We start from the raw sequence: 50,559 nt of genomic DNA, 5'->3' as shown, positions 1-50,559 counted from the left end.
AACAAAGCATTCCAGAGGTAACTTGGGTACTGTTAAAAGCATTTAGTTTTATGTATTCACAAAGATATGATTTGGAATTGGAACTTGTGTTCAAAAGGGAAGCACAACATAAAAGTTCAGAAAATTTGCAGCCTGATGATATGATAGAAAGAAAAAACCCATTTTCTGAGGAGAAATTCAAGGGGGCTGCAGAAATTTGCATACGTAACGAGGAGCCAAATGTGAATCACCAAGACAATGGGGAAAATGTCTCAGGGCATGTCAGAGGTCTTCACGGCAGCCCCTCCCATCACAAGCCAGGAGGCCTAGGAAGAAAAAATGGTTTCGTAGGCCTGGCCCAGGGCCTTGCTGCTTTGTGCAGTCTTGGGACTTGGTGTCCTGCATCCCAGCTGTGGCAAAAAGAGGCCAACGTACAGCTCAGCCCATTGCATCAGAGGGTGCAAGCCCCAAGCCTTGGTGGCTTACACGTGGTGTTATGTCTGAGGGTGCACAGAAGTCAAGAACTGATGTTTGGGGACCTCTGCCTAGATTTCAGAGGATGTATGGAAATGCCTGGATGTCCAGGCAGAGGTCTGCTACAGGGGCAGAGCCCTCATAAGAGAACTTCTGCTAGGGCAATGCAGAAGGGAAATGTGCAGTGTGAACCCCCACACAGAGTCCCCACTGGGGCACCACGTAGTGGAGCTGTGAGAAGAGAGCCACCATCCTTCAGACCCCAGAATGGTAGATCCACTGACAGCTTGCACTGCACACCTGGAAAAGCTTCAGTCAGTTAATGCCAGCTCATGAAAGCAGTCAGGAGAGGGGCTGCACCCTGCAAAGACATAGGCTGGGGCTGCCTAAGACCATGGGAACCCACCTTTTGCATCAGTGTGACCTGGATGTGAGACATGGAGTCAAAGGAGATAATTTTGAAGCTTTAAGATTTGGCTGCCCTGCTGGGTTTCAGATTTGCATGGGGCCTGTAGCCCCTTCGTTTTGGCCAATTTCTTTCATTTGGAACCGGTGTGTTTATCCAATGCCTGTACCTCCATTGTATCTAGGAAGTAACTAATTTGCTTTTGATTTTATAGGCTCATGGGGGAAGGGACTTACCTTGTCTCAGATGAGACTTTGGACTGTGGACTTTTGAGTTAATGCTGAAATGAGTTAACACTTTGGAGGACTGTGGGAAGGTATGATAGATTTTGAAATGTGAGGACATGAGATTTGGGAGGGGCCAAGGGTGGAATGATACTGTTTGGCTGTGTCCCCACCCAAATCTTATCTTGAACTGTACCTCCCATAATTCCCATGTGTTGTGGGAGGGACCCAGTGGGAGGTAATTGAATAATGGGGGTGGGTCTTTCCTGTGTTCTCATGATAGTGAATATGTCTCATGAGGACTGATGGTTTTATAAAGGGGAGTTCCCCAGAACAAGCTCTCTTGCCTGCCTCCATGTAAGATGTGCCTTTGCTCCTCCTTCAACTTCTGCCATGATTGTGAGGCCTCCCAAGCCATGTGGAATTGTGAGTTAATTAAAGCTCTTTCCTTTATAAATTACCCAGTCTGCAGTGCGTCTTTATTAGCAGCATGAGAACAGACTAATACAGGGTGTTTTAGGATGAAATTAGCATTTAAACTGGTGGATTTTGAGTAAAGTAGATTGCCCTCCATAATGTGGGTGGGCTTCATCCAATCTGTTGAAGGCCTGAATAGAACAAAAGACTGACCTACCTCAGGCAAGAAGGAATTCTCCCAGCAAACGGCCTTTGGACTTGGACTTCAACTGCAACATCGGCCCTTTCCTGGGTCTCCAGCCTGCCAGCTGGCCTACCCTGCAGATTTTGGATTCAGCAGCCTCCATAATTGCTTGAACTAATTAAAATAAATCAGCGGGTGCAGTGACTCATACCTGTAATCCCAGGACTTTGGGAGGCCGAGGCGGGCGGATCACGAGATCAGGAGATTGAGACCATCCTGGCTAACATGGTGAAACCCTGTTTCTACTAAAAATACAAAAAATTAGCTGGGCTTGGTGGCGGATGCCTGTAGTCCCAGCTACTCGGGAGGCTGAGGCAGGAGAATGGTGTGAACCCGGGAGGCAGAGCTTGCAGTGAGCCGAGATCGTGCCACTGCACTCCAGCCTGGGTGACAGAGCAAGACTCTGTCTCCAAAAAAAAAAAAAAATCTCTTTATATCTTTATATATATCCTATTGGTACTGTTTCTCTTCTCTAGAGAACCCTAATGTAGAAATGTTGCACCTAGTGGATGGAGAATAAATTCATTCATCCCACAAATATTTGTTTAAATGTTGCATCAACCAGAACATTCATTCCACTTTACATGTACCCTTCATTTTAGTAGATTTACATGTTTGAAGCACTTCTACATTCATATTTTTCATCTCTACTATGTTTCATCTGATTTTTGTGGTTGGCCCTAGAGAAGGTGTTTTAGGTTTAAAAAATATTTATTGGTCAGGTGTGGTGGCTTATGCCTGTAATCCCAATACTATGGGAGGCTGAGGCAGGCAGATTGCTTGAGCCATGGAGTTCAAGACCAGCCTGAGCAACATATCAAAACATCATCTTTACAAAAAATACAAAAATGCATGGTGGCATGCACTTGTAGTCCCAGCTACTAGGGAGGCTGAGGTGGGTTGAGCCCAGGAGGCCTAGGCTGCAGTGAGCCATGAGCATGCCATACCACTGCACTCCAGACTGGATGACAGAGACCCTTTCTCAAAAAAAGAGAAAAAAGAAAAGAAAATATTTATCGTTTGACTCCCAAATGAGACGTTAAAGTGACTTTCAAGCTTAACAAATACAATCATTAACTATAATTGCTTCCAGCCTTAAAACAATTTTATATGAAACTGGTGTTCTTTATAGAAATTGTAATTGACAATAATGTGACTATAAAATGATAGCTGATGAGAAATAAGAGAATAATAAGAGACAAATTTTGGGAGGCATCCCCTACAATTCTCAGTAGTGCTGGTGGAACTGAACGCTCATTGCCCACAGCAGCAAACTCAACAGCAAAAATTAATATTGTTTTTTTCTTCTCTTCCCTCTCACACTCCCTGATCTCTCATTCCTTATTCCCAAATAACCCACCTGACCCCAAGTCCTTGTCTCAGACTGTGCATTGGAAAACCCCCACTTCTGATACCTGATAGTATAACAAGGGGTGAAACAACACACTAGTGGTTCTATATCCTGTTTCCAGGTATAAACAAAGCAATGAAGGAAAACAAGGCTTCCAAATGTAGGAGTCTGTAGGCTTTAGCGTTACTAAAAGAATAGTCATACAATATCAAGGTTATAAAAATTAACTTTATTTCAAATGTGAAAATATAAAAACCACTTACATATAAAATTTAAGAGTATTGAAAGATCTAAAATTTAATTTTCAGCTTTAGCTCCTTACAAATGTACTTAAATTGAATGAAATTGAATGGAATTAACCTAAGTGTCCATCAACTGATGAGTGGATAAAGAAAATGTGGTATATATATACCATGGACTATTACTCAGCCATAAAGAAGAATAAAATAATGTATTTTGCAGCAACTTGGATGGAACTAGGGGCTGTTATCCTAAGGAAAGTAACTCAGGAATGGAAAACCAAATACTGCCTGTTCTCAATTATAAGTGGAAGCTCAGCTATAGGTACACAAGAACATACACAGTGGTATAATGGATGTTGGAGACTCAGAAGGGAGGAGGGTGGAAGGCGGGTAATGAATGGAAAAATTACCTATTGGGTACAATGTACATCGCTCAGGTGACAAGTACACTAAAAGCCAAGTCTTCACCACTACACAATTCACCCCTGCAAGCAAAAAGTGTGTACCCCTAAAGCTATTAAAATAAAAATTTTTAAAGACACTTTATTCATAACAGGCATAAATTTAAAGAATATTAATCCTTAAGAGGGGAAAATAATTACATTTTGTCACTGGTAAAAAGCACAGAACTGCAGTGTTCCCTCTCTCCATTCCAAAGGGTTACTCAGAGACAATTATAGGAACCTCGTTGTTGTTGGCAGTGACTGGTGAAATGGCCACATTACCCATTTCTGAACAATAAGACATGAGGAGAGGTTTGCTGTGAGAAGCTCTGAAAAAGAGTTATTCAAGTCTATGAAGGAGACTCAAAAAAATGGCTCATTTTCTTCCTCTGGTTGCTATGTGGTTTGAAGGGGCCCGTGAAACAGCTACAGCCATCATGCTACCAGAGTCTGAGAATGAAGCCAACACTAAAGATGGCAGAGCAGAGAGCTGGGAAGAACCCAGATCCCTGGTGACATACTGAAGTGCTGGAGCCTGGCCTGTTTGAACGTCTAGTTACGTGGGAATATACATTTCCTTATGGTTTAAGCCATTTGAATCAGGAGTTTCTGTTACTTGCAGCCAAAAGCTTCCCAACTGAAACAAGGATGAAAGGTAGAGAAAAAGTAAACATTAACAGATGGTTATAAGGTATTGAGTGTTTTCTCAAATTTATCCTCTTGATAAATCAATTTCATTTATAGTAATTTTAAGTTTACAGAATCTCTTCACCTCTGAATTGTCATTAATCATTTTTTATACTATCATATCTAACAGTCTGTCCTCTCACATATTATTGCTGACAAAGAAAACCGAAAGAAGAAAAGCAGCAAAATCTGGCTCTCTTTTAAGGTGCAAATAGATAGTTTCTCTTTTACAACCAGTTTCACGGTAATGGCAGTACACTTTTTCTGATGGGAGCCTGTAGAGATGGCACATGAAAGAAAGAATTCTAAAATCTTCTAATACATTTTGAAAGATAAATATACAGCTAAGCACCTTCTTAAAAATCATAATATACCCTTTGCTTCCTGGCCATATTAGGAGCATTCACATACATTTTTTAATAACTTTTGTTTTTTTGAGATGGAATCTTGCTCTGTCACCCAGGCTGGAGTGCAGTGGCACAATCTCGGCTCACTGCAACCTCTGCCTCCTGGGTTCAAGTAATTCTCCTGCCCCAGCCTCCCAAGTAGCTGGGACTACAGGTGTGCACCACCACACCTGGCTAATTTTTGTATTTTTTAGTAGAGATGGGGTTTCACCATGTTGGCCAGGCTGGTCTCAAATTGCTGACATCAGGTAATCCATCCGCCTCGGCCTCCTAAAGTGCTAGGATTACAGGTGTGAGCCACTGTGCCCAGCCATTTTTAATAACTTTGAATAAAGACTGGGTGCGGTGGCTAATTGCTGTCCCCACAGGTTTTAAAGTCTTTTGCTGACTAGCAACACTGCACAGAGGTAACATCAAATGATCTCCTGCTGTACCATGCTGTACTCCCAGAGAAATCCCAGCACCTGGAAGGCCAAGGTGGGAGGATCAATTGAGTCCAGGAGTTCAGGACCAGTTTGGGTAACACAGCGAGACCCCATCTCTACAAAAAATTTTTTAAAAATAGCCAGGTGTGATGGCATGTGTCTGTGGTCCTAGCTACTTAGGAGGCTAAGCAGGAGGATGACTTGAGCCCAGGAGTTAAAAACCTGCAGTGAACTATGATTGCACCACTACACTCCAGCCTGGGCAACAGAGTGAGACCCTGTCTCAAAAATAAAACACTACTGGGTGTGGTGGCTCATGCCTGTAATCCCAGCACTTTGAGAGGCTGAGGTGGGTGGATCACTTGAGGACAGGAGTTCGAGGACAGGAGTTTGAGACCAGCTTGGCCAATATGGTGAAACTCCATCTCTACAAAAAATATAGAAAGTAGCTGGGCGTGGTGGCACATGCCTATAATCCCAGCTACTCAGGACGCTGAGGCAGGAGAATTGCTTGAAGTTGCAGTGAGCCAAGATTGCACCACGGCACTCCAGCCTGGGTGACAGAGAGAGACTCTGTCTCAAAATATAAATAAATAAATAAATAATAAAACAAAACAAAACTTCAGATAAAAGTAAAACATGCAAAATGCTAAGCAGTATTTGGAACAAGGTATTATTAGCTATTATTATTAGCAGTGCTCTACCCAGCGAGATCAAAATACTGTGCTAAATCTAGCACTGAGAGTGTCCCAGTGTCTCTCAAGCACCCACTAGTTGCTTTGTAAGGTATCTGCTTCCTTTCCTATAACTTGAGTTGCTTTACTCTTAGTATACTTGAAAAATTCAGTGTCAGGACTAGTATATTTTATTTTCAGATGCAAGCAGCAGCTTTGGCATTTCTTATCACAAAAAAACTATATGAGAAAGCTGGCAAGCCCAGTGAACTTCCTGGCCGGAGAGGTTTTTCCATTAACGGTGGCAAGGTTTGATCATCCACCATCTTTAGAGTTTGACCATTGAGTTGGACAGATCTGCAAAGGAGAAAGATACACAGAGTTAACCAAGTGGTGCGTGCCCCACCCATGCTGCTACAAAAGTCATGAAATCTTTTTTAGACCAAATAAACTTTTTTGTGTGTGTGTGGCAGCCTATATTATATAACTTGTATTTCAACACTTTATCAGTTAGGCATTTGACCTAGATAATCTTTAAGCTACAGTGGCAGAGTTGAGTAGTTATAATAGAGACCATATGGACCCCAAAGCCAGAAATATTTACTGTCTGGCCCATTACAGAAAATGGAACACACACAATCTATACTAGGCAATATGATGGCGGTATAAAAAGGATAAACATGACACAACTCCTGGAATGGTGGCTATTTTATTTAATGGCCAATAACTGAAACCTTTTTTATATAAAGCAAATAGATATATAGAATTGAATGCAGTTTTTATGAATTTAGCATAAATGGTAGCCAATGAAATTTCTCACTTGTAACTATGCCCATAAACTGTCTAACTCCCGTCTCCCTGCAGGAGGTATGCATTCATTTTCTTACTGTTATTAAGAAATTTTGGTAGAATGCTGTGGTGAAACAAAAACAATTGGCTAAAACTACAGAAAATTTTATATTTTCTATGTATTTAACTATTGGAATTCAAATTAAAAACTGTTGAACGTTTTTAAAAATTAAGGAAAAGTGTTATTTCTTATACATACTTATTATTTAAATCAAATTAATGCATATTCACAGGAGCAAATCAATATAGGCAAGAGCTTATGAAGAAAAGCTTTAGTCAGCTGTAGGTCTATTGATATTTTCATAATTCTAAATAAGATGCTTATATCTCTTTTTCTCAAATATGTTTTATATTGTGAACAAAGTTAGTACTCTTCGAATATTGAAAACTTGTAAATTAGGCCAAGCACAGTGGTTCACACCTGTAATCCCAGCACTTTGGGAGGCTGAGGCAGGCAGATTACTTGAGGCCAGGAGTTCAAGATCAGCCTGGCCAACATGGCAAAACTCCATCTCTACCCAAAAATACAAAAATTAGCAGGGCATGGTGGTGTGTGCCTGTAGTCCCAGCTACTCAGGAGGCTGAGACATGAGAATCTTTTGAAGCTGGGAGGCGGAGGTTGCAGTGAGCTGAGATTGCACCACTGCACTCCAGCCTTGGCGGTAGAGCAAGATTCTGTCGAAAAAAAAAAAAAAAAAGAAAAAAGAACGTATAAGATTAGTTACTGTCAGAGTTATATTCATATCATTTATGTAATACATGTATGTAGAACACTTATAACAGTGTCTTTTGTATAATAAACACTATAAAAGTATTATCTATCATCATTATTATTACTCAGATAAATATAGGAAAAGTAACCTAAGTCATTATAACCATTTTAAATATTTTGATGTATATTCATTCTTTCATCTATTTTTTATGTACATGTATACAGTCATATGCCACATAAGGATGTTTTGGTCCACCACGGACCGCATATATGAGTGTGGTTCCATAAAATGATAAAATTATAATTCCTATTGCCTAGCAATATCATAGTCATTGTAACATTGTAGCACAACACATTAGTTTTCTATGTTTAGATATGTTTAGATACACAACTACTTAACACAATGGTAACTTGCCATTGTGTTAAGTATTTGTATATTCACTACAGTAACATGCTTTACAGGTTTGTAGCCTAGGAGCAATAGGCTAGTCATATAGCCTAGATGTATAGTAGGCCAGACTGTCTAGGCTTGTGTAAGTTCACTCTATGATGTTCACACAAGGATGAAATCACCTATCGACACATTTCTCAGAATGTATCCCCATCATTAAGCAACACACGAGTGTGTACATTTTTTTTTTTACTTAAGTATGGGTATATTGTATCTTCTTAAAACTTGACTCTTCCCCCTACCCCAGCACATCCAACTTTTTCTCACACCATTAAACATTCATCCACTACATAATTTTAATGTCTACACAGGATTCCATGGTGTGAGTATATTAGTTTATTTACTTAATTCTCTAATGTTAGATATTTTTCCATGTAGCGTTATTATAGATTTTTTTTCCTTAAAAAATTCTCTCACACCCTGTCCTCATTAAGCATCAGTGAGCAGAAAAACTGGTTTCCATTTTGACCTAATGAGATGCTCAGCCCTGGGTTCTATAACTTAAGACGTATCAATAGCACGCCCATTGCTACTGGAGTTGTACTCAGTCTATATGAGTTGGTTTTGGTTAAAAGCCTGTATCACCTCAATTTTTAGATGGGGTGAAGGGGGAAATGCCATGACCATCATCAGGAAACCACAGACAAAAATAGGTCTTGAAAATATCTCCAACGAACAGTGGTAAGAGCCTGTTCTGCATGAAATTAAGAACCTTGCAAGAGTACACACAAAAGTTTTAGATATGCTTTTGGAGAGGATATTTTGCTACAAAGTTTAAAGGTAAATCTGATCACTGTGAATTAATCCTGCTGGGGATAAGATGAGGCACATGAGCAAGATATTATACCATCAGGCTATATTGCTTAATCAGCTGTACATTTATCTAAAAGATGCTACACATATATCAAGTGTAAGCTTAATGTATGCTGATTATTTTCACATCAGGCTGGGCAATGAGGGTGGGGTTTAATTTGGGTGTAGTGTCTTATTTTATATTCTGAAGTCAATAACATGACAAAGAGATAGAAGATGTTTGTCAAATTTCAGATGAAATGAAGCTGGAAGGAATTAGCAAGCAACAGATTCGGCGGAAATGGGGATGCTGGGCAAAAAGTATGAGATAAATATAAAATACTGCCTTTATGTTAAAAATATGTTCATTCAGCCCAGATGAGGTGGGTCATGCCTGTAATCCCAGCACTTTGGGAGGCTAAGGCAGCAGGATTGCATGAGTCCAGGAGTTCGAGACCAGCTTGGGCAATACAGTGAGACCTTGTCTCTATTTTTTTTAAAACCATACAGGAACCTAATAATTTTTAGGGCTGGGTGCAGTTTTTCATGCCTGTAATCCCAGCACTTTGGGAGGCCGAGGAAGATCACTTGAGCTTAGGAGTTTGAGACCAGCCTGGGCAACATAATGAGACCTCGTCTCTACAAAAAATTAAACAATTAGCCAGGTGTGATAGCATAAGCCTGTGGTCTCAGCTACTCAGAAGGCTGAGGAGGAAGGATCACTTGAGCCCAGGCAGCAGTGGCTGCAGTGAGCTGTGACTGCACCACTACTCTCCAGCCTGGGAGACAGAATGAGACCCCCGCCTCAAAAATAATAATAATGATAGTAATAATTTTTAAAGGTGACTGTTGTTTAACTCTCTGAGGTCATTAATATGAGCAAGCGTACAGACTGTGCACTCATAAACTTATCTAGGATACTTTTTTGCAAAATTTTAAAGACAGAATAGTGTAAGTAATATATACTCATCAAAGAGAATTTAGGGGAATAAAACATTGTCTATAATTTCACCAGTTTTCCAATTATAAAACATAAAATGTGTGATCAGAATGTAATAGGGGCAGGGCATGGTGGCTCACGCATGTAATCCCAGCACTAAGGGAGGCTAAGGCAGGTGGATCACTTGAGGTCAGGAGTTCAAGACCAGCCTGGCCCACATGGTGAAACCTCATCTCTACTAAAAATACAAAAATTAGCCAGGTGTGGTGATGCATGCCTGTAATCCCAGCTACTAGGGAGGCTGAGGTGGGAGGATCACTTGAACCCGGAAGGCGGAGGTTGCAGTAAGCCTAGATCACGCAACTGCACTCTAGCCTAGGCAACAGAGTGAGACTGTCTCAAAAAAAAAAAAAAAGAAAGAAAAAAATGTCTACAGAGGCTATGTTGGAAAGGCTCTTGGGAAGACTTCTGGATCTCTCCCCTGACCCTGCCTTTTTCCTATTACATGTTATATGATTATAGTTATAGTAAAATAAAGCATAGAGAGGAAAAAAATAAAAGAACAGTACCCAGTGTTAATAATGTTTGCCTGTGGGGGATAGGACTTTGGAGAAAGCGTGCTTACTGTACTGCCTCAGGTTCCGAGGCTAATAGTCCTGGAATACACCACTTATGTGGCATTTGCAAAGATGGGAGGAGATGGTGAGAATTTTGTAAACTCTTAATTTTTATTTATTTATTTTTTTGAGACAGGGTCTCACTCTGTCACCCAGGCTGGGTGACAGAGGCACCATCACAGCTCACTGCAGCCATGACCCCCCTGGGCTCTAGCAATCCTCCTACCTCAGCTTCCCAAGTAGCTGGGACTACAGGTACACGCCACCACGCCTGGCTAATTTTGGTATTTTTTTGTAGACAGAGTTTCGCCATATTGCCCAGGCTGGTCTCAAACTCCTGGGCTGAAGTGATCTGCCTGCTTCAGCTTCCCAAAGTGTTGGGATTACAGGCGTGAGCCACTGCGCCAAGGCTGCAAACTCTTTTTATGCTCCAATATGAGAATAGTCATGAGAAAGGAACTCCTTCCAACATACATTGAGCAGAAACCTTAAAATATTTATATGCCTAACTCTTCAAGACTCATAGTCATTTTTTGGCACTCCATTGAATACAGGCTTTTATAAGATGTAGTCAATAATTGGTTTTTGAAACCAAAGTGTATGAGAATCTACTTAAGAAGTATACTCTAGCTATTCTTTTTCTTACTCTAACCAATAAAAATTAATGCTGTAAAAGAATCACACTGATCTCACATGGTATGATATTTTATACCAACCCACATATCTTTGATAGCAATTATACAAAGGTATATTTTGCTTTAGTGAATGTGTTACCAAGAATTATGTCTTTTTAGAGTAAATAATTTAAATGCGTTGAGTGGATCTTGATATGTCAAGTTATTTTGAAATGCAAACTTATTCTCTAAGATAACTGCTAGTTTGTGTTCACATCCTTTTGCTTTAGACTCTTAGGGTGAGTTATACTCATATTAGTAAGTATTCATGTATAAATTTCCTGAATATTAAGAATTATTAGAACTTGAAATAGTTGACTTTGTCTTTTGCTCCTTGTCCAAACTCTCTATTCTGATAAACACCAGTAAATTTATTGAAAGTTTGGAATGAACAAGGAAAATTACTTACTTGGAAAGTAATCCATGAGGTCCCACAGGTCTTAGAAGGTATTTATCCACTTGCTTGTTAAAAAAAGGATAGGGTAACCGCAAGTACTTGGTGACATTATGGAGGTTTATGGCATATAGAGTTAAATCTCCTTCTTTATACCTTGGACTAAAAGCAAAGAGGTTAACTCAATAAAAATATTTATCTAATTTAAGCAATTAAAAACTCAATTACAAATGTGATCCTAAGTATTAGTATCCATAATGACAATCCATAATGCATCCTAAGTATTAGGATCCATAACGACAGTGGGCCCTCTTAGTATCCTTCTTTTATGATCGTTTTAGACCACTAGTATGCTCCTATTTTGAAAACACAGTTAAAAATATTGCCGTTCACGCTACCAATGTCTGGGCTAGAGCACACTGAGATCCTCACAGCTCTGCCAGCTGGTTTGTTAAGAGGCCAGCCAGACTATCCATTTTCAGATATAGGAAGGTAAAAGGCAAATTTTGTGGGTTCATGTGAATTCAAATTATAAACCATAAAAACAGGGGCTTTTCCTAGCCTTATAAAAAGACTGAAACATATAAGAAAATTAAATCTACTGACATTTTGTATGAATTTATCCATTCAAACCATTCCCCTCGCTACTTCCCACTGGGGTCCTCACTATCCAGAGTTCCCAGTCACCAACAATCGGAAATGGTAGGTGGTCTTTTTTGGCTAGAATTGGTATTTCAGCATCATCTTATCAGGAATGATAGATTGAAATCTATCTAGAGAATATTCCTGAGATTTAGGAACATTTTTTGCTACCTAAAGCAAGAGTATGAGGCTACAAAAATCTCGATGTCTTCTCAACTCCAGAAACTGCAGTAGCAACTTTTGAAAATAATATTGTTGTTATTATTGTTCTCCTTTTCAAGAATCACTTGAATTCAGGAGGCGGAGGTTGCAGTGACTGAGATTGCACCACTGCATTCCAGCCTGGGTGACAGAACGAGGCCCTGTCTCAAAAAACAACAACAACAAAAGTATCATTTTTCTTTTAAAAATAAAATAAAATAAAATCATTGTATAAAACTTTACTAAACTGCAACTGCCTATACTTATGCAATGTATAGATACATGCAACAGGGTGTTTGAGTAAAGTTATGGGCTTACCCACTAAAACTTGATGATTGGTAAAAGGTGTGTTTTATACTTACTTGTCAGTGTTTGTGCAATGAAGGTATACTCGAAGTTTCCTTCTCTTTGAACCTTTCACACTTGCCATTAACACCTTGGTGCCCACCAATTTCTTGAACAGAAGAGATAGCCAATAATCCTAGTTGTGGTGGTTGGTGAGAAAGAGACAAAAATAGATCTTTACTTTTGTCCTTATTTAACGAAACCAGTGGCAAGCAAATAGTTATCCTACAAAGAGTATCACTGTTATCCCAGGGGCATTTAAATACTATTCATCTTTTTTTTTTTTTTTCCCTCACATGTGACCACCATGAATCTGAGAGCAGTATCTTGCTTGCTGTTTTTTATCACTGGAGGACACAATTCAAAAGGCCATAGCCTCTAGGGAATATCTGTCAACAATGATCAGAGTTTAAGTATTCTTGGTTATCGTTCATCCAAGAATTCAAAGCAAAGCTCAAAGCCAAACTTTTAGACACACACACACACACAAACACATGTACACACTCACAAAGACAAATTTTTAAAGTAAAACTTCTGTCTGTTTAGAGACAAATAATTTCATTTAGGCCAGGCACGGTGGCCAAAGTGTAATCCCAAGCTTTTGGCAGGCTGAAGTGGGTAGATCACTTGAACCCAGGAGTTCAAGACCAGTCTGGGAAACATGATGAAACTCCTTCTGCACACAAAATACAAAAAATTAGCCAGGTGTGGTGGTGTGCACCTGTAGTTCCAGGTACCGAGGAGGCTGAGGTGAGAAGATCACCTGAGCCCAGGAGGTCAAGGCTGCAGTGAGCCATGATTGCGCCTCTGCACTCCAGCCTGGGAAACGAAATGAGACACTGTCTCAAAATAACAGTTAAAAAAATCTTTAAAAAAATTTCATTTAAAACCTTATTCCCCCCACCTGAATAAAGTAATGGATTAGGCAATGGTCACCACTAGCTATCAAGATCAAAACCAGACACAACCAGACATTATGTGCTTCCAGAAGCAGATAATGAAGAATTCTTGCAAAAAAAAAACACAATAAAAAACCTGAATAAACTCAAGCTTCTAGGTATAACTACTAGTTTACAGGAAACACAGGGGACAGAGGAACATGCTAAATGATATCATAGGAATACATTTAGCAAGCTCTATAATGTAGGAAATACTATAGAACAAATTACCTGTTTTTTCACGTTAATAATTACAAGAGATGAAAGAGAGGGAGGAAGAACTTAAAGACGAACAAACTTAAGAGACTTATCAACCAAATGCAATATATGGACTTTGTTTGGATTCTGATTTGAGTAACTATCAATAATATTTTAGACAATAAGGAAAATGTGAGACACTGACAAAATATTTGGTGATACTAAGGAATTATTGTTATTATTTAAAGTATGATAAAAGTATTGTGTTTTTACAAAAAGGATACATACTAAAATATGTATATTTTTTGAGACATGGTCTCTCTCTGTCGCCCAGGCTGGAGTGCAGCAGTGTGAATGTAGCTTACTGCAGCCTCAACCTCTTAGGCTCAAGCGATCCTCCTGCCTCAGCCTCTCATGTAGCTGGGACCACAGGCATATGCCATCATAAGTTTTTGATTTTTTGTTGCTGTAGCTGGTCTTGAACTCCGGGGCTCAAGTGATCCTCCTGCCTCAGCTTCTCAAAGTGTTGGGATTACAGGTGTGAGCCACCACACCTAGCACATACTGAAATATTTATAGATAAAGTAATATATCTGAAACTTGCTTCAAAGTAATCTAATAGGTAGGAGGTGGAAAGCGGGAAGGATTATGGATTAAACAAGATCAAAGTATCCTATTCTTTTGTTCTTAGTTGGGATGGACCTCTGTAATAAGACAGAAAACAGGAGAAAAACAAACATAAGTTTATTAACGTGTATATTAATACATGTATATTAACAGAAAATACCCAGGGAACAAGTAATTCTCAAAGAGGTGGCTTAGAACTCCAGCTTATAGAGCACATTTTTGGACAAGAGACATGACAAAGGAAAAGGATTTTTAGTTTCTGGGGTGGCAAGTTGTGGGAAGGAAAATAAATGAGTACGTAATATAGCTTCTTCTAGTGCCATCTCTACACTGATAAGGGTCTGAAGTTATTTTCAGTGATTAACTCTTGTTTTTCCTGGTAGAAAGGGAAGGAGGGGGACTTTTAAGATTCATGTCCTGCTTTTAGGCAAATGGAGGAGGACAGAGAACTTTTCTTCTATGTGTTTCTTCCCAGTTGCCTTTAGCTCGAAATAATCCTTATGCCAAAGTGGCATATTTTGGGGTGGCATATTCTAGTCTCCTAAAGTGGGTTCATATACTTTCCTCTGTATTTTGTATATGATTAAAATTTTCTATAGTAAAAGTTTTTCTTAAAAAACCACGGATCGGTGGCGGGCACAATGTTTCATGCCTGTAATCCCAACACTGGGAGGCTGAGGTGGGATGATCACTTGAGCCCAGGAGTTTGAGACCAGCCTGCACAATACAGTGAGACCTTGTCTCAATTTTAAAAATAATAAATAAATAAATAAATCACCATTCAACACATACCCCAACTTTTCCTTCTTGAAAGTAGAGGGAAAGTAGACTTAACAAGACAAATGGCTTTTGTTTCTCTGCTTAAATTCCACTTTTTCACTGGAGACAAGAGTGGAATCATTGTTTTCAAAGGAGACATAAGCATGGGTCAATGACTGGTAGGGTAGAAAGTACGCGGGCCTCAGAGGCAGGATTTGAATGGGATTTTTAAGAGTAACGGAGGACTACAGTGTGGCTTCCTGTAAATCATGCAACCTCTTCTCAATTTGAACTTCCTTATCTAAAAAATGCATCCAAGATACCTGCCTTGCCACCTCACAGGACTGTCATGCAAATGAAATAAAGTCACAGACACGTAGAGTGAGTTTAAGTCTAATTCTCTTGGATCTACAAGTGTCAAGGGTACCATTTACTCTTGCACGTTTTTCTAGCTGACTGAGAACCTTGAAGGAGAAGCATATTTAGTGCATATACAAAGAGTTTGTAAGGCAAAGGTTTATGTCTGGGCCCTGGGAAAATTTGGATGAGATAAAAAGGTCAGGAGTAGATTTTGAATGTTTGTCTAGTGAAATTACAATGCTTAGTTTAACTCTATACATGACAGAATATACTTGGGGAAAGATAAACTCCATTTTTGCAAGGTCATTTTTCTAAGAATTTTCTAAAAAAAGATGAGTAATATGTTCCACAAGCTTGGACCACTATAGATAAAAAGCAGTTTTGTTGGGAAGTTTATCCACAAACCACAAAAGCCTAGCTTATATTTTCACATATGCTCTTTGCAAAATTTCTTAGCTTTCCTACAACATTCAAATAATTCTTTTAGGAATTATTCTTAGAAAATAGATATCTGCAAATGACACTTTAGACTATAAAATTCAAGGTCATGCTTCTCAGGCCTACATCTGTATTATCCCTGACATATATTTAGATATACAGATCTTCCACGAGGCTTTTTGGGAAGAAACATTTCCTGATTTAGCACCAGACGCAGTTGGAGGAAGGATTAGAAATGAGAATTTATTCATAAATATCTTGAAGATTATTAACAAAATAGTAAAGTAAATTCTTAGCATGAGATTTTTAAGCAAATACATGGTACTGGCTCATTTTAAGGTTAAATAAATTACAATTTCATAACATAAAAAATGTTTTGAAGCTTTGCATACTGTAGGCAGTTATAACTTTGATTTACTTTATAAAACATTTAAAAATCCAACTTATTTTGTCTTGTATAATGAGTCATAAAGTTTCAAATTATCCCCTTTTAAACAAAATCCACACTATACTGCAAATGGCTTACATTTAAAAAGTTATTCCTAGCTCTTGATTTCTTCTCTTCAAACACACACAAAAAAGGTTGGATGATATCTAAGGCTCCTTCTAATTCATCATCTCATGATTTGGCTAGTTACTGAGAGGATTGACTATTCATAGGAGGTTAACACCAAGGGTCCTGAGTTGACTTTACTCTACTAGAATTAGGAAAATAATGGTCACTTACGGGTAAAGGATCGAAGTTTTCATCCACTAAATGGTAGTTTCCTGCTCCAAAGAATACTTGCCTCATCACCACTTCTATTCCCATTCGGGCTGACAGGCCCAATTTATCCAGCCACCTGGGACAGAGCGAGACCAAGCTTTCTTGAGGTTTGGAAACAAAATCGCTCAATTCTAATTGCACACCATCTTGATTTTATTTATTTATTTATTTATTTATTTATTTATTTATTTAGAGACAGGGTCTCACTCTGTCGCCCAGGCTGGAGTGCAGTGGCGTGATCATAGCTCTCTGCAACCTCAAACTCCTGGGCTCCATTAATCCTCCTGTCTCAGCCTCCCAAGTAGCTGGGACTGAAACCACCTTTGCAAAAATGATAACTGAGGAAATTATGACAGTGAAGGAGATCAGACCTAATTGACTCCATCTTGCTTCTAACCTTTAAGCTGTCCTTCTTCATTCCTGGGTGTAGGCTGAACTAACTTTAGGAAGAAATTCAGTTCATGGTTTGACTCTGAAACAAAATTGATAATAGCCCTTTTCTGAAAAGACCCCCTTCTTGCCTGGGGACCAGTCTACCTTTGCAGGACTAACAAATTAGCTACAACATTAGAGATTATGTTTTAGGGATAATGCAGCCTCTGGCTCCAAGGGTCTGAACCTCCCCAAATTGTTCCTGGGGATAACATCACTGTTGTAAAACCTAAGATCAGTGCTTGAGATATCTTGCAGACCCTGAACCGGATGGATCAGTTGAGACCACTCAGACCGGTAATCTGGCCCAACCAGTTCTGCCATCCCATCCAGGAACAGAAGACAGCAAGAAAACCTCACTTCCACTCCCTATGATTCCATCTCCAACCTGACCAATCAGCACTCTCCACTTCCTAAGCCCCTACCAGCCAAATTATCTTTAAAAACTCTGATCCTCGAATGCTCAAGGAGACTGATTTGAGTAATAATAATACTCTGGTCTCCTGCACAGCTGGCTCTGCATAAATTACTCTTTCTCCATTGCAATTCCCCTGTCTTGATAATTGGCTCTATCTGGACAGTGGGCAAGGTGAACCTGTTGGGCAGTTACAGGACCACAGATGCATGCCACCATGCCCGGTTCTGATTTATTGATCTTTGAGGGAGGAATTAACAGGAAGCCAGAAAAGTGTCATCAATTATAAATAAGTCATTTAAATGAAATGGCGACTGCATGCAGCAGCAGCAGCAGAATCCCTCCCTTTACATCTTTCCATATGATAACAAATCCTAGAAGACTATTACCATGCTAGAGGTATCCCTTTCAGGGTGAGACAACTTCCACAAAGCAGGGTAGACAAATTCCCACCTCTATGGACAATTCCTGGTCCTATGAGGTCCCTGCACAAACAATGTGTTAGGGCTGAAGAAAAAGTAGCAGTCAGCAGGGGTAAAATGTAAAATAAGCAGAATTGCACCTAAGCTATTATGGACACCTCTTTCCACTTCTCCTTCTCTATCCCCCTTCTCCCCAACACCCCAGATCTTTAGTTAATGGCAAAACAAACATCTCCATTCTTTATTCCTCATGCTTCCATGGGCATAAAGGATTTGTGATATATTCTAGGTTTTTAAGAATGAGGATGAGAGAAAAAAGAAAGAAGATGGAAGAGAAAAGAAAAAAAAATCTCAATGTGAGGATATAGCACTATAGATTAAAAGCACTAATAGAGTTACTAAATGTAACTAAACCAGTATTTTAAAGCAATCAAGTTTGTGGTGTTGGACAATGAGATGATATAACAAATCTTTAAATTCAATAATAGCCCCTCTGGTGGGACCTCATACTTTAGGCTCTAAACTTCTTGGGAATCTATGAATTATAGCTACATACACTAAGTATCCTCCTGAGAGACAAAGCTGTAATATGCTCTAACTTGCATTTTTTTTTTTTAAGAGACAGAGTGTGGCCGGGCGTGGCGGCTCATGTCTGTAATCCCAGCACTTTGGAAGGCTGAGGTGGGCAGATCACTTGAGCTCACGGGTTTCAGACCACCCTGGGCAACATGTCAAAACCCCGTCTCTACTAAAAATACAAAAATTAGCCCAGTGCGGTGATACTCTTGTAGTCCCAGCTACTCAGGATGCTGAGGCAGGAGAATCGCTTGAACCCGGGAGGCAGAGGTTACAGTGAGGTGAGATTGTTCCACTGCCCTCCAGCCTGGATGACAGAGGGGGAAAAAAAAAGACAGAGTCTCACTCTGTTGCCCAGGCTAGAGTGCAGTGGCACCATCATAACTCAGTGCAGCCTCAAACTCCTGGGCTCAAGCAATCCTCCCACCTTGGCCTCCCAAAGTGTTAGGATTACAAGGAACTACCATATCCGGCTATATGCATTCTTTTACAATGTACTTCTTTAAAGTAAGGACTACTTGACATATTTATGGGCCATAATTAAAGGACAAAATTTCTAAAACAATTCATCCTTATAGTGATTAATTTGGGACCCTTGTTAAAGATGTCCCTCAAGCTTTAGTAAATCATTTTCTTGCAAAATCTGGCATGAATTTTGGGGCTCAGCCACTGAAACCGTCTTTGATCTGCTTTTTGGCTGGGGAGCTATTTCAGCAGAATAGAAGGATGGAGAAGAGCTGCACTCTGACCCCTAAGGCCAGCGCTGCTTCACTCACATAAAGCCAGCTGCAAAGGTGTCGGATAGCAAGGGTGCTCCGCCTCCATACGCAGAGCTTGTTTCTCCTAACCAGACCTTCTTGCCAGGCCTGGTGCTCTCAACCACCTACAGAACAGAAAAGTATCCGTGGTAATTGCAAAAAAGCTGACCTGTGGTTTCAACTGTGGTGTTGAAAATTAACAGCATTCAAAACTTTGTATTCCTAGACTCACCCCTCTTATATAGTTATAAAATATGTTCATAGTCATTTAGGTCTTGGGAAACTTTCTTTTATTGAAATAGTAGGCTGTGGAAGGAATATGAAGTGAACCAACCCATTCTTATCATTTATGTGAGTTAATTCTACTAAAGGCTATTGGAAATATTTCAAATTTCTAATCACATACATGGGGTAAGACCCAATGCTAAGGGGGAAACTAACAGGGGATAAGTCACAGTGCTTGTTCTCTAAAATTAGAAAAACATGCACATAGACATACCTATAGAATTTAGAACTAGCTAGACTATAAAATAAGGATTCTGGTTTTACATTAAAAAGTTTAAAAAGACTATTACCTGGAAAACTTTTTGCCCAGATGAAATAAAAATGTCCAATACACCAGGGTTTAGAAAATCTTCTTTGGTAGCAGTTCGTCCATTCAAATAGTAGCTAAATTATACAGAAAATATTCAGAAAAAAAATAACAAACTTTACTTTCTGCTTTTAGGTTAATTGCTGACCTTATTCTTCTTCTTACCTCTCCCACTCACCTGTTACTAAAGAAAGGTAGAAGTTCTACTAGGGAAAGACCAAGATGGAAGGAAGTTATGAGCAGGAGTGCATTGTATGCAAGTAACTAGAAATCAGTTACTCTGTCTTGAAAAAACACCGTGGCAAGTACATGTACTCCTGGGTTACTGGTTCTTTGGCAAGCAATTGGTTTTAGCTACTTATATGTTCCATGGGTTAATTGGCACTGTTCTTCTGTATAAAGTGATCTTTATAGAAACCACAACATTATTTAAAATAACTTAAAATTTTTGTTTTATTAATATTAATATTGGAGTACCGTGCTACTTGAGACACTATTTGTTTCTTATTTGAACTGCAGTCAATTGGCAGTTAAATGGAACTAACTTTTTGAATACTAGGTAATAAATAAAGCTAGCCTTACTTTCCTTGTATTAAGAACAGGAGACATACTTACTGATGCCATGTAACTGAATCAATCACTTCTCCACCAGCCTTCAGGAAGCTAGAAAAAAATTTTTATTATCACTCAGTCATATAATACATATATATGCACAATATACGCATGAGAGTTTTATTCCCTAGAAATGGGCTGGTTACTGCTTTAGGATCAGGCAAACACAAACTTCCTAATTTTGATAGCAAATTTTATCATAGGTGCCATTTGCCTCAGATCCCTTGGTATTCTGAACCCGTCAAAATTTCCTTTTTTGGGCCGGGCGCGGTGGCTCACGCTTGTAATCCCAGCACTTTGGGAGGCCGAGGCGGGCGGATCACGAGGTCAGGAGATCGAGACCACGGTGAAACCCCGTCTCTACTAAAAATACAAAAAAATTAGCCGGGCGTAGTGGCGGGCGCCTGTAGTCCCAGCTACTCGGAGAGGCTGAGGCAGGAGAATGGCGTGAACCCGGGAGGCGGAGCTTGCAGTGAGCCGAGACTGCGCCACTGCACTCCAGCCTGGGCGACAGAGCAAGACTCCGTCTCAAAAAAAAATTTCCTTTTTTGGTAAATCATGTATTCAGGCAGCAGATTGTTTAATAACACGTGGACTATTGAGGATTGTCTACCAGAGAGAATTTTTTTTTTTTTTTTTTTAAGAAAAGTGGTGGCTGGGTATGGTGGCTCATGCCTGTAATCCTGGCACTCTAGGAGGCTGAGGTGGGAGGATGGCTTGAGCACAGGAATTCAAGAGACCAGCCTGGGCAACACAGGGAGACCCCATCTTTACAAAAAAATGTTTTTAAAGTAGCCAGGTGTGGTGGTGTGCACCTGTAGTCCCAGCTATTTGTGGGACTGAGATGGGAGGATTGCTTGAGCCTGGGAGGTCGAAGTTGCAGTGAGCCATGATTGTACCACTGCACTCCAGTCTGGGTGACAGAGCGAGACTGTCTCAAAAGGAAAAAGAAGAAAAGTAAAGTGATTCTGCATCCTCTAGTTCCTACCTCTTCAGCATCTTAGCCGTCTTTCTTCGAGGCTGACCAACATCAGGACCATAGAGTTTTGCATTTTTGAAGGTGGACTTTCTTAGAAGTTTATGCAATTGAATAAAATCTTCTCCTAACTGCGACCCATTGATGAAAATATCAGCCTTCTTAAGGAAACTGTTAGGTTCTGAAAGACAGCAATTCTCAAAATATATATCGAGAAATGTTGTATTTAAAAGCAAACATACAGCAGTATATAAAAGCAACAGAACATTTTCCAAATTACAAAAACTTGTAATTCAAAGTCAAGAAAAGTAAAACCAGGTCTGGCGCTATGGCTCATGACTGTAATCTCAGCATTTTGGGAGGCTGAGATGGGAGGATCCTCTGAAGCCAGGAGTTTGAGACCACTCTGGGTAACATAGTTCCATGAGGGGAAAAAAACACACAAAAAATTAGCTAGACGTGGTGGTGCATGCCTGTAGTCTCAGCTTGGGAGGCTGAGGGAGAGGATTACTTGAGCCCAGAAGGTCGAGGCTGTAGTGAGCCATGATCACGCAACTGCACTCCAGGCTGAGTGACAGAGCAAGCGTCTGTCTCAAAAAATAAAATAAATAAGTAAAGTAAAACTCATAGTTATAAATAAGATACTCCAGAAAAACAAAACAAAAATTTTAACTGTATAACTGAGATATGAGGGGCTATTAAACAATTTGAAGTTAATAATTAGGGTAATAAACCAATGGATATGGATATCTGGGAACTACACTGTATTCCATATCTAGTAACTTCATTACTTTGGAAAAAAGGTTTGACACTGGGCACAGTGGCTCATGCCTATAATCCCATCAGTTTAGGAGGCCGACGCAGGAGGATTACTTGAGGCCAGGAGATCGAGACCAGCCTGGGCAACACAACCAGACAAAAGAAAAAAAAATTGGTTATGCATAGTGTAGTCCTAGCTAATCAGGGGGCTGAGGTGTGAGAGAATGCATGAGCCCAGGAGTTGGAGGTTACAGTGAGCTATGAACACGCCACTGCACTCCAGCCTGGGCGACAGAGCAAGATCTTGTCTGAAAAAAAAAAAAAAAAGTTTGAGCAGGAAGAAGACTTGTGCTCATCCTATTACTACATTTCATTTCCCATTTAATCCTCATTTCCATTGGTTGATATGTGGAAAAAGCACTCTATGTTTTGAATAAATGTGGCAAATCATGAATACTTATAGTTAAAATTTACAAGTTCTTTGCAAAAAAAGAGTGAAGAAGGAGACAGTCAGGAGCTTGACCCACGTAGGGTTCTATACTGGCAAGTTCTAGACTGCTTGGGCAGGTAATGAAGGTTGCAATGGGGTGACTGAGATTAACTGACAAATTTGAGAAACCGAGAAAGAAAGGGATGAATAAAACAAACTGCTGACTTCCCAGTTTTGCTGAGTCCAGCTTGCCAAGCATAATAGGGTTAAGTGATTCTGAAAATCTCAAGGGAACTTTGGAGCTGGGAATGTTGCTGGCTCCAACTGGTTCTCACTTCAAATGTAACATAAACTGGGATTAGCAATAATAGGTTCTGGAATAAATACAGTAAGAGTTTCTGCCACATGCACTTCAAAAAGCTGCATTGTTGAGCACTTGCAAGAATGTGCCCAGGCAGAAGTATATTTGCTAATATTAAAAAGACTGTTGGCCGGGCGCAGTGGCTCACGCCTGTAATCCCACCACTTTGGGACACCGAGGCGGGCGGATCATGGGGTTGGGAGATCAAGACCATCCTGGCTAACACGGTGAAACCCCGTCTCTACTAAAAATACAAAAAAATTAGCCGGGCGTGGTGGCGGGTGCCTGTAGTCCCAGCTACTCGGGAGGCTGAGGCAGGAGAATGGCCTGTAGTCCCAGCTACTCGGGAGGCTGAGGCAGGAGAATGGCGTGAATCTGGCAGGCAGAGCTTGAAGTGAGCCAAGATTGCACCACTGCACTCCAGCCTGGGCGGCAGTGCGAGACTGTCTCAAAAAAAAAAAAAAAAAAAAAAAAAGAAAAGAAATAATGCTAGTGGGGAATCTCCTTATTAATGAATTGTTCCCTGGGGTACTCACCATTGCCTAGTTCCCAAGAAATGTTATACCTCTTGGAAGAGCAGTAGTCCAGGAGCAACTGAGCATTAGAACTGTTCCACTGCAAATCTGCTGTTCTTAATAACGCATTTAGGCCAAAGATCAAGTCCAGTCCTGAGCAATTTGCAAAAGTGTATAGCACATCTACAGAGCTTCCTAAAAGAAAAATGTCACAATTTAATGGTTAGATTGGCACCACAATGAAGGCCTCCAGATTCGCTTTTCATAATGAATCACTATTTCTGTTGTTAAACTGAAGAAATTGTAGTTCTAATAAATGATTATAATTATGTTTACGAGACAACAAAATTGGACAAATTAAAAAAAACAATCTGACTTCATTTGCTCCAGCTGTTGAATGAAATCCCGTGGAAGATACCAGAAGCTCTGGTCTGACACTTAGGTTTTGTTCAAGTGACATCAGGAGAATTGGGGAAGCCACAATTTATAGCTCAGTGCTCCACATGCATAGCCAGACTGTCATTAGTTAGCATAAACCCCACTCTTCATAATCTAAATATCTCTAGTCACAAGTTCAGTTAAAAAATATTTTGATAATTTTAATTATGTTTAAAACAATTTTTTCAAAAATCCCTGTATATGATTTACTAATTTAAAATGAATCAAATTTTACATTAAAAAATTGGCCTAGAGTTATAGGACTGTGGTTTCCAAACTCTGTGCCAGGCAAGCTGGGGAGCACCAGTGAATGCATGGGTACAGCTGCAAGATTTAGCAACTAAAAGTGCAGGGCACCTAGTTAAACTTGAACTTCAGATAAGCAATAAATAATTTTTAGTGTATGTCCTATGTAACCATTAAGAAATGCTTAGCACAGGGGCCAGGTGCAGTGGCTCATGCCTGTCATCCTAGCACTTTGGGAGGCCGAGGCGGGCAGATCACTTGAGCCCAGGAGTTCAAGACCAGCCTGGGCAACATGGCAAAACCGCATCTCTACAAAAACACAAAAATTAGCCGGGCACGATGGTAAGCACCTGTAGTCCCAGCTAGCTACTTGGGAGGCTGAGGTGGGAGGATCACCTGAGCCCAGGGAGGTCAAGGCTGCAGTGAGCCATGATCATGCCATTGCACTCCAGCCTGAGCAACAGAATGAGACCCTGTCTCAAAAAAAAAAAAAAAAAAAAAGTGAAGAAAAGAAAAATAATTAACATGAAAAAAATCATTTATCTGAAATTCAACTCTAACCAGGCAGTGCTATTTACAGAGGCACTGTAGGATCTTTTAAGTTTGCAAGGAAAAAACATCAACATCTATTGGACAACATTACTATTGGACCTATTACTATTAGGTTGTGTAGGCCTTACAATTTACAAAATACAGGTATTTTTTGTGGCCTAGGCATGTTGTAAAAAAATTTTCTGCCATATTAAGGTGCCATAAGTTTGGGAACTTCTGTACTCTGCTTTTTAAACCATTAGCTGTTCTATTACCACTTTTTGAGAGTGGCAACAATATAATTTTAAGTGTTGTCTTTAAATTGATTACCATATGCATAATAAGTCCTTCCAATTTTCATGTATATCTACAGTCGTTTGTTAAAGAGTAATTCATTCCTGAACTCTTGTAGTTAAAAAAGAAAGATCTCTATCTATCTGGCAAACTTACAGCCTTTCTCCTTAAAAGTGGCTTTTTGTTTTGTTTCTAAGTCTTTGGCTTGAGTTACTTGAATAACTATGGAATAATATTAAATATTAACTATTTAAACTGGGCGTGGTGGCTCATGCCTGTAATCCCAGCACTTTGGGAGGTTGAGGCAGGTGGATCACTTGAGGTCGAGAGTTCGAGACCAGCCTGCCTAATATGGTGAAACCCTGTCTCTACTAAAAATACAAAAATTACCTGGGTGTGGTGGCACGCACCTGTAGTCCCAGCTACTTGGGAGGCTGAAACAGAATTGCTTGAACCCAGGAGGTGGAGGTTGCAGTGAGCCGAGATAGTGCCACTGCACTGCAGCCTGGGCGACAAAGCAAGACTCTGTCTCAAAAAAAAAAAAAAAATTAACTATTTAATATTAACTATAAAGACCACTAGGCAGAAACAACTCTTGCAAGCTGCTTTAGGTGTTTTGATATTTGCTGTGTCACCCACTTCCATAAACTGCTGCCTACCATCAAGGAATGACAGACATTTGGGTTTGAAAAGCTCCCTAGAGTCCTGTGACCCAGCATTCTACTGGATCTTAGAGCCACAGTTTAGGGCAGTATGGAGGCTTTGGGATCATCAGCCTATGCTTAACCTCCACCCTCATTTTTCTAGGAGGAAACTGAGATTCAAACAAGGTAAGTCTTTGCCCAATATCACACAGCCGTTTGGTGGCAGTGCCATTACTAGAGTCTGTTACAAGGGGTGAGTGACCTGCTTTAGTCACATATTATAGGCTTTTATATTGCAAAATCATGTTGTAGGAAGTGCTCTGGATCAGAAATCATAAGACTTGAGCTCCAGGCACAGCTCTCCCACTTATAGACTATAATATGATTGGGAGTAATATCTTTGCCCGACAGGAACCTCAGCTATGGATCTACAGTCCCAGGACAAGCACCATCACTTGCCTTCGCCATAAAACCAAGGTTGAAATGACACATGTGAAAACTGTCTGTAAATCACAAAAAAACCCTTACAGCTAAATAGCACTTTGTACTAGTCCTGAACAAAGATTATAGCATTTTCAAAAAACCTGGAATGCTTGCACTCATACTTTACCCTTCCTCCATTTCCTCATTCTTCCAAATGAGTTTGGAATTTACATAGCTTGAAATTCTATTATACACCCCCTATAACATAATCAACTGTAACATCTCCTGGAATAGATGCTCTTGATGACTGAGTTCAAATCCATTCTTTTTTTCTTTTCTTTTCTTTTTTTTTTTTTTTGAGACAGAGTCTTGTTCTGCCGCCCAGGCTGGAGTGCAATGGCACAATCTTGGCTCACTGCAACCTCCGCCTCCCAGGTTCAAGCGATTCTCCTGCCTCCACCTCTGGAGTAGCTGGGAGTACAGGTGGACGCCATCAAGCCCGGCTAGTTTTTGTATTTTTAGTAAAGACGGGGTTTCACTGTGTTGGCCAGGCTGGTCTTGAACTCCTGACCTCAAGTGATCCACCTGCCTCAGCCTCCCAAAGTGCTGGGATTACAGGCATGAGCCACCATGTCTGGCCACATCTACTCTTAAAAAAAAAAAAAAAAGGAAAAAGGGCCGCTTAGCCTACTCCTTCCCCAAAATATTAAGAACAATTTAAAAACTTAGAATTCATTATCTTATTCCCAATCCTTTTCCAAACTCTCATCTCTTACTGTATAAAGAGTGGAGAGATCCTTGGAATGAAGATAACCAGGATGACACATTGGAAGAAATGGCAGACTCTTTCCCTTGGACTGTACCCTGTAAGTGTATGTCAGCATCCAGTGTGGGCCTGGGTGTAGGCAACGGAAGAATGGGGTGATGAGGGGAACAGGAGGAGAAGAGGAAGTACAAAGAGTTAGCTCACTCAGGATGATTACTTTAATAAGGGAATCATCCTTTCTGCAGTCACACCCAGAATTACATCTGTAACATTGCTTCCTTTTCCTGCTCAAACAGGTTTAAAATGTGAGTCTATATTCTCATGACAAATGTTTTTGTCATCTTCTACTTCAGTGGAACACACCATTCAAGAGGACCTGTGTTAGAAAACTTACCTATATCTTCTGGGACACCTGTTTTTTTTGTTTTGTTTGTTTTTTGTTTTTGTTTTTTTGAGACAGAGTCTCACTTTGTCGCCCAGGCTACAGTGCAGTGGCGCAATCTCGGCTCACGGCAACTTCTGCCTCCCAGATTCAAGTGATTCTCCTGCCTCAGCCTCCTGAGTAGCTGGGACTACAGGCGCCCGCCACCATGCCTGGCTAATTTTTGTATTTTTAGTAGAGATGAGGTTTCACCATGTTGGCCAGGCTGGTCTCGAACTCCTGACCTCAGGTAATCCACCCGCCTCAGCCTCCCAAAGTGCTGGGATTACAGGCGTGAGCCACAGCACCCAGCCTGGGACATGTGTTTTAAGGGTGCAGGCCACTAGCTAAGCAATGAACATGTCCTTATCTCAGCAGCCTTTTGCTACCTCTTCCTTTGTGGTATGTCCCCATGCCACTCAGCCATTACCAATGTCAGCCACAGGTTCAGAACAATGTGTGGAATCCCCTATTGGCTTCTGAAATATTTGTCACTACAATAGTAGGTGCCCAAACTAAACACAGAAGATTTCTGTTTCCATGACGTGCCCGTGAAAGCTGAAAATTTCGAGCCAGAAATCAAATGTTTACAAATGCAAATAAAATTCTGTGTTTGTTGTACATTTTAGCATTGCCAACAGGGTGGTTGGACTTACACTAACTAACCCGGTTGCATAGTTAGCAAAGGAAGGCATTTCCCCTGGTCTAGGAACTATGAAAGCCAAGTCCTGAAGTTGGAAACCTACCATTTTGGTAACAGAAAGATCCTGTGAAGTAGCAAAACTTTCTTAGAAATTTAAGATACATTAGTATAATGTTTAATACGACCCCCCAAGGCTTACCTATATCTTCTGGGACATGTGTTTTAAGAGCAAATCCATTAATTACCTAATACAACCGGGTCTTCTCCTAGCAGAGCTATAATGATTTATTACAAATGTGGCCTTACTTCTGTGGTTCTCTGGTACATGTCATTCCTTTAATGGGATCTGAAATGGCCCTGCCTTATGCCAAATTCCAGTCAATAATTAATTATACTTATTAAAGTGTCAGAGTAGATCCCCCTCTTAAAAATGCAAAAAAAAGTTTTTTAGAGGACAATATTAGCTATTAGCATATGCGCTATTTTCTGATTTCTTATGGATCACATTTTTTTCTGTACCATATACATAAAAAATGTATATAAATTTGAAATCCTTCTGATACATTGAACTCCAGGTAGTATACAGTAAAATCTTACAAAGATAATTTATTAATTAAAATAATATACTTTAAATAATGTTAACTAACCCAAACAAAGTATAGTAACTTCAAGATAATTTATTTTCAAAAGTCAAAAGAAGAGCTTAAAGGATCTGAGCAGGTTATTTCTTTAACTGAGATATGGAAACATCATCCCTCAGTTGGGTATAAACATCAAACTTCAGATAAAAATATATTTCATAGTTAAAAAAGCACTGTGGCCAGGAGTGGTGGCTCACGCCTGTAATCCCAGAACTTTGGGAGGCCGAGGTGGGTGGATCACCTGAGGTCAGGAGTTCGAGACCAGCCTGGAGCCTGGCCAACATGGTGAAACCCTGTCTCTACTAAAAAATACAAAAAATCAGCCAGTTGTGGTGGCAGGCACCTGTAATCTCAGCTACTCAATAATCAATAATATGATTGGGGTAATATCTTTACCCTACAGGAACTGAATAATCAAATATTCCTCATAATGAATAGGAGGCTAAGGCAGGAGACTCTCTTGAACCCGGGAGGCAGACGTTGCAGTGAGCCGAGATGGTGCCATCGCACTCCAGGCTGGGCGACAAGTGTGAGATTCCGTCTCAAAAAAAAAAAAAAAAAAAAAAAAAAAAGGGTTCCTTGTTTCACTTGCTTTAAAGCCCCATGTGACAATGTCATCCTAATTTGAAGACTGGAAGACTGTTTTAGTGACTGAAAATATAATAATGGGTAGCTGAGCTAGCCCTGTGTTTGCAAAAGCCACAGAGGAAACAAAAAGAGAATGCTGCTTGGTGGCCAAGACTGTCTGGAGTGACTCAGGGCCCTCCTGCCTAATGCTCTAAACCAATGCATGCTGGGGGTTATTTCTGGGAGGGGGATGGACCTCAAAGTATGAATGATGTTCACGTTTTGCCCTTTATATGTCTGTATTTTAATTTTACATGAGGAATATATTCATGTTTTCCTTGACTCCCTAGTTTTTTAGAGCACTGAAGGTCATTGTTAGTCATGAACGATTGATTTATCTTTCATTCTATGGCTACTAAGCAATGTCAGATGAAGAAAAAACAAAAACAAAAAAAAACGAGTTTTGAGTTCAGGATTTCCCATTTGGGAAATGCTTCAGTATTTTCAGCTTTATACAGCTTCCGTAGGACTTGCTAGATTGGTGTCCGAGTCCAACCTATTCAAATATCTTTGGGGCTGGAACATCTCTAGGGTGTCTTTCGTTTCTTACTTGAGTAGGTGCTGTTCTTGAACTTTTTCTGGTAGTGTTCTCGGAGTAGCAATTGCTCCTGGTAGGGCCATTCCAACCGTAACTTCTCCTCCACGTCAAGAGGGATGGATCCATATTTGCAAATATCTGCAAGTGGAAGAGATCATTTAGAGGGTCTATTTTCACAGTGAGCAGGCCGAAATCCCATATATTTATTTAGTTAGCTATTTATGTGACTAAAGCAGGATAATTAAGTTCTGGTTACGAGGTAGGAGAGCAGAGGAAAGATATATTCTGTAACACATGTCAAATTTGCCAGCTCATGAATCACCACAAAGAAAACAACCAAGGGCAGGTTTCCTAGGAAATACTGAACATACACTGAAGATGGATATGTGGGACATAGCTCCAAGTTATTTAACAATTCAGAGGGCTCCTCAGAAGCTTGAAATTACTGGCCGGGTGCAGTGGCTCACACCTGTAATCCCAGCACTTTGGGAGGCTGAGATGGGTGAATCACTTGAGGTCAGGAGTTCGAGAACAGCCTGGCCAAATGGTGAAACCTCATCTCTACTAAAATACAGCTACTCGGGAGGCTGAGGCAGAAGAATCACTTGAACCCAGGAGGCGAAGGTTGCAGTGAGCTGACATTGCGTCACTGCACTCCAGCCTGGGTGACACTGGGCAACAAAGTGAGACGCTGTCTAAAAAAAAAAAAAAAAAAAGCTTGAAATTACCAGAGAACTCTAATGAAGAAAACATAGTGCAGTTCTCTTAAGGTTCACTTTCAAAATCCATAGCAATTTGTTTTACATGGACTGTTTCTGCAGTGTGGCCTCTTGCCATCATGGGAGGTAGGATGGGTGGGAACCGTTGACTTTTTTTCCCTTTGAATTTGGTACTATCAGAGCTTCTGGGACCACAACATGTGCACTTGAAAAAATCCACCCTGGCCAGGCACAGTGGCTCATGCCAGTAATTCCAGCACTTTGGGAGGCTGAGGCGGATGGATAGCTTGAGCTCAGGAGTTCGAGACTAGCCTGGACAACATAGTAAAACACTATCTCTACTAAAAATACGAAAACTTAGCTGGGTGTGGTGGTGTATGCCTGTGGTCCCAGCTACTCGGGAGACCGAGGTGGGAGGATAGCTTGAGCCTGGGAGGCAGAGGCTGCAGTGAGCCAAGATCCTGCCATTGTACTCCAGCCTGGGCGACAGAGCCAGACCCTGTCTCAAAAAAAAAAAAAAAAAGAGAAAAAAGAAAAATCCACCCCATCCTGTCAGGCAGACCATTTCTTTATCACAAGACAGCAGGGTCTCCTGGTGCTGGCTGCCAGGGCTGGCTGACTGGCTGATGACTTCCTTTCTGGAAAGCTGCACACTGACTCGCTGGTGGCTGGTGCCTCACCCATCCCTGGGCTCACAGAGGATGTTTCAGAGGAACTTGGATAATCCCAGTTTCCCCCGCCAACCATCCCCCTAGACACAGGATGAAGAAAACTGATGAGCAAAGGACAGTTTCCTGTCTACACTTATGAGATATTTTGGACACAAATGACTGGTGGGAAAGGGCCAAGTCTAAACAGAAACTAGGTCGGGTGTGGTGGCTATGCCTATAATCCCAACACTTTGGGACGCCAAGGCAGGAGGATCACTTGAGTGCAGGAGTTTGAGACCAGCCTGGATAACATAGAAAGACTCTCTCTACAAAAAATAAAAAAATTAGCCGAGTGTGGTGACATGCACCTGTGGTCCCAGCTACTCAGGAGACTGAGGTGGGAAGATCGCTTGAGCCCAAGAGGTCAAGGCTGCAGCGGGCCATGATTGTGCCACTGCACTCCAGCCTGGGCAACAGAGTGGGACTCTGTCTAAAAAAACGCCCCCAAAACAAAAAACAAACCCATAAACAATTCCAACCTGGTATTCAAAGATAACCCATCTGTCTTTTTCTATTTTCTCTGATTACTATTCTGTCAATTTAGCCCCAACTACTGATGAATTGTTCTAAGTACTTCATAACTGGAGAAAATAAAGGAAGGAAAAGATATAATATATGAAATAATCAAATATTCCTCATAATATATACATTATATACACGTTATTATAATTCAGTGGTGTATACAATATTTTCAGTATTTTTTGCTTTTTAAATTATTAAAAAATAGAGACAAGGTCTGTCTATGTTGCCCAGGCTGGTCCCAAACTCCTGGGCTCAAGTGATCCTCCTGCCTCAGCCTCCCAAAGTGTTGGGATTACAGGATTACAGGTGTGAGTCACTGTGCCCATCCTAGCAATTGTTAAGATATGATTTAACTTCCATTTGATGTCTGACAGCACTTCTGAAAGACAGGACAAATTTTCATGGCTCACTAGGGCAGGTTTCTCAGGTGAAGGCCACAGACTTTCAATATCAGAATCCCCTGACAAGCTTGCTAAAATCAGAATCTAACGTTGGTGCCCAGAAGTCCACGGATCTCTTTCATCCATATTCTATTTTTAGAATAAATATCCTTCAATCTATCATTGTGTCTTTGGCTAGAAATACTCTCTGTAGTTTGATGCGATTCTACCCACTTGCTCTCTCCAAGCAGTTCTATTCGTCAGCTACAATCACTGTTTTATTAATATTTACTATACAATGAGCTCTCAGTTATATCCAAGACATCTTTTTTTTTTTTTTTTTTTTTTTTTGTGAGGCCTCACACTGAACATGACAAACATCATGATGAGGAAACCTGCCCACTGCCTTCTCCCTTTGTTCAGGTTCCTCCACAGGTCAGATGAGAGGAGAGGAAGTTAATCTCTTATTAATCGTTAGGTGTGAGAAATAACAGTTTTCTCAAAGCATTCTCATGACGGACTGACATTAATTAAAATATAGAGTTAATCTTTAAAAATTTTCACCCTGGTTGAGTTGAGATTGCCAGTAACTTCTCTCTTCAAAGGTTGATTCCTTCTTGGGATCGAAAATTAGGAAGTCTGTCTTGGTGCCACCAAACCTCAGGTATGCAGGAGACAAGCCTCTGGCCAAGGTACGAAGCTTTGGAGAACTGTTAGGAAGACAAGTAAGAAAGTATAACTATTTTTTCCAAGATTATCTTCCTTCCTTCTTTCCTGGTGGACCTATTTCTTAACATTTCCCCGTGCAAGACTTAGAGGAAGAAATCACATTGTTTTGTTTTTGAAATAGACTCTTGCTCTGTTTCCCAGGCTGGAGTGCAGTGGCGCCATCTCACTTCACTGCAACCTCTGCTTGCCGGGTTCAAGCAATTCTTGTGCTTCTGCCTCCTGGGTAGCTGAGATTACAGGCAGTATTGTTTAATTTTTATTTGTTTTCTTATTGGGCATGATAGAAAGGGAATCATTGTTTAAAAGAGGAAGCATCTCAATCTGAATCTAATTGAAGGACTGATCTTCTAGGCACCTGAGGGCAATTTGCAGCTCTAATTCTGGCAAGAGCTTGTGTGTGCGTGTGTGTGTGTGTGTGTGTGTGTGTGTGTGTGTGTAGGGATGGGGTCTTGCTTTGTTGCCCAGGCTGGTCTCGAACTCCTAGCTTCAAGTGATGCTTCTGCCACAGCCTCCCAAAATGCTGAGATTACAGGCATGAGCCACTGTACCCAGCCAGGAGCTTATGTTTTAACTTGACAAGTAGGATAGTGTTCAACACTTAAAAAAAAACTCATAGCCGTTTATGATTGATGGGAAGAAAGAAATGACAGAATGGAAACTAAGGGAAAGACAGCTCTGTGTCTGTCTGAAAACTAGATTGTCCAAAACTATGGGACAGTAAAAAGATCAGTGGTTACCAGGGGCTGGGGGTGGAAATGCAGAGAGGGAGGGATGAATAGGTGGAGAACAGGGGATTTGTAGGGCACTGAAAATACTCTGTATGTTACTATAATGGTGGATACATGTCATTATACATTTGCTCAAACCCATAGAATGTACACCAACAGTGAACCCTGCCGTGAACTATGGACTTTGGGTGATAATGATGTGTCAGTGTAGGTTCATCAACTAGAGCAAACACCTCTCTGGTGGGGATGTTGATATTGAGGGAGGCTATGCATGTGTGTGGGCAGGGGGTTTATGGGAAATCTCTGTCCTTCCGTTCAATTTTGCTGTGAACCTAAAATTGCTCTAAAAAATAAAACACACACACACACACACAAATACTGTGTCTATTTAAAACACACACACACACACACACACAATTTGGTGAACGACTTTTTAAAAAGTCTTCACACACCAGTGTTTCCAGAGAAGTTTATAAATGACTTAGGATCTCTTCTCCTCTTCTTAACTCCTGCCTCCCTTCACCATTCCCCACCAAGGAAAATCATTCTTTTGTATTTAAGTCAAATGACTTAGAATTATATAGTACTCTAATTCCCATCATTGACACCTCTAATTTGAACAATTCTAAATGCATATTCTGTCAAGCCAAAAATGCTCCGAATGGGTGCCTATTATGTGCTTAGAATGGTACCAAATGCTAGAAAATGGAATTAGAATGATCTATAATCCCCTCCCTGAAAAAGATGAGGATGTTCATAAATATTTACATGAGCAAAACTAAGAAAACAGAAGACCTGGGTAAGAGAAACACCTGTCATACATTTCTGAAGTATCAAACATGCAATGCTGGCCACACTGCTTCCTGGTATGCTCTGAAAATATATTAAACCAATGCTAGTAACTCTTGGAATGGCCTAATTAGTTTGTCTACATTTAGGTTTATTTCAAGTCAGGAAATTATTCCTGGAGCACTAATTGCCAATACTTCTTCTTCTTCTTCTTCTTTTTTATTTATTTATTTTTGAGACAGGATTTCATTCTCATCACCCAGGCTGGAGTACGATGGCGTGATCTCAGGCCATTGCAACCTCCACCTCCTGGGCTCTAGCAATTCGCCCACTTCACCCTCCCAAAGTGTTGGGATTATAGGCGTGAGCCACCACACCTGGCCAAATTGCCATTACCTCTTAATATCCTAGGAATTAAAGATCTGATCTAAAATTTAAAATTTTAAGATGTGCTCATGCTTAATTAAATATGTATAATGCTATGTAAAATTTTCAAAGTATTTCTTTTTGCTTAGGAAATAAACTAAAAGATAGAAATTCAACAAAATGTAAGTTTCTTGTGTTAAAACTTCAGTGATTCCTCCTCACCATATTTTTGTTTATAACTTGGGAGTCCCTAAAAATATGGTGGGCTCTGACACTAGGAACCTCAGAATAAAGTGAGATTTTAAAATGTTATCAACCCAAATTCACCCTGACTGAAATACCTGACAGCCCCAAGGAGCTCTAGGAAGGATGGCATCTGCCATGGGATCCTCAAAACCACGGCTAAATAAATGGAAATGCTGATCTGAACTAAGTAAGGAAGAAGCAGCTATTTTCAGTTTGGTACAAACCCAAATAAAAATAAATTGTAGGGAGGGGAAAACAGAGGATGCACTATTGTTTAATGGGTACAGAGTTTCAATTTGGGAAGATGAAAAAGTTCTGAGATAGTGGTGATATTTGCACAACAATGTGAGTGTGGTGAATGCCCCAAATTGCACACCCTAAAATGGTTAAAATGGCAAGATTTTAGGTTTTGTGTATTTTGCCACAATAAAATAAATAAATAGTACTCATAGTGTAATTTTAACAATAAAAGAATATATATTTATATACAGGAGAGAATTATGCCAGGATGATAGCAATGGTCATTATGTGGTAAGCTAGATGGTAGACTTTTTCATTATTTTCCTGTATTTTACAAGTGTTCCATAACAAGCACGTTATATTTTAAATTATACAAGTTGGTGTGTGTGTGTGTGTGTGTGTGTGTGTATGTGTGTTTTGAGACAGGGTCTCACTCTGTCGCCCAGGCTGGAGTGCAGTGGCATGATCTCGGCTCACTGCCACCTCTGCCTCCTGGGTTCAAGTGATTCTCTTGCCTCAGCCTCCCTAGTAGCTGGGACTACAGGCACCCACCACCATGCCCAGCTAATTTTTGTATTTTTAGTAGAGATGGGGTTTCACCATGTTGGCCAGGCTGGTCTTGAACTCCTGAACTCAGGTGATCCGACTGCCTCGGCCTCCCAAAGTGCTGGGATCACAGGAATGGGCGACCACACTTGGCCTGTGTGTCTGTTTTAATATGTGAAAAAACCAAGATTTACTCAAAGAGATAAAGCCATCTGTTAATTTATTCAACAAATATTTGTTGCAGGCTGAGTCTGCCAGGCATTATGCCAGTTGCTGGAGATGAATGGTGAACCAGGCAGAGATAATGGCTATTCTCATACAATTTATAGTTTAGTGATAGACACGAACAAGTAAATAGGCAATTCTTTAAAAATGCAATGGAAACATTCAGAGGGACTCCTAATCTAGACCTTGGGCTGAAGGCAGGGGGTTGGTTAGAGAAGGTTTTTCAGGGGAAATGGTTTCACTGCTAGACATTCAAAAAGAATAAACCTTATCTAGATTAAAGAGAGTGGGGTAGGATTGAAGAAAGCATTCCAGGTGAAGGGAAAAGTCTGTGCAAAGACCAGAGATAGAAGAGAAGCTGGCACCACTGATGAGCAGAAGGGTGTGGTTGGTGCCTAGAGATGGGGGCAGAGAGGCTGGGAGAGAACAGAATGGAGAGGCAAATAGGACCACATCACGGAGGGCCCCGTAAGCCACATGTCCGGGAGTGCCAACTTTATATGAGGGCAGTGGTGAGCCATGGAAGGATCTGAAGCAGCTGGAGTGACCTCACCAGACTTATTTTAGAAAGGAATCACAGGCTGCTGTACAAATAACTGAAGAGAAGGAACAAGACTCTGGTCATGTTAACGGAGTCAAAACGTGATGGACTGAGGTAAGGTAACAGCTCAGAGATGGAGAGAGATGGATAAATTCAAGACACGCTTAGAGATAGAAATAATAGATTTGAGTTCTTAAAATAACTTTTTTTAAATGAGACAGGTTTCACCTTGTTGGCCAGGCTGGTCTTGAACTCCTGGCCTCAAATGATCCACCCGCCTCAGCCTCCCAAAGTGCTGGGATTATAGGCGTGAGCTACTGTACCTGGCCTAGATTTGATTATTAATTCAATGTTGAGGAGGAGTCAAGGATTACTCCTGGGAAGCTCCTTGGAAGATGGTAATATCATTTGCTGGATGAGGAACAGGTGATAGACTGAAGATGGGGAGGAACAAGGAAGAGAAGGGGCGCTAAGTTTTGTAGAATTTGAGATACCAATGGAACACCAAAAAACATACTTCCATCCATCAGGCGCTTGGCCCTGTGTGTCTGGAACTCAGGAAAACACATACAGGCTGGGAATATAGACAGGTGAGTCCTCAGTAGAAATGTCAGGGACTGGCAACCCCTAGCTCACAGGTCACAAGGCATGGCCCTAAAACCAAGATGAGGAACTTCCTCAGAGAGAACCACTCCAGGCTGGCCCTGTTCCACTGCCTTCAGCCAGGCACTGATTCTGTTTCTTGGCATTTTGATTGGGTTTGATGATAGAGGAACCTCATTTAGATTCCTCTAGCTGTATTTGTAAGCAGTGGCGGCTGGGCAAGAGACTGGGAAGTGAGAGGAAACGAGCACCTGGAAAAGGAGCTGTGGCATCACATGATGGGCATCTGTGCGTGACCTGGGTCACAGCCTGGTCCTTAGAGGTACAAACTGTACCACCTTGGGTCGCTCTCCATCACACTGCCCTGCCTTCATTTTCTTCATGGCATTCATCACTCTCTGAAATCAGCTTCCTTTTTCATTTCCTTGGCTTACTCTCTACTGCAGCCCCCATCTCTGCTGCAAGCTCCCTGAGAGCAGGGACCTGACTGACTTATCAGAATCTACCCGACACCTAGATAAGTACTTGGCACACCGCTGGTATTTAATAAATACTTAAGTGAATGAATGAGCAAGGCCCGCCTGATGTAAAGGTAAGTCGTGGCCAGACAAAGACTTTCCTGAACAAAATGAAAACCCAATACTGTTTGGGTTTACCACATGGACACTGCCAAGTACAAGAAATCACATTTCAAAGTTTTGGTATTAAGGACCTTTTTGTTTGTCTCCTTTGCGATGAAATATTTTCTTGTTTTGAGAAAATAATATTGAAGCCCTCTGACAAAAACTAGATTTAATATCGCTGCAAAACATGCCATAAAACTAAAATTGATCAAAGGTACATTATTTCAATCATATACAAGAAAAATAAATGAAAAATAATCCCACCACCACAGTGACATGGAAATAACAGATGAACGCATGAAAGAAGCTTCAGCTATTCTATTTCTAGAGCAGTTTGTTAAGGAAAAAAAGGGGGCCTGCAGGTGTTTTTATTTTACCTTTTGTATAAAAATAAGTTACTTCTCTCTGACACGAAAGCAGAGGTGTGCTGGAGTCGGCTGTACCACGTTGTTGGCCTGTGAAAGCCAAATGTTAAATTTGGAGAAAATTTGTGAGCCAGTTGTTAAACTGTTGGCAGTTTGGAATTGGCCATGGAGGGAGTATTTACACCACAGAAATCGGCAAACACCATCAACCAGTCTCCCCTCTTCCCAGAGAGCCAGTTGTTAAACAGTTTCCAGCACAGCACTGCATGAGCAGTAATTTAAGTAATTTCTGGAAGTGGGTGAGACCACCCAGGGGAATATGTGAAGTGAAAAGAAGGCCTAGGTCTGAAGTCTGAGGAACACCAACGTTTAAGACAAACTAGAGAGAGAGAGATGGAGAGGAACTGTTAGAGAACACCCCCCAACAAGAAAGGCGACAGACCGGGCGCGGTGGCTCACGCTTGTAATCCCAGCACTTTGGGAGGCCGAGGCGGGCGGATCACGAGGTCAGGAGATCGAGACCACGGTGAAACCTCGTCTCTACTAAAAATACAAAAAAAAAAATTAGCCGGGCGTGGTGGCGGGTGCCTGTAGTCCCAGCTACTCGGAGAGGCTGAGGCAGGAGAATGGCATGAACCCGGGAGGCGGAGCTTGCAGTGAGCCGAGATTGCGCCACTGCACTCCAGCCTGGGCGACAGAGTGAGACTCCGTCTCAAAAAAAAAAAAAAAAAAAAAAAGAAAGGCGACAGACCTAAAGGGGTAAGAAAGTGCTTCCATTGTCAACCTTGCCAAATGCCTCCAAGAGACTGTATTAGTTTGTTAGGGCTGCAGTAGCAGAGTACTGAAAACTAATTGGTTCAAACAACAGAAATGTATTGTCTTACAGTTCTGAAAAGCCGAAAAGTTGAAATCAAGGTAGTGGCAGGGCCATACTCACTCTCTAGGCACAGGAAAGGATTTGTTCCAGGTCTTTCTCCTAAGTTCTCATAGCTTTTTGACTCCAACTCCATAACTCCTGTCATCACATGGTATTCTCCCTATGTGCGTGTCTGTCTCCAAATTTCTCCTTGTTATAAGGACATCAGTCATATTAGATGAGGAGCCCACCACATTCCAGTATGACCTCATCCTAACTAATAACGTCTGCAATGACCCTATTCCCAAATAAAGTCACATTCTGAGGTACTGGGGGTTAGGACTTCTTTTTTTTTTTTTTTGAGACGGAGTCTCGCTCTGTCGCCCAGGCTGGAGTGCAGTGGCGCGATCTCGGCTCACTGCAAGCTCCGCCTCCCAGGTTCACGCCATTCTCCTGCCTCAGCCTCTCCTGAGTAGCTGGGACTACAGGCGCCCGCCACCACGCCCGGCTAATTTTTTGTATTTTTGGTAGAGACAGGGTTTCACTGTGGTCTCGATCTCCTGACCTCGTGATCCGCCCGCCTCGGCCTCCCAGAGTGCTGGGATTACAAGCGTGAGCCACCGCGCCCGGCCAGGACTTCTAATATGGATTTCGGGGTGACCTCATTCAACCCATAACAAAGACCAAATAAGATAAAGTGTTTATTAGGTTTCCCAACAAAGGAAGGTCATTGATGATGTCGGAGAGATTGATTTTAGTGACACAATGATGGTGCCATCATGAGGGCAGAACAGGAAGAACAGGCTGCCGAGGGGAGGGAAGAAACGGGGTGGTTTCTGCAGAGGCACGTGTGTGAGGAGGTAATTGAGATGGGAAAGGCTTGGGGATGCTTCTATGCTGAGAGGAAGAAGCCAGTAAAAAGGGAGGAGTTGAAGATACAGGAGAGGGAAGAGGTGACTAATAGAGCAAAGTCCTTGGGGGTTGGGGAGGGGACGGGATTCAGAGCAGAACTGGAAGAAGCAGACTGAGATCAGAGAAAGGAGGAAAGCTGGACTTAGGCATGACATGTCTGTAGATTTGATGACAGGAGGAAAAGGAAAAGGAAGTAATTGCTCATTTTCTTTGGGAAGCAGAAGTATGGTCATGTGCTAAGAATGATAAGGTGAAGGTGGAGTCAGAAATTTTTAAAAAGTAGAGAATGTGAAAGGCAGAGAAATGGAGAGTTAAGGGTAACACTAAGGGCCAGGGAAGTCTGGAAGCTAAAAAATGTTTGGTGCAACATCCGTCTATGTGGCTGGGAGACTGTCCACTCCCTCCTCCCACAAGAGCTCAATAGCCCAGCTATACAGGGTGGCCACTGAGACTGGAAATGAGGCATTAAAAGGGCTTATTAATATACATTAAAATTAATAAGTAATATATTTCCATTTCCAGGTTTTTGGGCCACCCTATAGATTCCAAAGAGAGAAAATATGGTTGGACTAAACCAGGTTTAGGATTTTAGCAGGAAGAGCAATGGAACAGGGATTTGGGGTTATTATCACAAGAGTGGTTCACATGATAAATTAAGAAGCTCAAATCAGATATGGAAGAAGTAGAGAGAGGAAGAAGCCGTTCAGTGGAGGTATTTAAAAATTGTTATGATGGGTGCTATGGAGTAGAAGAGCTGTGGTCTGGCTCTCAGAAAAAAGGTGCCCTGCCTTTTAGTATTTGCCAATTTCCATGGTAAATATTCTCACCATGGCTGATTTCCAGATACCCACAGGATGTCACTGAATACAGAGTTGAGACAAAATGCATACATTTCATGAGCTGGACAAGCTGGTTCTCTTACAACTTGAGTGTAACATTATCTGTTACAACATATAAAAAAATGTGAGAGTGAAGAAACTAAGACAGTTTATCTAGGTGACTTGAAGTCATCTAGGATGATGGTGAGACTTGGAAGTGGAGAGGAAACTGTGAGATCAGTGCCAGTCTTCAGTTAATAAGGGGGAGTAAGTAAGAGGGGGACAGAGTGCCATGAGCAGGAGCACTGGATGAGAGCCAGATGTGGAGATGAGGAACCACACACTGAGTCATGGCATCACCCGTAATGCACATCAGGCTAGTCCAAACTGAGTATGTAGGGAAGCTACCCGCCTTCTTTCACTTAATTTCAAAATAACCCAATGAAGCAAATGGCATTATTATCGTCATTTTACAGACAAGGAACCTGAACAAAAGGAGGTAATTTGCCCAAGGTAACAAGTCAAAAGGGATTTGAACTACAGCAGTATGGAGTTCAAACTAGTGGGCTGTCGTCCTGGAGAACAGGAAAAGAACTGGACTATGGGAGAATATGCAGCCATTACTCAAAAGGGCTACGGGGAAGACAGTGTCTTCAGAGAAGAGCCAAGTTGTAGCTTGGACAAGGAGGTAGAGGGGATATTCTGTGAGGAGGACAGAGCAGGGTTACCCTGCAAAGGGCTCCAGGGCACAGTGGATAGGGATAGTGGGGAAGGGAATAATAAAAACTCAATCAGAGGGACAGCATTTCCCAGGAGTTAGGAGACATGAGGTGTGTGACTGTCCCCAGCCCTTTGTTTCCCTTTGGCCGCGGATATTTCTGCTATCAATAGGCACATGGGGAGTCTGTGCCTCTTTCCAACACTGGTTATCAAAACGTGTGTTAAACATTGATAAGTAATTTTCTAAATGTGAAAAGCAACTCTGTTTATGAAGATGCAAGAATCTAATATTGAATGTTTTTATCAGTAAATATTTATTGAACTGGCAAAAATGGATAAACTTTGCTGAAGAAAAATAAGCAAATTGCAATGAAAAGCAAGCATGGTTGCATGATCACTGAGATTGCTGTTTGTAACACTTTTGCCCTGCAGTAGTTAGGACTTCTACCACTGACTCAGCACTATACTTTTTTTTTTACTGTGCATTAGTGAACTATGCTTGTATATGTGTCTTAACTGAAATGCAGATCTGTACTGTCCACTACCATAGCACTAGCTATATGTGGCTACTGAGCGCTTGAAATACAGTTAATCTGAGGCCAGGTGCAGTGGCTCATGCCTGTAATCCCAACACTTTGGGAGGCCGAGGTGGGCATATCACCTGAGGTCAGGAGTTTGAGACTAGCCTGGCCAACATGGTGAAACCCTGTCTCTACTAAAAATACACAATTAACCAGGCGTGGTGGCGCATGCCTCTAGTCCCAGCTACTTGGGAGACTGAGGCAGGAGAATAACTTGAACCTGGTAGGCGGAGGTTGCAGTGAGCCGAGGTAATGCCATTGTACTCTAGCTTGGGTGACAAGAGCAAAATTGTCTCGGAAAAAAAAGAGAAATAAAGAAATATAGTCTGATAAGTGCTGTAAGTAATACACGCCAGATTATAGAAGAGACGTGGTTTGAGAAAAGGAATAATAAATATCTCAGTAATATTTTTATGTTGATTACATGCTGAGAAAACATTTTGGATATATTGAACTAAATAAAATTATTAAAATTAATTTCACTTGTTTCTTTTTACCTTTTTAATATGGCTACTAGAAAATTTAAAATTACATATGACCTTGCATATGAGGCCCACATTATATTACATTTCCATTGGACAGTGTTGATTTAGGGCCGGGCTCTCTTTGGAGTTCTGCACACAGTTAGGCTTAGAAAGTATTTTGATTGGTTTCTTGATTAAGTCTCTCTGGGAAGACGACAAATTGAAGGGTTTTTTTTTCAAATTTTAGACTGCTCTATCATTGGTATTTAAGTTTTGTGTGCAGTTGGGCTGTACACAATGTATTTGCCATCATGGAGACTAGAACCACACCACATGACTAAGTTTGCTTAGGCCTCTTTGAAGTACCTTAGATGAAGGTTTGGGCCCTCATACTGTTACTCTCATGTGAATGCTTCTTTTCATTATATCAGTCTCTCGATTCCTTTCCAAACAATCTTTTTCTACCATATCCTACTCTCTTTCCTTTAAAAAATATAATCTGCTTTCCCTTTTTATGGGCACTATTATCTCATGTGATGAGAGTCTAGTTTCAAACTGTGGCCAAGTTACCTAATCTCCCTGAGCCTCGATTTCTTCATTTTTAAAATGGGGATGATAAAAGTAGTCACCTCATAGTGTTGTAGCCCAGACTAAATGGATTAATACCTAGAAGGTGCTTAGAACAGGGCCAGGCAAATGACAAGAACTGAGGAAGTGTCAGCTGTTTGTGTCCTCCCCTCTTTCCTTATTCCTTCAGCTTTCGTCTGCTCAGCTCTTGCCATCCCGCCCACGCATCTTCACTTTTGAGGAACTGTAATAAATTAAACAACAGGCGTCTTACTCTCCTCTACTGTGGACCCCTACAAAGCTTAGTGTTGTCTTCTGAGATGGCTGGGCTGCTTGGGCCCTGTGCCCCTCCTGGGGAGATGGACCCTCACACTCTAATTTAGAAGCTAGGTCTTAGATGAGGAGAGGGGGTTCCTCCCTCTTTTAGGTCTTAGCAGATAACACTCTGGGTGTGCTTGTCGATGCTTCTGGGGAGCAGGTATGGCAGATGGCCTCTCCAAGGGAAGGGGGCTGGAACAGACAGCAGCCAGCCTTGGACAGAAGCACGTATGGACAAGAATAAACTGTTTTGTAAACCAGAAAAAAAGTTTTATGTATCCCATGTTATGCTCTCTTGGTATTTCATTAGACTCCAGTCTTTGACAAAAAGGTGCAGAGGAGGGGGGTAAAAGGGTGCTCTGGGAAATGAAGAGATGTATTTAAGAAGAATAAAGGTATCATTCTCACTAAATTGCAGATTGGAAGTTCTACGTGTTACGGGGGTGTTAGTCAATTGCGGGGAGCTTGACTGCTGGGTGATCAGGCCCAGATCTTGGAAGTCATACTGTATGTTTTTTCTTTTGGACCTGTTACTCCAGGGGGGAACCCACATCTGTCCTTTCTTGGGGAGAGGTTGGGGAATATGCTGGCTACAGCAATAGAAGAGGCCTCGGGTCCTTACATTTCAGTAAATGGACATCTACTCATACCCATGTTCAGTAAACTCCCCTCCACCCTGCCCCACACCCCAGCAAGCTAAGACTGGGGTCCTGAGATCTGGAGCCCTGTGGTTCAGCATTTCTCCGGAGCAATCTTCCTATCCCCCAACTAGTTGCTGCCTAGTATCAGCTTCCTACCCTTAAGGGGAAGGGCAAAAAGTGAGGATTCTTCCCCACCAGAAAATTCTAGTGCCACAGGGAAAAGTAGAGGTTAACTATGATCCAAAGAAACAGAAAACCGGTGAATGGCTACCAAATGCTCACCATGTCCTAGAAAGAAACAATTCGTTTGAAACGTCAAACACTTACTATGGGTCAAACACTGTGAAGCTCTTACCATATCATTAAATCCTCGGGCAATAATCCTTGAGGCAAGCTTGAGAAATTCCATTCTACAGCTGAAGAAATCAAGGTTGGTGTGGCCAGGAGAAATGGAGAAACCAAGTCACTCATCTTTGCCAGAGCTGAGAGTCAAGCCAGCATGGTCTGTCCATCTCTTAACCAGTACACTACCCATTAAATTAGTGCTGGCAACTATAGTGTGGGCTCAGGGAGGACAGCAGCTAGGTATTTGACACAGAGGTGAGATAATGGTGATCTTTCCCTCTACCTGGACTGGTCAAGATGTGGCCATCTCTGGGGGCTCCCAGGGCTTAAATAAGAGGCCTAGAAGACCTGGGATTTTCCCTGTAGCTCCCCATCTTGGAGTCAGCCTGCATTCATGGGGCAGGAGCCCTGAACCTGCATCAGGTTCCTTCTTTCTCAGGTAAGAAAAAAACTTAGAGCTGATAAGGCAGCACCACATTTTGCAGCCCCATTTTGGAGAGACATCTTTTTATTAGGACTTTGTAAGTCACTGCAGTAGTCTCCTAGGTCTCATTTATTGAATATTTAGATTTTTATTCCTGTTCTATGAAGCCCTTTTCATCTTCCTAAAAAAAAAAAAAAAGAAAAGAAAAAAGAAAAGAAAAGAAAAAGAAATCTTCCTAACATAGTTATAAATACAGAAGCCTATGCACAATCTTACTTGTCCTACACTGCACAGCAAATCAAGCACTCACAGGCCTTCAGGTGCACCTGCCCGGTTTCCCTCCTCTTGGCTAGGGAAGTACTGGGGCAAGTGGGCAGTTTCTTTTTCAAATTTCCACTTACACCTGACCTTAGGTGGTGCTTACTCAACACTTACAGAATGAATGAAACAAAAAGGCTCATTTAGAGTGGGCACTAAACAATGTGTACACATGGACTTAGTGACAGTAGACACTGGAGACTCCAAAAGGTGGGAGGGTGGGAGAGGGATGAGGGATGAGAAATTACCTATTAGATACAATGTACACCATTAGGGTGACAGTTACACTAAGAGCCCAGATGTCACCACCATGCAATATACCCATGGAACAGAACTGCACTTGTAACCCCTAAATCTATTTTTTAAATGATACCCCCCAAAAAGCGGTTTGGGGTCAGAGAGTAAGGGAGAGAGAGTGAGAATGAGAGGCGGGAAGTGGGGTGGGGAGAGACAGGCGGGGAGGTTCCGGTGTTAAGTTGTTTCCGCGCAAAAGAAGGAGAGTAGCTGGCGGGGCAGACATAGGTGTCAGGAGGACAAGAAAGGGGACAGGACCAGGAGGCTGGCTCTTACCCCAGGAAGATGAGGAACCGCGGGTCTGTGGCCAGGTTGGCGTCGATAGTGACGGACAGGAACGAGGGGCTCACCAGGTGCAGCGGCTGCTGGGTGAAGAAGTCCAGGTCCACGACGTCCTGTGCTTGCGCAGGTCGGGGCAGGGCGCCAGGGGAGAGCGGACCCAGCGGCCCCAGGAGCAGCAGCAGCAGCGGCGGCGGCAGCGCAGGCTTCGAGCGCAGCAGCATCTTGGGCTCACCTGGCTGCTCCCCCCGCCAGCTGCCGCGCAGCGGAGAGTCGAGAGCTCGAGCACTTCCTCCCGCCGGGCCCCAGCGCCCTTTTCTCCTTTCCTCCGCCCCGTTACGCCTCCTCACCCCTCCCACTGCGCCCTCCATCCCTCCCACTCCTCTTCTGCATCCCTCCCACTGCTCCCAACCCAACCCCGCCCTGCCTGCCCGGCTCTCTCCTACTTCCTTGCTCGCTTTCCCCTCCGTGGCGGTCACGTTCACTTACGAAATCACCCACACCCACTTGAAGGGTGCGGAGATGGCTGGGATCCAAGCGCCCGGGAGGCCTGGGGAGGAGCGCCCGGGGAGCAGCGCTGGGCATCCCGGACCAGGCTTCCCGACGCACGAGTTCTGCGCGCTCTCGTGGGAACCCAGCGTTTCCCACTTCCAGGTCCCATTCTGGTGGCGCCGTATCTCCCTCTGACCCTCGAGTAAAACCTCCAATGGAGTATTCATCCCTTCCTCTCCCATCTAGCTTATAAACACTTGCTTGTCACTTGAGCCAGCCAAAATCTGATTGTCCTCTGGCCAGGCAGTTTCTCAGGTATTTTACTTTTGCTTGAAAAAATCTGGCCTTGGCATACGCTAAACTGCAGCTAGAAAGAGATCAACCACCCAAAATTCTTTATCAACTTCTCTTGAAGACAATATTTAGTAGTCTTAAAGTGTTAGTTGCTCCAGTGTCTGGAACTCAGGACCTGAAGCCCCCATACAAAGTGTGGAGTACGGACTGCCCCTGAATTTGGAGCCTTTGCCAAATTTCTCCTCTGCGCATTTATCTTTCGCTGTTGGTCAGGCTTTTCTTCAGCTTTTCCTTGATGCTTACATTGATGTATAATCATAGCAAGCAGCGCACACTTAGTGCCTACTGTATGCCTGATACAGGTGCTTTACTTGTGTTCTCTCCCCTTCTCACAACCCTGCCAAGTGCATACTGTCCTTGTTTTACATATGCGGACCCAACCTCTGAGACAGTAACTGGGTGAAGTGTCAGAATCGGGATGTGAATGCAGTTACAAAACCTCGAGCAGACGGCAGTGTGTTTCAGCTGAAATGTAACTTCCCTCAAGGAAGCTTTCTCTCAATCTGCAGGCAGCTGAAGTCCCCATGGCACACTCTCATAGCATCCTCAATTTGTTAGACACTCTCATAGCATCCTCAATTTGTTAGTATTGTGATGTTGCTCGACATTGGCTTCATTTACTAGATTATACGCTCCACGAAAACAGAGATTAAGTTTGTCTTATACATTGTGCTAGCCATAGCTCAGACATGTGACCATGCTTGGTGCTTAGTAAGAATCTAATAAATATTGGTTGAGTAAGCAAATAACACCAAAACCCTTAGATTTTTCCACTTGAGATTGTACCACCAATAAGGCAGCAAATAAAAATAGATTATTTTGAAATGCGTATCTGATTTGCATAAATCAGGCCAGGAATGATATGTGATGCTAGTGATGCCATCATGCCTGTGATGCCAGTATTTTGGGAGGCCAAGGTGGGAGGATTGCTTGAGCCCAGGAATTCAAGACCAGCCTGGGCAACCTGGTGAAACCCCATCTCTACAAAAAATACAAAAAATTAGCCAGGCATGGTGGCCCGTGCCTGTGGTTCCAGCTACTGGGGAGGCTGAGGTGGGAGGTTTATTTGAGCCTGGGAGGTGGAGGTTGCCGTGACCCTTAATCACACCACTGCACTCCAGCCTGGGTGACAAAGTGAGACCCTCTCTTAAAATAATAATAATTATTATCATTATTTGCATAGATCTACCTATTCTTAAGCAACTTAAAAGCTAAGCTCATAGTGAGTTTTGCAACTGGAATCAGGTTCATATCCTACGATTACTGTATATATAAGAAAAAAAATTCACACATAAACACCACACTACCAGAAGAGTGTAATAATATGGTAGCAGACATGGAGTTGGAAAAACAGGAGAAGTTTCTTTTCCACATTTGTCATGACATTAATCTTACACCCCACCCCATGCCCCTGCCTCCTGCTATGAGTCAACAGTCATACCAATTTCTTTCTTTTTTTTTTTGAGACGGAGTCTCGCTCTGTCGCCCAGGCTGGAGTGCAGTGGTGCCATCTCGGCTCACTGCAAGCTCTGCCTCCTGGGTTCACGCCATTCTCCTGCCTCAGCCTCCCGAGTAGCTCGGACTACGGGGCCTGCCACCATGCCCGGCTAATTTTTTTTTTATCTTTAGTAGAGACGGGATTTCACCATGTTTGCCAGGATGATCTCAATCTCCTGACCTCGTGATCTGCCTGCCTCGGCCTCCCAAAGTGCTAGGATTACAGGCGTGAGCCACTGCGCCATGCCCGGTCATACCAATTTCTTTAACATATTTGGGTGATTTGAAAAGTGGACCATCGCGTTTCCTAAATAGCACATCCTTGTGGTCTACATGTGAGTTACTAATATGGAAACTGGGGGCCGGGTGTGATGGCTCACACCTGTAATCCCAGCACTTTGGGAGGCCAAGGCAGGCAGATCACTAGAGTCCAGGAGTTCAAGACCAGCCTGGGCAACATGGCGTAGCCAGGAGTGGTGGCGTAGACCTATAATCCAAGCTACTCAGGAGGCTGATACATAAGAATTGCATGGGAGGCAGAGATTGCAGTGAGCCAAGATCGCGCCACTGCACACTGGGAGACAGAGCAAGACCCTGTCAAAAAAAAAAAAAAAAAAAAAAAAAGAAAAAAGAAAAAGAAAAGAAACTGGGAAAACAAAAAAGGGGGGCAGAGAACCAATTTGCACACATGATGATCTGTTGGCTGAGATCTTGCTCCTGCTTCTAATTTGGTTTGATTTACAATGTCTGATAAGGATGTCTGATATGGATACATAGCAAGGAGGAACACATAGGAATATTAATAGGAACTATCATTTCAGAGATATTTAATAATAAGACATCTTAATTTTTATAGCAAGTTACAGCTATATACATCCTAGCTAGAGCCCTTTTTCATGCATCTTAGGCCTGCAGCTTGATGGGATGTACAATCCTGGGCCAGATTGTCAATCTCCAAGAGCCTCAATTTCTTCATCTGTATAGTAGGGGTAATAATACATATTCATAGGATTTTTTTTTTTTTTTTTGAGATAGGGTCTCACTCTGTCACCCACGTTGGAATACAGTGGTGTGATGTTGGCTCACTGAAACCTCCACCTCCCACACTCAAGCAATCCTCCCACCTCAGCCTCCCAAGTAGCTGGGACCACAGGTGTGCCCCACCATGCCCTGTTAATTTTTTGCATTTTTGGTAGAGATGGGGTTTCTCCATGTTGCCCAGGCTGGTCTCAAATTCCTGAGCTCAGAGATCCACCCACTTCGGCCTCCCAAAGTGCTGGGATTATAGGCATAAGCCACCATGCCTGGCCCATAGTCTTTTTCTTAAAAGAATTAATTGACAATAATGTAACACAGCTAGCTCCATCTGCAATGTGAGGTATGTGTTTAACAGATGAGAGATTATTTTTTAAAAAATTATTACCCCTGCTTAATCTTTGCAATAACCTTGTAAAGTAGATTTACAGCTTTCTGATTCCAAGCCCAGAGTTTTTCCACTATCTCACGCAGATTTAGGGACTCACAAATTATGTGATGATAATGATTTAGAAATAAAAAATTTTAAATGAACTAGAAAGTTTATGTGAACCCTTTATTAATTATAGGGCTGGGTGTAGTGGCTCACACCTGTAATCCCAGTGCTTTGGGAGGCTGAGGAGGGAGAATCGCTTGGGCCCAGGAGCTTGAAACCAGCCAGGGCAACATAGCAAGATCCCATCTCTAAAAAAAAAATGTTTTTTAATTAGCTGGATATGGTGGCATGCACTTGTAGTACCAGCTACTTCATAGGCTAAGGTGGGAAGCTTGCTTGAGCCCAGGAGATAGAGACTACAGTGAGCCATGATCATGCCACTGCACTCCAGCCTGGGCAACAAAGTGAGACTCTGTCTCAAAAAATATTAATAAATAAAAAATAAATGCATAAAAATACAAAAAATAATTATAATGTGATATCATTTCCATGTGGTCTGTGGATTGATTTTCAGTACTGGCATTGGGTTTTTAGGGATTCACACAAGGTTTACCTTGTCAACAATTACAAACACTTGTAAAACAACAGACTGATTTCAGGATATTTTTAGAAAATGATAATCTTATCACTTGTCTGTTTAGAAAATTAAGACTTTTCTAATGTAGAAATCTCTGAATGGGGGCAAACTTTAAGGCATTTGTAGTTATCTCCGGGCAAATAAATAGTTACAAATGTGTTGTTTTGAGTTATTGGGTTATGATTTTCTAAAGTTAAGTTTTGCTTTTAATTATTTGCCAATCAAACTATATTTCAAAGCAAGGAGAAATTTTTTGCTGAATGGTGAAAGGAAGGAAGTTAACATCTATTGCATGCATGGTGTTCTACAAGGTGCTTTCACATATTCGTTTATTCATCTATTCATTCAAATAGTTATTGGGCGCCTACTATGTACCAAGCACTGAGCTAGGCAACTGTAAGCAGCAAGCAGGGATGGTTCCTCTGCTCTAAAGTCTTACTGGGGAAGTAGAAGATATTTTAAAAATCACAGGATGGTGGTGGCTTGTGCTGAGGCAGGTGGATCACTTGACTCCAAGAGTTCAAGACCAGCGTTAGCAACATAGTGAAACCCCATCTCTGCCC

At 41.7% G+C, this 50,559-nt stretch overlaps 1 protein-coding gene across 1 annotated transcript; it reads right to left on the bottom strand.

Annotated features, from left to right (window-relative positions):
• Positions 1-3,303: 3,303 nt before the first annotated feature.
• HPSE (heparanase) lies at positions 3,304-45,895 on the bottom strand. Its single transcript, XM_032148303.2, has 12 exons — positions 45,603-45,895; positions 32,632-32,777; positions 29,749-29,874; positions 23,546-23,719; positions 21,472-21,640; positions 20,487-20,534; positions 19,855-19,948; positions 19,298-19,404; positions 16,638-16,752; positions 12,608-12,726; positions 11,418-11,564; positions 3,304-6,330 (listed from the first exon to the last, which is right to left on the bottom strand). Exons 1-12 carry the CDS (start codon positions 45,827-45,829, stop codon positions 6,171-6,173), a joined length of 1,632 nt encoding a protein of 543 aa, XP_032004194.1. The 5' UTR covers positions 45,830-45,895; the 3' UTR covers positions 3,304-6,170.
• Between the last annotated feature and the right edge of the window lie 4,664 nt (positions 45,896-50,559).

This window comes from Hylobates moloch, unplaced genomic scaffold (assembly GCF_009828535.3).
Source record: "Hylobates moloch isolate HMO894 unplaced genomic scaffold, HMol_V3 SCAFFOLD_2, whole genome shotgun sequence".
Classification (NCBI taxonomy): Eukaryota; Metazoa; Chordata; class Mammalia; order Primates; family Hylobatidae; genus Hylobates; species Hylobates moloch.
Note: the sequence above shows the minus strand (reverse complement) of the source record. Positions and strands in the feature narration are given on the sequence as shown.

Bases quoted from the DNA above. Each gene is read 5' to 3' on its own strand.
- HPSE (XM_032148303.2), bottom strand. From the start codon at position 45,829: ATGCTGCTGCGCTCGAAGCCTGCGCTGCCGCCGCCGCTGCTGCTGCTG. The intron at 11,565-12,607 runs GTAAGTATAAAA...CTTTGCTTTTAG, and splicing joins CATTGCACAAACACTGACAA to TCCAAGGTATAAAGAAGGAG. The intron at 6,331-11,417 runs GTAAGTAATTTT...TCTCCTTTGCAG, and splicing joins CCTCATGGATTACTTTCCAA to ATCTGTCCAACTCAATGGTC.